Source organism: Nicotiana tomentosiformis, chromosome 8 (genome assembly GCF_000390325.3).
Source record: "Nicotiana tomentosiformis chromosome 8, ASM39032v3, whole genome shotgun sequence".
NCBI classification, from domain to species: Eukaryota; Viridiplantae; Streptophyta; class Magnoliopsida; order Solanales; family Solanaceae; genus Nicotiana; species Nicotiana tomentosiformis.
In genome coordinates, this window is record NC_090819.1 from 52,751,399 (window position 1) to 52,823,487 (window position 72,089).

The window sequence follows — 72,089 nt, forward strand, 5'->3', positions numbered from 1 at the left end:
TATATATATGTTTTTAAAGTATCTTTTGAAAAAAATATATAATGCTAACCAACAAAAAGGAAATTCATTTTACGATTGTTAGCTGAAGATACTGATTACTTATTCATTTTAAAAGATTATGTTTGGATCATATTTGGTTGAAGTTTGAAAAATTAGTATTTTAAGTTAAATTTGAATTTGAAATTGTGTTTGACATGAATTTCACTTACAAAAGAAGTTAGAACTTTTGTGAGGGAAACATTACTTCCTTTGAGATACTCAAACAAAACTTTTAGGTTTGAAATCTTTTTATTTAAGACTAAAATTAAAATTAAAATAATAGATAAAATTGTAAAATAAACATTGAATTGCAAATAATGTGTGTCCAAATGCCCTTATAACTAAAAACAATTCTTAAAGTATGCATATGATTAAATTCAGTATTTTGCAATACAAACTTTACAATAATGATATGAGATAAATGTGCAATGCACGTTCAGAGAGACTAGTTATTATAAAAGTGGGAAGTCCCAAATCAAAAAGTTAAAAGTTAAATTATTAAAATACCCTTCTACATAACTTAAATATTTTATTTTAAAAAAAGCCTGTCATTTACAAATATACCAAGCCAACAGTTCAGACTACACTAACAGTCAAAACTATTAGTGAAAAACATACAAATAGTTTTATTTGGCACCATATCTGTTTTGGACTTCATTTAATTTGATAATGCAATCAATTTTTTCAAGACCAATTTGAGGAAAAAGTATAATGAAGTTATTCGAATGACAAAACACACTTCTAAATGTGGCCTGACCTAACAAAGAGACTAAAGATGGGTACTATTTTGTGTCGACACAGTCATGGGAGCAAGTTTCCACTTATGATAAAAGAAAGTCTAGTTGATAAAATTTCGATCCACAGTCATGAGTTATTCAGGCCTTTGTGATGGTCGCAGGCTCCAGGAGATGAACCAGTCACTTAGCTTAGACAAGAAATATTTTTTTCTTTTATGACTGCCTTGCGATTTATTATTAAAAAAATACATGCTTGTCAAGTTTCTCTTTCCTGAAGAATATGAAGAATATTATGAGAATTACATGTTGGTCAGCCTATATATAAGGCACCGTAAAATTTTACCAAGGGATTCAAGTTTTGTGGTGCCGAGGTAGGGTGATGTGTACGGATGTAGTAGTTAATCTTCACAAGCTCACCACGGTACAAACTTTTTGGGTTGAAGAATGCATCGAGGTATTGGTGAAATGTTTTTGCTGAAGTGCCAGTTATGCAGTCAGATTTGCGACCGCAGATCCATTCTGCGAGCCGCATACCCGTTGTAGAGTAGAGTAGAAAAATGGTTGATTTTTGAAGGTCGTTTTGCGGTCCATTTTGCGATCGCATATCCATTTCGCGGTCCGCATTTTACATCGCAGATTTGGCATGAAGAATTTTGTTGGATGATTCTGCTGTCCATTCTGTGGCTGCATAAGTGATCTGCGGATTGCAGACCTGTCGCAGATCAGTCCAGACCAGCCTAGTTCTTGGCATCATTTTCGCGGCCCATTTTGCGGGCCGCATATCTGTAATGCGGTCCATTCTACGACCGTAGACCTAAGTTTGAAGGGTCCATTTTCCTATTTTTTAAACCCGACCCCATTTTTATAAATAGCCTTTGGGGATCATTTTGAAACGAATGTCTGATAAATTTAGAGAGAGGTAAGAGTATTTTAGAGAAAGGAGGAGAATCAATGAAGCCACTCACTAGACCACCATCTATCCGGGTAAGTTCATGTCCTATACCACCCATGCAAGTTATTTTAGGGTCTAAGTATATTGTGGGATTTAAATTAGGCCATGCATGTGACAATAACTTATAGTATGTGGGGTTAATGAACTATTTTGGGTAGTTTCTTGTTGAAATTGGTTGAGGGAGGAAGGGTTTACCATTATGAGCTTTGTAGTCTATTTTGCATACTAGGTGTTTGACAAAATTACTAAGAGTGTTACACCATGGGAATCCTTCTAATTATTAATCGATTTTCGCTATCTTCCTACAGATTGTTATTTCTAGAAGTGTTGGGGCGCTGTAGTAACTTAAGAAAAGCTCAGGCAAGGTATGTTGGCTAAACTTCTCTCTTGGAATCGAATTCCATGATATTCCGTAAGTTTCAAGTATGGTTGGCCCAAGTTCCTAATTCCAATGTTCCGAGTTATTCCGTACAAACGTTACTATTCCAAATAAACTTGTGTTGAAAGATATGTACTAGAAATGTGTACCGAATGCCCTTATCGTATTGTGCTCTCCTTCAGGAATGTATTCAAATGCGACCAATATGTCGGAATATTATGATTTCAATCATGTTTTTAATTGCACGTTGTTATGCCCAATTGTGAAAGAAAACTCAATGCGCCTAAGACCCCTATTGTTCATATTCATGCTTAAGGCTTTGATCTCAAATTGTCTTGCTGTTGATGACCTACAAATATGCTTGAAAGTGAAAGAACTAAAGTGAGATATAAAACGTAGCCATGGTTGTTGTAGCTAGTGCATTTGATTTAAAGTCGTGCTTAAATCGTAAATCACTATGCCCTCCTTTATAAATATTTCCAATGTGATTTGAGTTCTTACGTACTCAAGAGTTGAAATTGTGTATTTTCCTTTTGTGAAGAAGTATTTAAAAAGTTACGATGTAGTACTCGCTTATGATTTTAAACTTGTGTTGTGATTACAAGTCATTATGCTCCATACTCTGAAAAGTGATCTAATGTGTTTAAGCCTTCATTACTAATGAACTTAAAGTTGTGATTTTCGGAATATTCTATATGTTGGTGTTTATGTTGGTGATCCTTGAAAGTAAAGAAATAAAAGTGTGAAATGCAAAATACGACCACCGTGCCATGAAAGAAGAATCATACGTATGGCCAATAGAGTCGAGAAAATAATGATGTTGTGAATGGTTGAAAGTACTAATGAAACTATATATAGTGTGCAAGGTTATGAGGTGAATAAAAGAATATATATATATATATATATATAATTTTGTTTCCCTTGTGTGCAAAATAAAAATATTTTTGGGAGTATCATTAGCAAACCGAGGAAGGGTGGGTCATAAGGCCCACGCCCGAAACTACACTTGCCGGTGTAGGGGTGGATTGTGATTATTCTCCTTATTTGGGATGTGATTAAAATATTGATGTGATTGTGATTATTCCCCTTAATTGGGATGATATTGATATTAGTTTTGAATTGGAAGTCAACCCACATAGCATATGTGGGAAGGCGGCCTAGCCGATCGGGTGGGGATCGGACGCCATATTGTGCATATGATGGTACTACTATTGGTAAAACATATTTTTGCATTACATGTCAAACCACATTGTCCGTGGGGAGATGGCCTAGCCGATTGGGCATGATCGGACTCCGTGCTAAAAATACGGTGGTATATCGGTGCTAATGATCTCCCAACCAAATATATATATTATTTTTGTATTTTGAAAATTGTTATGTTTTAACTTGCCATTTGGATATCATTGATTGTTATTTGTTATTTCCATGATGTTTCCCCTTCTGATATTGGCGTTTTATTTCCAAAGAGGACATTTAGCTTTACATACTAGTAATATTCCACATATACTAATGTCCCTTTTTGCCGGGGGCGCTGCATCTTCAATGGATGCAGGTAGTTCATCAACGGGCAGCTTTGGTCCTCGTTAGCAGTCACTCTCTATTCAGCAAGTTTTGGTGAGCCCTACTCTACTCCGGGCCCGATGTCATTTGATATTGTACTTTGTGTTTTGAGGTATAGCCGGGGTCTTGTCGCCGGCCCTTCCATATTACTCTTCGGTTGTACTTAGAGGCTCCGTAGGCATAGAGTGGGTGGTGTTTGGTGTTGGGAATAAAACTAAATGTGTTGGTATTTGTCAAACATATTTTTATCATATCTATAAACTAGAAATATTTTGAAAATCATAAATGAGCCTCTTTGAATAATGAGAAAGGTATGTTGAGCACTTTACTCTTCTCATGTATATCTATTATTATTAATTTTTATATTGTTCATGGGTAAGGTTGGATAGAAGGCATCAAGTAGGCTTGCTCGGTCAGGTTATCTCGGTTGAGCACCGGTCACGCTCCCCGAGGTCGGAGCGTGACACTTTAATTGGGAACAATGGAGAATAATGGTTCTTATTAGCCATGTAACGTTATACAAAAAGTGAACATAGTTGGAAGTAGTATTGTATACGGGTAAAATCGAGCCCACTGCATGACTCGACTTCCCGGTGGGCTAAACAGAGAAGGAACGTGACCGTAATGGACCGGAGTCAAAGCGAGGAGGCCCTCGTATCGAGGCTTGGTCAAAACACCTGCCCTCGGGGATATCGGGGCCATATCCTCCGAGTCCGAGTTAAGGATTCAAACTTCGGAGAGCATTATCAAATAGCTGCACATGACTAACAAAGGGCTGTGATGTCCGTGCCTAACAGGATATCACGACGTGAATCTCGGCCCATATCAGCAGAAAATCAGTTATTAGCGAAACAAAAGATTTTTACCTTTTTTAGAATTGTACTTAGGGTAAAACTCCCCTACTATATAAAAGGGAAAGCTTATTATTCATAACACATTGTAACACGCATATCAAGGCAATTTATTTCAATTCTCTTTGTTGTTCAAAGTTCCTTATTCTTGTTCTTAATTTTTTCATAAATATAAGCTTGGAATCGAGGGCAAGTTCTATATCGAGCCATCAACCGAACTCAGAATCACCCTTATCATTGGTTTGGCCATATATTAATTTTTTTATTTGTTTAATCTAACACTATTAATTACTTGTATTGAATTAATTCATATATCTTTAAAACCACATATAAATTTAATTGTTATCCATTTTTAAGACCGGGTGAAGCTGAACCCGGGACCAACCCTGAGATAATAAAGATGCTTGATGAACTGACAAAATGGGTGGAATCGGTAGAAAAGAAAATCAAACCAAACGACAAAAACAATGGAGACCTATAACTCTAGGGTTCATCAAATCCCAGGAGCACCGCCGATATTGAAAGGCCTGGATTCCATGAAGTTCGTCAAAAACCATTCCTTCCGAGTGCAGCTCCGAAACCGATCCCAAAGAAGTTCCGTATGCCCGAAATTCCAAAGTATAACGGGACCACGGATCCGAATGAACACGTGACCTCCTACATGTATGCCATCAAGGGAAATGACTTGGAAGATGATGAAATTGAGTCGGTTCTACTGAAAAAGTTCAGGGAAACCCTATTTAAAGGAGCAATGATATGATATCACAACCTGCCCCCTAATTCTATTGATTCGTTTGCTATGCTTGCGGATGCCTTCGTAAAAGCTCATGCTGGGGCCATCAAAGTCAAGACCTGAAAATCAGACCTCTTTAAAGTCAAGCAAAGAGATAACAAAATTCCCAGGTAGTTCGTGTCGAGGTTTCAAATGGAAAGGATGGATCTGCCCCCGGTTGCGGACGATTGGATTGTTCAAGTATTCACTCAAGGACTCAATCCCCAAAGCTCTTTGGCTTCACAGCAGCTGAAATAGAACTTGATAGAGTACCCGGCAGTAACTTGGGCTGACATCCATAATAGGTATCAATCAAAAATTAGAGTGGAGGATGATCAGCTCGGGGCCCTCTCTGGGTCCGTGTATCCCATTAGAACTAATGACATGCCTAAAAGAGCTGTCGATCATGAACCAAGACCGAGCAGAGATCGGTACCAATCATATAGCGGAGATCGAAGAGAAGTGGATCCAGACGTAACCCAGCGAGGAATGAAAAAAGAAGCGATCGAGGTCATAATAACCGGGGACTCATGAGCAAAAATTATTTCGATAGGCCAATCGGGACAAGGGAGGCACCGAGGTTATCAGAGTACAACTTCAGCGTCGATGCTACCGGCATCGTATCAGCCATCGGATGCATCAAAGATACCAAGTGCCTCGGCCATTGCAGTCCGATCCTGACCAAAAAGACCCCAACCTAATATGTAAGTATCATGGCACCCACGGTCACAGGACCGAAGACTGTCGGTAGCTAAGAGAAGAAGTGGCCCGGTTATTTAATAACAAACACCTCCGGGAGTTTCTGAGTGATCGAGCCAAATATCACTTCAGGAATTGGGACTCCAACAAGCAGAACGAGCAAGAGGAACCTTAGAACGTCATCAACATGATCATCGGTGGAGTCGACATCCCCAGGGGCCAATGCTGAAGTGCACTAAGGTGTCCATTACAAGGGAAAAGCGAACCCGAGATTACGTGCAGGAAGGGACCATCTCTTTCAATGATGAAGACGTTGAAGGCATCATGCAACTGCATAACGATGCCCTGGTAATTTCTGTACTCATAAATAAATCCCGAGTTAAGCGTGTGTTGATTGATCCAGGTAGCTCGACTAATATCATCAGATCGAGGGTCATAGAGCAGCTAGGTCTACAAGACCAAATAGTGCCCGCGGTGCGGGTCTTAAACGGATTCAACATGGCATGTGAAACTACTAGAGCGGAGATAACCCTACCGGTGAACACTATCGAGACCATTTAGGAAACGAAGTTCTACGTTATCAAGGGGATATGAGGTACAACGCTCTATTCGAAAGGCCATAGATTCATAATATGAGGCCAATACCCCTGACACTGCACCAGGCATTGATGTTTCCCACACCGGGAGGGATCAAAATAGTTTACGTAAAAATGCCGACCACAAAAGAAATGTTTGCAGTCGATGAGGTGATCCCGATGTCTTCCCTCTTGACATCAAAGAACTCGGAATCGACTTGGAAGGAAGAAACTAAATAGAAATCACTGACTTCGGCCCCGACCAAACCGGAAAAGCAAAAAGCAGGCGAGGATGATGATTACGGAGTTCCCAGGTCGTTCATCGCCCGTGACGATTCCGATGCCACCAAGTCAATGGTCAAGAAGCTGGAGCAAGTCATATTGATCGAACACTTGCCCAATCGGAAGGTATACCTGGGCACGGGATTAACCCCCAAGCTCAGAAAAAAACTCATTAAATTCCTTATAGCTAACATAGATTGTTTCGCTTGGTCCCATCTTGATATGACAGGGATCTCGCCAGAAATAACTACTCACAAGCTGAGCTTGGATCCGAAGTTCCACTCGATTAAACAGAAGAGGAGGCCTCAGTCTGATGTCAAGCATGCATTCATCAAAGATGAGGTATCCAAACTCCTTAAAATAGGTTCCATTCGAGAACTTAAATACCTGGATTGGTTAGCTAACGTAGTGGTAGTGCCTAAAAAAAGAAATAAATTGAGAATCTGCGTAGATTACAAATACTTGAACAAGGCATGCCCTAAAGAATCTTTTCCTTTGCCTAACATCGATTTCATGATCCATGCGACGACCGGCCACGAGATACTCATCTTTCTCAATACCTATTCCCGGTACAACCACATCCGGATGGACCCGAGCGATCAAGAAAAAACATCCTTCATCACTAAATTCGGCACCTATTGTTATAACGTAATGTCGTTCGGATAAAAAATACCGGTGCCTCTTACCAATGCCTAATAAACCGGATGTTCGAAGAACAAATAAGAAAATCAATGGAGGTTTACATTGACGACATGTTAGTTATGTCCCTGCAAGCAGAGGAACATTTGAAACATTTCCAGGAAACCTTCAACATACAAAAGAAATACAATATGAAGCTGAACTCAGAGAAATGCGCATTCGGGGTCGAGCCCGGGAAGTTCCTCGGATTCATGGTGTCCAACCGGGGAATCGAGGTCAATCCCGACAAAATCAAAGCTATAGAAGACATCACCGTGGTGGACAATGTCAATGCCGTTCAAAGGCTAACTGGGCGTATAGCCGCCCTGGGTCAGTTCATATCAAAGTCCTCCAATAAAAGACATTGGTTCTTCTCATTATTGAAAAAGAAGAATAACTTTTTGTGGACCCCGGAGTGCCAATAAGCTTTGGAAGAACTCAAACGATACCTTTCGAGTCCACCTTTGCTTCATACTCCGAAGGTAGACGAGCAGTTGTACCTGTACTTAACGGTATCCGAGATAGCGGTAAGTGGACTCTTAGTACGGGAAGAGGAAGGTACGCAATTTCCGATATATATTACGTTAGCAGGACTCTAGGCAAGGCCGAAACAAGGTATCCTCGCCTGGAGAAATTGGCGCTCGCTTTGCTAAGCGCCTCCAGGAAGTTAAAGCCATATTTTCAATGCTATCCCATATGTGTCGTAACTACTTACCCATTGAGGAACATAATGCACAAACCCGAGCTCTCGGGACGATTGTCCAAATGGGCCATGGAAATTAGCGGGTACGATATCGAATATCGACCCTGAACTGCCATCAAATCTCAAATTTTGGCAGACTTTGTGGCCGAATCACACCGGCCTTAATACTCGAAGTAGAAAAGGAATTGTTGTTAACCTCGGGGACCTCTTCAAAAATTTGGACCATCTTTACGGACGGTGCCTCAAATGAAAGGGGTCCGGACTCGGCATCATGTTGAATCCGCCTACGGGTAATGTAGTAAGGCAATCTATTAGAACTGTGAAATTGACTAACAATAAGGCCAAGTATGAGGCCATGATTACAGGTCTCGAATTGGCTAAAATCCTGGGGGCTGAAGTGATCGAAGCTAAATGTGATTCCCTCCTTGTGGTAAATCAAGTCAGTGGGACATTCGAAGTGAAAGAGGAACGAATGTGTAGATACGTGGATAAACTACAAGTAACACTACATCAATTCAAAATAGCGAAGCTGATGCTCTGGCTAACTTGGGGTCATCGGTTGATGATGATGAGTTCAGCTCGGGAACGGTCGTACAACTCATGAAATCAGTAGTGGAAGAAGGCCATGCCGAGATAAACTCAACAGGTATAACTTGGGACTGGAGAAACAAGTATATAGACTATTTGAAGACTGGGAAGTTTCCCTCGGATCCCAAAGAATTAAGAGCTCTGCGCACGAAGGCAGCCAGGTTTAGCCTGTCCGAAGATACTCTGTTCAGAAGAACGTTCGATGGACCACTTGCCATATACTTGGGGCCGGGAGACACCGAATATGTTTTGAGGGAAGTTCACGAGGGCACCTACAGAAACCATTTGGGGGAAGAATCGTTGGTTCGTAAGATAATCAGCGCCGACTATTACTAGATTGATATGGGGAAAGATGCGAAGGACTTTGTGCGAAAATGTGACGGCTGTCAGAGGCACGCACCAATGATCCACCAAACTGGGGAGTTACTACACTCACTCTTATCACCCTGACCGTTCATGAAATGGGGAATGTACATCGCCGCTCCCCTACCATGGGCACCCGGTAAGGCTCAATTTATACTATTTATGACTGACTATTTCTCTAAATGGGTCGAAACTCAAGCGTTTGAGAAGGTCCGGGAAAAAGAGGTCATAGACTTCATTTGGGACCACATAATATGCCGGTTTGGTATACCGGCCGAGATAGTGTGTGATAACGGAAAACAGTTCATCGGCAGTAAGGTAAGCAAATCTTTTGAGGACCATAAGATCAAAAAGATCTTGTCAATACCCTATCACCCTAGTGGTAACGAACATGCACAGTCGACGAACAAAACTATCCTTCAAAACCTTAAGAAAAGATTGACCGATGGCAAAGGAAAAAGGAAGGAAATCCTGCCTGAAGTCTTGTGGCATGCCGCACGACCTCAAAATCCAATACCGGGGCCACTCCGTTTTCATTGATCTACTGTGCCGAAGAACTAATACCGGTCAAGGTGGGAGAACCGAGCCTTAGGTTTCGATATGCAACCGATGAATCAAACGGCGAGGCCATGAGCATGAGCCTAGAACAACTGGATGAGAGGTGTGAGGCTGCCCTAGTCCGGCTGGCCGCCAAAAAATAGCGGATAGAAAGATATTATAACCGAAGATCGAACCTCCGACACTTCAATATCAGGGACTTAGTGTTAAGAAGAGTAACAAAGAACACCCGTAACCCGAACGAAGGGAAGCTAGGACCAAATTAGGAAGGTCAATATTGAATCATCTAGATTACCGATAAAGGTTCGTATAAACTCAAAGCAGGAAACGACGCATAACTATCAAACAACTGGAATGTGACCCACTTAAAATGATACTACTTCTAAGGTACGACCTCATTCACTTTCTTTTTTATTACGAATTGGGCTAACGCTTGCAGGAAACAGTCAAAGGAGAATGTAATTGGTAGGTCTTAAAGCACGTGTTGCACTATTTTTCCCTTGAACTGGTTTTGTCCCAAATGGGTTTTCCGGCAAGATTTTTAACGAGGCAACGGTAAATCGTGCTAACTTAGAATCGAAGACCGGTTTTAAATCGGAGCCAATGGTCACACCAACAGTATCTGAGCTCTCTCGAAGATCGACCTCTAATACTGGGGACCCTCGAGTCAAAGGTAAAGCAAGGAAGGAAACTTTGTGCTTGAACAGTGTAGGCTCAGTGGATAGGATTTATTGTAAGGGCCAAATGGTCAAATAAACCGTGCCTGCGTAGGCCACCTCGGCCATAAATTGAGCTTTTACATGCTTACAATCTTGTACGTTACACACAGAAATGAAATAAAGTTTCTACCTTGCTAACAAACATTTTTTGCTTCTTAAAAGTATTGAGCCTAAGGGCTATTCCTACCCGGGAACTATCGAGCCCAAGGGCCACCCTTATCCGAGCCCAAAGGGCTACCCCCACTCGGGGACTACCGTCCGAGAAATGTTCGGGCGGCTCGGGTTATCGAAACCAGGAGGCACAAAACTTATTAGGCAGTGCCCAAACATAAAAGGCTACAGCCACCCTAAAAATAGTTCGGAGACGTCTGAAACCCGTAATCAAAACATAAGGCCTTCAATAAAATTCGAAACTTGTTCAAAGGTTACCCTCGGTAAAGATATAGTCTAAAAACATTTAAACAAGCATCTTGGGGAAAGCTCCCGGTCACTCCAAACTTCAATAAGTTCGACCAAAGGTTGCATCAAGGACAGGTCTTGTTTGGACCACCGAAAAATGATTTATTACTACGTTTGATTTTGTGCTAAGGCATGAAAAATGTTTACAATTGTAAAACGATGCTGAAGATTATGACTTGAAAATTGCCGAAAGAAAGAAAAAACTTTATACATTCCGGAATATCTTTACAAAGGCCAATAAAAAATGACCTCAACAAAATAAATGTACAAGATACAAAAACAAAAAACAAAAAATCCTATGGCATCTTTGCCTGGTCTTCACCATAACCCGACTCATCACCAGAACCGTCGGGGCCTTTGGATTCTTCAGAGCCCTCGGAGCCTTCTTCACTTCGGGATTCGGCTAGCCTCTTGGCCTCGACCTCAAGTTTTTTTGCCTCTTCGATCTCGGCAGATTGGTCGAAGCCTCGGGCATGTATTTCCTCGAGGGTATCCCATCGGGATAGCCTCACCACATACTCAGTGGTAGCCTTCAGGCGGGCCTCGGCTGCTTCAACATCGACCTTGTACTGGGCCACCATCTCCTCAACATCAGCCGAGCTTGCTTCCATATTGGACCTCGTTTCGAACTCCTTACCAAGGCTATCCCGTACATCAGCCTTCTCCTTCGCCACTTGAAGTTGAACTTCCAACAAAGACGGCTTGGCCTGGGCAGTCTCCTTCTCCAAGGCAAGCAAGTCCATCTTGTTTTTCCACTCGTTGGCCATCACTTGGATCTTATCCATCTCCTTGCGGAGTTGGTCAATCCGGTCGATCTTCTGCTAGATCTGCGAAGTATTATTGTTAGCCTCTACGACCGGACCTTCATTTCTAACATCGAAAACCTTTACCTTTTCCTCCAAGTCGGCATGCTCTTTCTGAGCCTCATCCAGCTCGGCTGGAGGTTCTTGGCGACCCCCTCCTGCTGCTCGCTAAGAACTCGATATCAGAGAAAAATCTCATGGTGAAGAACCGAGGCTTGCAAATAGGCAAAGAAAATGTGAGAAACGTCAAACATAGATAACTATGAATAGATAGAAGGGAACGATGTCTTACCCGGTTCAGTGCCTGCCGTGCCTATTGAAAAGGCATGGCATATTCACTGCATTCATTTTCGCTTGGTCCTCCTCGGTCACCAGGCATCGGAGATAGCTAGCACCCCCACATGAGCGGACAAAACCCGGGCATCCTCCGGGATGGTCATTATAATCGACCACTTGCGGCCAAGGTCCACGCTCGGAGCGGGAAACTGATTGACTAATTTTGGGTGCGAGCTGGGCCCGCCAGCCTCCAAGGAAGTGTCTTTCTTAGGAACTTCTAGGTCACCCAGACCGGATGAATCCACTCTATCGATAAAGGAGTGAAGGGGATATTCCGCACCTTGCCCCCCTCGTTGGATTTCTCCTTCCTCACTTGGGCCTCCTTAAGCATAGACTCGGTGTAGGAGGGCGTCCCTGAGGTCTCAATTATGCCGGGTGATTCTTTTAGTGCAGAACCTGCATCCTGGGAAGTTTCACCCCGGGTATCCACGCCGGATTTTTGAGTTAGAGGGGAGTCGATCAAATGAGTCTCCCCCTCGGATGCATCCCAATCCCTGGGATAGGTCACCCCACGGGTTACAAAAATAGATTTATCCTCTGGTTCATCCCTAAGCTGAAGGAGGGAGTCGGAGGCTAGCACCCGGGATCTGGATCCCCTCCTGGGCTTGCGGAGCAGCCGCTTCTTCGGTTTCTTCGCCTCAGAGCTTGGGTAGCCCGAGGGTTTTCTTTTCCTCTTCTTTTTTCCCTCTGTGGCAGCAATGGAGGGATCAACAGGCAGGGACACATCTTCATCCACTTCCGAAGGACTAAGTTTGGTGGTCTTACGAAAACCTACAATAACAAAGAAGGAAGAGGAGTTAGTGTAATAGAAGGTGAAGACGTAGTGTTGGCTACTCGAAAAGAGGCCTTACCATGAGAACAGGCCTCCAATCGACCCTTCGAGAGTCCGCTCCATATGCGCTCGAAGTAGGACCTCTGAGTACAGATGCCCTCGATCCACTCCTTTAATCGGGGGACCGCATTCGGAACCCGGGCAACAGCTGCACAGGCATAAACATGGATGAGAAGATAGAAATAAAAGAAGAAGAAATTTTGATGTTGAAAGAAGGAGTTGCACTTACGAGACGCAATCCATTTCTCAAGAAATGACATGTATTCCGGGGGGATAAAATCCTCTGTCTTCACTCGGACAAAGCATCCCTGCCAGCCCCGGTCTCGGTCTTCACCGATACTGGAGAAGGGGGCCTTGCTGGCCCAGCGTGTTAGCTTGATCAGTCCACCATCAGAACATCCGGGGACTGTATAATCTAAGTAGGTGGTCGATCGTGAATCGATGAGATTCGGTCTTGTTCACAAAGTAATGGAGGAGGGTGAAGATCCTCCACAATGATGGGTGGATTTGCCCGAGGCACACCTCGTACCTCTTGCAAAAATCTGGAACGATCGGATCAATCGAGCCCAACGTGAAGGGATAAGTGTAAACACTTAAGTACCCCTCCACATGGGTAGTAACGGCGTTCTCGGGCCCAACAACTACTATGTTCTTTCCTTCCCATTTGCAGTGCTTACGAACTATGGGAAGAACATCTTTTTTCACAAAACATATATATCTCGAGACTTCTTTGCCCCGGTCCTATTTGTGCGAAGGCTTTTCGACCTTGAAGTCATCTGCAATAGAGCAACCCCCGGGAATGAACGCCGACAAGGGAGGCTTGACGACCGGTTCATTAGTAACCACACCGGGGGAGGCCGTTTCGAGGGCAACCACCTCAGGGGCGACCGCTTCAGTACCAGCGGCCGGTTAAGAAAATAAAGAGGAAACTTATTGAGGAATGATTTTCGATGTTTTGGCTATTGTCATCTGAGGGAGTGTTTGAAAATTTGAGAAAAGAACGCAAAGTTTTGGAAAAACGAGTTTTGAAGATGAAGAATAGAGTATGAAGATTTGAAGAAATTTTGGGTAGAAATCTGGAGATTGCTATTTAGATTGAAGAACAGGTATGAAGATATGAAGATTTGAAGAAGGTTTTGATAATGGTTGAAAAGCTCGAAGATAACGGTTTGATCGGAAAGAAGAAAAAGGACAAAGGAATGAGGCTTTTATAGGGAAACAGCCGACGCGTCGCATTCGGAGGCAACCTGCCGGTGAGAACCACGTGTCCGAAGTTAGAACGGACGCGATTGATGGGACATTTCGGCTCCCCGTTGTAACGTACGAAGGAAGGAACTAGAGTTATTTGTCGTTTCCCATCGTTTTGACAGGCCTACTCTTTGATAAACGAGGGAACTATCTGTATATGGGTAAAACTGAGCCCACTGCATGACTCGACTTCCTGGTGAGCTAAACGGAGCAGGAACGTGACCGTAATGAATCGGAGTCTGAGCGAGGAGCCTCTCGTATCGGGGCTCGGTCAAAACACCTGCCCTCGGGGATATCGGGGCCATATCCTCCGGGTCCGATTTGAGGATTGAGGCTTCGAAGAGCATTACCAAATAGCTCCACACGACTAACAAAAGGCCGTGATGTCCGTGCCTAACCGGATATCACGGCGTGAATCTTGGCCCGTATCGGCAAAAACTCAGTGATTAGCGAAACGGAAGATTTTTACCTTTTTAAATTGTACTTAGGGTAAAACTCCCCTACTATATAAAGGAAAAAACTTATTATTCATAACACAGTGTAACATGCATATCAAGGCAATTTATTTCAATTCTCTTTGTTGTTCAAAGTTCTTATTCTTGTTCTTAAGTTCTTCATAAGTATAAGCTTGGAATCGAGGGTAGGTTCTTCATCGAACCATCACCCGAGCTCGGAATCACCCTTATAATTGGTTTGTCCATCTATTACGTTTTTCATTTGTTTAATCTAACGCTATTAATCACTTGTATTGAATTAATCTACATATCCTTAAAACCACATATAAATTCAATTGTTATTCTGTTGTCTTGAGATTTCTTCAAAAAATAATTATGGTATTCCTAATGCTGTGTTTATTTTTTGTGATTATTGAAGGAATTATATGGTGCCAAAAATAGGACGCTAATAGACATTATGGATGTCTTTCCTTTAGAAGTTTTACAAAAACAGACGTCAAATTGAAGCTGGCTTCAACGAATAAAGTTATTGGTCAAAGTTATATCAACACCATGTAATACAAAAAATAAGAACTAATTTCTAAAGTTTCACAATGAAGTGTGATTGAGCGGGCTGTATTTTTACGGTTACGGAAACTAACTTGCAATGATTGGCTAAATTCAAACAGCAACATTTTTTGTCCAGAACAGAGCAAGTACTAGCTCCAAGGGATCACATGAATTCCTTTGGCTATGATTTATTCAGAGAAATAATCCTCTGCACGCAAAAAGGAAGAACTTGTTCAATCGCACCCAAATGAAAAGTTGTTCGAGGCAATTTCACAACCCAAAATCAACTGTTTGAAAAAATCTTTTGGAACCGAAAGTTGGAGGAAGATAACGACTTCTGAGTATTGCTTGAGAAAAAAGAACAAAATAAGGTTTTATTTTCTTAACTCATAGGCCTCTGTATTCATATTTTCTTCCAATAGTTCGACCTATCCAGAAAACGTATCGGCCTACGAATGTGGTTTCGAACCTTCCGGTGATGCCAGAAGTCGTTTTGATATAAGATACTTGTTTTTATTTTATTTATTATTCCTGATCCGGAAGATATGTGTATTTCCATTTTCGTTAGTTTTTTTTCCTCCTAAACATCTAGCTTCTTTTAGGTTCTTTTTGTAGCACTATATATGTCACGACCCCAATTTTCCTCCGAAGGATGTCGTGATGACATCTATTCTCTACGACTAGGTAAGCCTAACAATTAATAATAACTTGACGGAAATAATTAACAGAATACTAAAACAAGGCTGAATAACTGATATAATCTTCCGAAAATAAAATCAATAATAATACACTCCCCAAGACAAGTGGAATTGAGTCATAATATCTACAGAGTAAAACTAGAGTATCTACTACATCAAGGTCTAATAGAAAATACAACAAGAAATAAGAATAAAGGAAGGTGACTCCGAGGCCTGCAGATGCCGCGCAGGCATATCTTGAAGTCTCTGTAAAGCAGCTAACAGATGATCACTATCGACCGGCACGAGCAGACGTATTTGGATCTGCATAAAAATATGCAGAAGTGTAGTATGAGTACACTACAACAGTACCCAGTAAGTATCAAGGCTACCATCGGTAGAGTAGTGACAAGGCCATGTCAAGACACCTACTAGGATATAATGAACAATATTAAAACATAATAAGGATAAATAATGAAAAACAGAGAAATAAACGATGCGAAAAAGTTAACAGCATGAACTAATACCGGAATTGTAAGCACGGAAATAACATAAAGAAATCAGTAAAGAGAACCACAACGATCATATACGGACCATAACTGACGAAAATAAGAAAGAACAAAACAACAAGAATCACAATGAGGTACCACCTCGTGTACAATATGAATCACCACAGAGGTATCGCCTCGTGTATATGTATCAAGAATCACAACCGAGGAATCGCCTTGTATTCACAATTCACAATCTCAATCTCAATCTTTCCTTATACCGCTGCGTGAGCCTCACATTTGAAATAGGTTTTGAAAATACTTTTACCTGAAATAGCTACACGCACTTTAACCCATCTTATGACGTCGTGTGGTTTCACGTAGTTCCCCTACAAGCAACATGCACATAAGTCCCACCTTATACCGCCGCATGCACATTAGCCCCAACCCTTATACCCCTGCATGCGCGTCAATATCACATTACAATAAAAACTCATGCCACAAAGTTCCCATATATCACAACTTGCCAATAATCAACAATATCAATATTTTGACAATAATAGCCCATGGCTCCACCACAATGTGTACAAGATTATCAACAATAATAATGAATGTAAAATTCTCAACAAGAAAGATATATCAACAATTATCAACTTCTCTTCAAAATGATAGGGTTTCTACAACTTCCACACCAATAACTCAACAATAAGAAAGATAACGTGTAACTACGAACTAAATATAAATAACTCACAATGGAAGGAATAACATTAACTTCAAATGAGAATAATAGCAACGAAAGAGATAACTAGTAACAATGACTTCAAAATAATGAAACTTAACAATTAAAGAGATACACGTACAGTGACCTCAAGAAATAATAATCAACAATGAAAGAGATGACATGTATCAAATAAAGGAAACAAGTTCAACTTAGGCATGATAGCAATTTATCAAGTAGGATGTAGAACAAGTGTTAAACAAGTCAATTAAGGCATGTAAGGATAGACTAACACAAATAAGAATAGATTAACTTTGAGAATTTAGAACATGATATGACATCTCAATTAAAGCATGAAAATAGTCTAAATAGCCTAAACCAGTCAAATACCATGTACAACCCGTGTACCCACTCATCACCTTGCGTACATGGCTTTCACATAGCACAAATGCATCAATCAAGACCAATCCTAAGGGGTAGTTCCCCCACACAAAGCTAGGCAAGATACTTACCTCAACTAGGCCAATTCAACACTCTGAAATAGCTTTTCCTTAAAATTTGCCTCCACAGGGCTCAAATCTAACAAAAATTGACTTAATATCATCAAACAATGATAGGGGAATCAATTGCAATAAATAAAGCTAAAATCTTTACACTTTTCCCGAAAAGTCAACAAAAGTCAACCTGGGGCTTGCTCGGTCAAATTCTGGGTCCAATGGTAGATTCCGACTATCCATGACCCCACGAGTTCATATATGTGATTAGTTTCAAGATCCGAGTCCAAATCGACTTTCAAAACTCAATTTTTTATTATTCCAAAACATGACAAAGTTTCACAAATTCTTACTTTGATTCACATGATTAAGATGTTAAAATCTAAGATATATTGATGGAATATGATTAGAAATATATTAGAATCACTTACCCAAAGTTTGCAGGTGAACCTCCTCTCTCCAAATCGCCTCCTACCGAGTCTAGGGTTCAAAAATGAGAGAATGTTTTAAGAAATCCCGTCTCCTAGCCCTTTAACCAACATAGAGTTCGCATTTGCAAACCCTCGCAATTGCGGACCAGGGCTCGAATTTGCGAACCCAGACAACCTCATCATTCATCACAATCGCGATAGAGGCTTCGCAATTGTGAATTGGAGGGCATCAGAGTCCTCCATTATACCTGAGCCCCAGCAGCACCAGTAATCCAATTTCAGTTCAAACCATTCACAAACATGTCTGAAACTCATTCGAGCCCTCGGGGCTCCAAACCAAACATCCACACAAGTGTAAGAATATCACACGAACTCGCTCGCGATCAAAACACAAAAATAACGTCTAAAACCACGAATCGAACATTAAAATACATGAATTTCAAAGTAAAATTCATGAATTTCTAAAATTACAACTATAAGTCTGAATCCTATCAAACCAAATTCAAATGATATCAAATTTTGTAGCAAGTTCTAAATAGCATAACTAACCTATACCAAGTCCTAAAATCGAATTTCGAGCTCAATAGCAAAAAGTCAACCTACGGTCAAACTTTTCAACTTCAAATTGCCCAAATCCAAAATCACGATATAAAGCAATCGGAGCCATCAAAACACAGTTCCAGGGTCATTTTCACAAAAGTTAAAGTTTGGTCAATATTTTCTAATTTAGACTTTTAAGTCAAGAATCAAGGATCCAAATTAACTCGAAAGATTCCTGGAACGGAACTAACCAACCCCATAAGTCATAAAATCATAAATACACACGTCTGAAGCATCAAAAGGGGAAACGGGGTGCAATTATACAAAATAGCTGATCGGGTCGTTATAATATATATACATAAGATGTTATTACACATGACAGAGGCGAATCAAGGATTTGAATTTTATGGGTTCAAACTTATTATATTTTTAAAGGTATGGGTTCATATATGCTATATTGTAATGACCCGGCCGGTCGTTTTGAGTATTGCATCGCCGTTCCCTAATTAATTGGTTATTTTGTGTTCATTTGTTGTTATGTGACTTGTTGGGGTGGTTATTTTATTTTCGGGGATATTTCAGAATGAATTGGGATACTTAGTCTCAAGGTTGGAAGCCTAAGTCGAAAGAGTTGACCGAATGTTGACTTATGTGTAAATGACTCTGTAATGGAGTTTTGATGGATTCGATAGCTCCGTATGATGATTTTGGACATAGGAGTATGTCCAAATTTTGATTTGAAGGTCCGTAGGTCATTTTGGCTTGAATTGGCGAATGTTGGAAAGTTGATGTCACGCCCCAAACTCAGGGAGCGCGACCAGCGCTCAACCGAGAGAACCCGGCCGAGCAAGCCTATTAGACTTCCTTCTACCCAAACTCATCCATGAATAAAGAGGAGATGTACTCTATTAATCAATCACTGAAAAGATTTTATTAACAACTTCCTTTTCATTCCCATTAGTAGCTTCATTCGTAATTTCCAAAACATTACGAGTTTATAGAATTAATGAAAAAATATAATTTCCATGTACCAACATTTCTAGTTCAATTCCCAACATCAACCATAACCCACAACTTATCTACGGAGCCTCTAAATATAATAGAAGAGTAATATGGAAATGCCGGCAACAAGGCCCCGGCTATACCTCAAAATACTGTACATGAGAAGCAAAAGATATATGACCCCGAAATGAAGTGGGGCTCACCAAATCAGCTGAAAAGAGTGTACTGCTATCACTGATCAATGCCACCTGCTGAAGAACCACCTGCATCCATTAAAGATACAGCGCCCCCGACAAAAGGGACGTTAGTACTGTCAAATAACACTAGCATGTATAGCTAAAAATCCTCTTTCAAAATAAAATGCTCATATAAGAAAAGGCAACACATAGAAACAGCAAGTCACAATCAACAATATCCAAACGTCCAGTTAAAACATAATAATTTTTAAAATACGAACTTCATATATAATTTTGGTTGGGAGATCATTAGCACCGATATACCACCATCTTTGTTAGCACGGAGTCTGATCACGCCCGATCTACTAGGCCATATCCCCACGAACAATGTGGTTTGACATGTGATGCGAAAGAAAGTTGTTACCAAGAGTAGTACCACCATATGGTGGTACTACTCACATATTGCGCATATGGTGGTACTACTCTTGGTAACAAATTTCTTTCGCATCATATGTCAAACCACATTGTTCGTGGGGAGATGGCCTAGCCGATCGGGCGTGATCGGACTCCGTTCTAATAAAGACGGTGGTATATCGGTACTAATGATCTCCCAACCAAAATTATATATGAAGTTCGTATTTTGAAAATTATTATGTTTTAACTGGACGTTTGGATATTGTTGATTGTGACTTGCTATTTCTATGTGTTGCCTTTTCTTATATGGGCATTCTATTTTGAAAGAGAATTTTTAGCTATACATACCAGTGCTATTCGACAGTACTAACGTCCCTTTTGCTAGGGGCGCTACATCTTTAATGGATGCAGGTGGTTTTTCAGCAGGCGGCATTGATCAGTGATAGCAGTACACTCTTTTCAGCTGATTTGGTGAGCATCACTTCATTTCGGGGTCATGTATCTTTTGCTTCTCATGTACAGTATTTTGAGGTATAGTCGGGGCCTTGTTGTCGGCATTTCCATATTACTCTTCTATTGTATTTAGAGGCTCCGTAGACAGGTTGTGGGTTATGGTTGATGTTGGGAATTGAATTAGAAATGTTGGTACTTGGAAATTATGTTTTTTCATTAATTCTATAAACTCGTAATGTTTTGAAAATTATGAATGAAGCTACTAATGGGAATGAAAAAGAAGCTGTTAATAAAATCTTTTCAGTGATTGATTAATGGACTACATCTCCTCTTTATTCATGGATGAGTTTGGGTAGAAGGAAGTCTAATAGGCTTGCTCGGCCGGGTTCTCTCGGTTGAGCGCCGGTCGTGCTCCCTGAGTTTGGGGCGTGACAGTTGAGAAGTTTAACCGAGAGTTGACTTTGTTGTTACTGGGCTCAGATTTTCTTTCTGTAAATTGGAATAGGTCCGTTGTGTCATTTATGACTTGTGTGCAAAATTTTAGGTCAATCGGAGTTGGTTTGATATGTTTCGGCATCGATTGCAGAAGTTGGAAATCCATTAGTTTTATTAGGCTTGAATTGGGGTGCGATTCGTGTTTTTGATGTTATTTGATGTGATTTGAGGCATCGACTAAGTTCATATCGTATTTTAGGACTTTTTGGTATGTCTGAATGGGGTGTCGGGGGCCCCGGGTGTTATTCGGATCAAGTTCGGCTTTATTTTGGACTTTGCAGGATTGTTGTTGTTAAGGTCTGATTTCCTTAAACGCTATCGCATGAGAAGCTTCGCGATCGCAAAGGCTAATTTGGGCGGCTTGTGAAAGTGTGAAATGCATTCGCGATAGTTGGTCTAGGATCGCGGAGCTTTGATCAGTGGTACTACACGAACGCGAGGTTGGTACCGCATTCGCGAAGAAGGAAGGGGGAGGCCTGGAAGCCCGCGCATTTGTTCTTCACGATCACGCGAGGAGGTTCGCGATCGTGTAGCTTTGAGTTCCTGTGCATCGTGTTCGCGGCTGGAGTTCCGCGTTCGCGAAGGTCAATTTTGAGGGCAGATTTCTTTTGTTTTTCCCGATTGCGAGGGTCTTTCTGCGATCTCGAAGAGGAACCTCTGGGTAGCAGTTATTAAATTTCAAAATCGAGGGTTTGAACCCATTTTTCATATTTTGAGCTAGAGACATCGGTTTTGGGAGATTCTTGAAGGTATTTTTAAGGAGTTGTTTGGGGTAAGTGATTCTAACTCGGATTTGGTTAAATTACATGAATCTATCATTGTTTTTATCATTTAATTAATGTTTTGGGTTGGAACATTTGGGAAAAATTTGTGAAACTTCATAGACCAAATTTTGGAGATTTGAAAGACGATTTTTGGTCGGAATTGGATGATTTTGGTATGGTTGGACTCGTTGTTGAATGGGTGTTCGAATTTTATAAATTTTGTTGGATTGCGAGACGTGAGCCCGGAGTTGACTTTTTGACTTTTATTAAAGATCTTAGCTTTATCATTTGGAATCAATTACTATATCTTATATTGATAGTATTACATTATTTTTGGCTAGATTCGAGCATTTTGGAGATCGATACGCGTGGGAAGGTCTTGTTAGCGGAGTAATTTGATTTTCTTAAGGTAGGTGTCTTATCTAAACTCGGTTGAGGCACTAGTTCCCTCAATTATTGTGATAGCTACATGCTATTGGGTGCGCATATGAGTGGGGATGAACCCATGTGCGGACAACGAGGTTATTTATTCATGTTAGGGTTGTGCTCGGGCTCTTATATGCCTAGAATTTGTCTGTTAAACCTTAAGCCATGATGCTACGAACATTTGTGACATTGTTGGGAACTATTTGAGCCATGTTTGAGGCTATATAGGGGCTTGATCCCCGAATGACCTGATAAATGTTATTCTTTGATGAAATTACCGATTTGAGTTATGATAGTACACTTGCACATGCCTACACTTTAGCGTGTCGTTTATGCCAGTCCAGGAGCATGAGATTTGTTATTCACTCATTTCATACATGTATCATGTATATTTGTTTATTTGCTTCTGCATGATATGATTGGACTGGGTGGCTATGACAATGCCGGGCGAATTGTGTTGTTGTTCCTGTGACCATACCAGGTGGATTGTGTTGTTGGCACGTGAGTTGTCCGTGCGTATCCATATATTGATGTTATTAGCATGTGATTTGTTTGTGCGGCACGTGAGTTGTTCGTGCAGGCTCTATTATTCACACGTGAGTTGTCTATGCAGCACACGAGTTGTCCGTGCAGCGTGTGGATACAGATCCATCCCCCTAGGGTCACCCTCTCATGTTTCTCTCTCGATGATGTACACGCGGTTATTGAGAATACTTATCAGTGGTTTGGAACGGATATGGAAAAGTTGAGGGAATCTGGCTAGTGTTTTGTTGGATTTTGCATTTCATCTTTACTTGCAATTTCCTTGATCATTTATCTGATTTAACTGCATATCACCTCTATGTGACACGATATTGTCTGAGCAGATTATTTGAGAAATAGTACACATACACACAGAGATGTTTTCTTACTAAACTTTATGATTTGATTTCAATATTGTTCTGTACTAGTTTAAAGGATGGAACTGCACAGGTGATAGCTAGTATCATTAATAATTTGTGCTTCATTTACCTTGCCATGTTTGTTTACGATATTTATTGAGTACATTGGGTCGGTTGTACTCATACTATACTCTGCACTTAATTGTGGAGATCCAAGTGTGGGGACCATTTATCAATAGTATCCAGGTGTGGGGACCATTTATCAACAGTAGGTTACTTGTTGGGCTGTCTGCTAGAGGCAAGGTAGAGCTGCATCCTTGGTTGCAGTTTAACTTGTCTTGTCCTTTCATACTGTTGTTATAGTTCAGACAGTGTATTTATTGTTCAGTTTAAGACTTATATTCCGTTATAGAAGCTCATGACTTCGTATTTACAACTTTTTGGTGTGATTTACTTTGTATTAGAAGTTTTATTGTATTGATACCTCAAGCTTATGCTATTTCTATAAATTTGTGTTATTTTGTTGCTTTCGTTATCATGTTTCGGCTTGCCTAGCCAGCGTGTTAGGCGCCATCACGAAGGGTAGGGATTTTGGGTCGTGACAAGTTGGTATCAGAGCCCTAGGTTCTTTGGTATTACGAGTCATGAGCAGGTTTAGTAGAGTCTTGCGGATCGGTACAGAGACATTTGTACTTAGCTTCGAGAGGCTATTGAACATTTAGGAAAAACATCACCATCTTGTATATCGTGCGGATTTTTTGATTCCGGAAACTAAACTTCTATTATTTTATTCTCTCACAGATGGTGAAGAAATGTGCTACCAAATTAAACGGACGGCCACCAGTACCACTATCTAGGGCCCTGAGAGGCCGGGGCCGCGGTAGAGGCCGAGGTGCAGCTCATATAATAGCTAGAGCGGCAATTGTGGAGCCACCAGTTGCTCCAGCTCAGGAGGAGATACCAGATGTGGTTGAGTCTGTGGGAGCTGCTCAAGCACCTGCTGTGCCCCTTGTGATTCCAGGCCTTCAGGAGGCTCTCGCCCAGATATTGACTGTATGCACTACCCTGCTCTAGCGATTTCAGTTCCAACCGCACCAACCACTTCTTAGTCTGAGGGAGAGGTACTCCAGAGAAGGTGGTTCAGGGACTTCAGACACCGGGAGTACTACTAGCCTAGTCCGTTGCATCGGCTCAGGCCCCGGTGGGTCCATCTATGAGTGATGAGGAGTAGAAGAGACTAGAGCAGTTTGGGAGGCTCAGGCCTCCAATTTTTAGTAGGGTTGAGTCAGAGGATGCCCAGGATTTCTTCGACAGATGCTAGCGGATCCTTCGCATGATGGGTATTTTGGAGACTGGTGGAGTCTCATTTACTACTTTTCAGCTATGAGGGTAGCCTTCAGATGGAGGAGGCTTATGAGTTGAGTAGGCCAGCCGGCGTTGCACCACTTACATGGCATGAGTTCTCCGTTCTCTTCTGAGAGAAGTTTGTTCCATAGACCCACAGGGAGGAGCTGCGTAGGCATTTTGAGCAGCTATGCTAGGAGGGTATGTCCGAGACCCAGTATGAGTTGAGATTTTCATAGTTAGCTCATCATGCGATCTGGTTAGTTCCCACAGAGAGGGATAGGATTAGGAGGTTCATTGATGGCCTCAACTATGGACTACATTTTGTCATGAATCTGGAGATTGCATTAGGTGCTTGGTTCGATGAGGTGGTTGATATTGCTAGGCGACTAGAGCAGATCCATAGTCAGGAGTGTGAGGAGAGGGTCGTCCTTATAGGCCAGCTCAGATGGCTCATCCGGTTCATCATGGTGCATCAGTTAGCCATGGTTCCTACAGTGCTCGTTCAGGTCAGTCATCATTCAGTGCATTACCAGCACAGTGTTCTTACCATGCTTCATCTTCCAAGGTTTCTACAGGCAGCTCAGGGTGGGACTTGAGTCATCTCAAAAGGGATTGCCCTACACTCTTGAGTTGGGTTCCATAGCAGAGTTCTCCGCCAATGATACCAGCACCAGGAGCTACACCACCCGCTCAGCCAGCTCGGGGTAGGGCCCAGGTAGCTAGAGGTCGCCTTAGAGGGGGAGGCTGATCAGGTGGTGGTCAGGCTTGATGCTATGCTTTTCCTGCCAGGCCACAGGCTGTTTCAACATTATTTGACACTGGTTCCACTTATTAATATGTTTCGTCATATTTTGCTCGTTATTTGGATATGCCCCTTAGTCCTTAGATTCGCTTGTTCATGTGTCTACACCGGTGGGCGATTCTATTATTGTGGATCGTGTGTATCGGTCGTGTGTGGTGACTATTGGGGGATTGGAGACGAGAGTTGATCTCTTATTGCTTAGTATGGTTGGTTTTGACATGATTCTAGGCATGGATTGGGTGTCCCCATGTCATGCTATTCTTGATTGTCACGTTAAGACTATGATGTTGGCGATGCCGGGGTTGCCTAGGATCGAGTGGAGAGGTTCTTTGGACTATGTTCCTAGTAGGTTGATTTCATATTTGAAGGCCCAACGGATGGCTGGGAAGGGGTGTTTATCATATTTGGCTTTTACGAGGGATGTTGGTGATGATACTCCTACCATTGATTCTGTTCCGGTGGTGCGAGACTTTCTGGGTGTATTTCCTACAGACCTATCGGGCATGCCGCACGATAGGGATATTGATTTGGTGCCTGGCATGCAGCCTATTTCTATTCCTCTGTATTGTATGGCACCAAAAGAGTTGAAAGAATTGAAAGTGCAGCTTCAGGAGCTTTGTGATAAGGGTTTATTAGGCCTAGTGTGTCGCTTTGGGGTGCACCGGTTCTATTTGTGAAGAAGAAGGATGGTATTATGCGGATGTGCATCGACTATATGCAGTTGAACAAAGTTACAATTAATAACAAGTATCATTTGCCGCGCATTGATGACTTATTTGTCCAGCTTCAGAGCGCTAGAGTGTTCTCTAAGATTGATTTGAGGTCTGGGTATCACCATTTGAAGATTCGGGACTCGAATATTCTGAAGATGTCATTCAGGACCCGCTATGGTCACTACGAGTTCCTTGTGATGTCTTTTGGGCTTACCAATGCCCCAGCAATGTTCATGCATCTGATAAACATTGTATTTTTTCCATATCTTGATTCGTTTGTCATAGTATTTATTGATGACATCCTGGTGTACTCATGTAGCAAGGAGGAGCATGCACAACATCTGGGGATAGTACTACAGACGCTGAGGGAGAAGAATCTTTATGCTAAATTCTCCAAGTGTGAGATTTGGCTTAGTTCGATGGCGTTCTTGGGGCACGTGGTTTCCAATGAGGGGATCAAGTTGGATCCAAAGAAAATTGAGGCAGTTCAAAGTTGTCCCAGACTATCATCAGCTACTGAGATTTAGAGTTTTCTCGGCTTGGTAGTATATTATCGTCGCTTCGTGGAGGGTTTCTCGTCCATTGCAGCGCCTTTGACCAGGTTGAACTAGAAGGGTTCTCCATTCAGGTGGGCGGATGAGTGTGAGGAGTTCTTTCAGAAGCTCAAGATTGCCTTGACCATAGCTCTAGTTATAGTTTTGCCTTTAGTATCGGATTTTTATACAATGTATTGTATTGCTTCTCGGATTGGCATTGGGTGTGTCTTGATGCAAGAGGGTAGAGTGATTGCTTATGCTTCACGCCAGTTGAAGCCTCATGAGATGAACTACCCCGTTCATGATTTGGAATTGGCAACCATCGTTCATGCATTGAAGATTTGGAGATATTATATCTACAGTGTGTCTTGTGAGGTTTACAGATCATCAGAGTTTTCAACACTTGTTCAAGCAAAATGATCTAAATTTGAGACAGAGGAGATGGTTGGAGCTGTTAAAAGACTATGATATTACCATTTTGTATCGTCCTGGGAAGGATAATATGGTGGCCGATGCCCTGACTAGAAAGTCTGTGAGTATGGGTAGTCTTGCATATATTCCCATTAGTGTGAGACCGCTTGCAGCAGATGTTTAGACCTTGGCCAATCAGTTCGTGAGGTTAGATATTTCGGAGCATAGTCGGGTACTACCTTGCATGGTTTCTCGGTCTTCTTTATATGATCGCATTAGAGAGCGTCAGTATAACGACCCCCATTTGCTTGTCCTTAAGGACACGGTTCAACACGGTGATACCTAAGAGGTTTCTATTGGAGATGATGGGGTGTTGCAGATGCATGGTCAGATTTGTGTGCCCAATGTGGATGGGCTACGTGAGTTGATTCTAGAGGAGGCCCACAGTTCGCAGTATTCCATTCATCCGGGTATCGCGAAGATGTATCAGGACCTGAGGTAGCACTATTGGTGGAGAAGAATGAAGAAAGATATAGTGGCATTTGTAGTTTGGTGCTTAAACTGTCAACAGGTGAAGTACGAGCATCAGAGGCCGGGCGGTTTACTTCAGAGGCTTGAGATTCCTGAGTGGAAATGGGAGCATTTCACCATAGACTTCGTAGTTAGGCTCCTGCGGACTTTGAAGAAATTTGATGTTATTTGGGTGATTGTGGACCGGTTGACTAAGTTCGCACATTTCATTCTAATTGGGACTACCTATTCTTCGGATCGGTTGGCTAAGATCTATATCCACGAGATTGTTTGCCTACACGATCTGCCGGTGTCCATTATTTCAGATCGGGGAACGCAGTTTGCATCGCAGTTTTGGAGAGCAGTGCAGCGAGAGTTGGGCACGCAGGTTGAGTTGAGTACAACATTCCACCCTCAGATGGACGGACAATCCAAGTGCACCATTCAGTTATTAGAAGATATGCTACACGCTTGTGTCATGGATTTTGGGGGTTCTTGGGATCAGTTTCTACCGCTTGCAGAGTTTGCCTACAACAACAATTACTAATCGAGTATTCAGATGGCTCCATATAAGGCCTTGTATGGGAGGCGGTGTCGGTCTCCGGTTGGTTGGTTTAAGCCGGGTGAGGCTAGGCTATTGGGTACTGACTTGGTTCAGGATGCTTTAGAAAAGGTTAAGTTATTCAGGATCGGCTACGCACAATACAGTCTAGACAGAAGATGTTGCCTACATGGTGGGGGAGAAGGTATTGCTTAGAGTTTCGCCCATGAAGGGTGTTATGCAGTTCAGGAAGAAGGGCTAGTTGAGCCCTCGGTATATTGGCCCTTTTGAGGTGCTTGAGAGGATTGGAAAGGTGGCTTACAAGTTTGCATTGCCACCGAGTCTATCGAGTGTTCATCTAGTGTTTCGGTGATCTGTCTCATGTTTTCGACTTCAGCACGGTTCAGTTAGATGGGAATTTGACTTATGATGTAGAGCTGGTGGCCATTTTGGATCGGTAGGTTCGAAAGTTGAGGTCAAAGAATATAGCTTCAGTGAAAGTGTAGTGGATAGGTCAGCCAGTCGAGGAGGCTACTTGGGAGACCGAGTGGGATACGGAGCATCTATCCCCACCTATTTGAGACCCCGGGTATGATTCTAGACCCGTTCGAGGATGTACGTTTGTTTAAGAGGTGGAGAATGTAAATACCCAGTCAGTTTTGAGTATTGATGCCATGTTCCCCCATTTATTGCTTATTCTATGTTCATTTGTTGTTATGTGACTTGTCGGGATGGTTGGTTTGGTTCCAGGGATGTTTCAGAATTAATAGGGATAATTAGTCCCCAGGTTGGAAGCCTAAGTTGAAAGAGTTGACCGGATATTGACTTATGTGTATATGACTTCGAAATGGACTTTTGATGGTTCTGATAGCTCCTCATGGTAATTTTGGACTTAGAAATATGTCCGAATTTTGATTTGGAGGTCCGTAGGTTATTTTGGCTTGAATTGACAAAATTTAGAAAGTTGAGAAGTTTGATCGAGAGTTTACTTTGTTGTTACCAGGCTCGAATTTTTGTTCCGGAAATTGGAATAGGTCAGTTGTATCATTTATGACTTGTGTGCAAAATTTTAGGTCAATCGGAGTTGGTTTGATAGGTTTTGGCATCGATTGTAGAAGTTGAAATCCATTAGTGTCATTAGGCTTGAATTGGGGTACGATTCGTGTTTTTGATGTTGTTTGATGTTATTGGAGGCATCGACTAAGTTCATATCATGTTTTAGGACTTTTTGGTATGTTTGTATGGGGTGCCGGGGTCTCGGGTGTGATTCGGATCAAGTTCGGCTTCATTTTGGTCTTTGTGGGATTGTTGATGTTCAGGTCTTGTACGCAATCGCGTGAGAAGGTTTGCGATCGCAAAGACTATTTTGGGCGACTGGTGAAAGTGTTCTACGCGTTCGCGAGAGTTGGTCCACGATCACGGAGCTTTGGTCAGTGGTACTACGCGAACGCGAGGTAGGTACCACGTTCGCAAAGAAGGAAGGGGAAGGCCTGGAAGCCCGCGCATGTTTTCTTCACGATCGCGAGATGGGGTCTGCGATCACCTAGCTTCGAGTTCATATGCATCACCTTGACGACTAGAGTTCCGCATTCGCGAAGGTCAGTTTTGAGAGAAGATTTCTTTTGTCCTTCGCGATTGCGAGGGCCTTTCCGCGATTGCGAAGAGGAACTTCTTGGCAACAGTTATAAAATTTCAAAGTCGAGGGTTTAAATCTATTTTTCATATTTTAAGCTAGAGACCTCGGTTTTGTGCTATTCTTGAAGGGATTTTCAAGGAGTTGCTTGGGGTAAGTGATTCTAACTCAGATTTGGTTAAATTACATGAATCTATCATTATTTTCCCATTTAATTAGTGTCATGGGTTGGAATATTTGGGAAAAAATTATGAAATTTCATAGATCAAATTTTGGGGATTTGAAAGATGATTTGCTGTCAAAATTGGATGATTTTGGTATGGTTGGACTCGTTGTTGAATGGGTATTTGGATTTTATAAATTTTGTTGGATTTCGAGATGTGGGCCCGGGGTTGACTTTATGACTTTGGTTAAAGATCTTAGCTTTCTCATTTGGGATGAATTCCTATAGTTTATATTGATAGTATTACATTATTTCTGGCTAGATTCGAGCCTTCTAGAGATTGATACGCGTGGAAAGGGCTTGCTAGCAGAGTGACTTGTATTGCTTAAGGTAAGTGTCTTATCTAAACCCGGTTGAGGCACTGGTTGCCTAAATTGTTGTGATAGCTATGTGCTATTGGGTGTGCACATGCATGGGGATGAACCCATGTGCGGACACCGGGGTTATTTATTCATGTTTGGGTTGTGCTCGGGCTCTTATAAGCCTAGAATTTTACTGTTAAATCTTAAGCCATGATGCTTCGCACATTTGTGACATTGTTGGGAACTATTTGAGCAATTTTTGAGGCTATATAGGTGCTTAATCCCTGAATGAGCTGATTAAATATTATTCTTTGAAGAAATTGCAGGTTTGAGTTATGATAGTACACTTGCACGTGCCTACACTTTACCGTGTCATTTATACTAGTCCAGGAGTATGAGATTTGTTATTTACTCGTTTCATACATATATACTTGTTTATTTGCTCTTGTATGATATGATTGGACTAGGTGCCTGTGACCATGCCGAGAGGATTGTGTTGTTGTGCCTGTGTCCATACCAGGCGGATTGTGTTGTTGGCAAGTGAGTTATCCGTACGGACCCAGATATTGATATTATTAGCACGTGAGTTGTCCGTGTGCGGGTTCTATTATTAGCACGTGAGTTGTCTGTGCAGCATGTGAGTTATCCGTGCAGCGTGTGGATACAGATCCATCCCCCTAGGATCACCCTCTCATGTTTCTCTCTTGATGGTGTACACGCGGTTATTGAGAATACTGATCAGTGGTTTGGAACGGATATGGAAAAGTTGAGGGAATCTGGCCAGTGTTTTGTTAGATTTTGTATTTCATCTTTACTTGTAATTTCCTTGATCATTTATCTGATTCAACTGCATATCACCTCTATATGCCAAGATATTGTCTGAGCAGAGTATTTTACAAATTGTACACATACACACATGGATGTTTTCCTACTAAACTTTATGATTTGCTTTCAATATTATTCTGTACTGGTTTAAAGGATGGAACTACACATGTGATATCTAGTATCATTAATAATTTGTGTTTCTCTTACCTTGCCGTGTTTATTTATAATACTTATTGAGTACACTTGGTCGGTTATACTCATACTACACTCTACACTTAATTGTGCAGATCTAGGTGTGGGGACCAGTTATCAGCAGTTGCTTGCTTGTTGGGCTGTCTGCTAGAGGCAAGGTAGAGCTGCATCCTTAGTCACAGTTTGACTTGTCTTGTCCTTTCATACTGTTGTTATAGTTCAGACAGTATATTTATTGTTCAGTTTCAGACTTGTATTCCATTTGTAGAAGCTCATGACTCCTTATTTACCAGTTTCTGGGGTGATCTACTTTGTATTAGCAGTTTTATTGTATCGAGACCTCAGGCGTATGCTATTTCTATAAATTTTCATTATTCTGTTGCTTTCGTTATCATGTTTCGGCTTGCCTAGCCAGTGTGTTAAGCGCCATCACGACGGGTAGGGATTTTGGATCGTGACAGCTATGCTCCCGGTTATTTTTATTTTAGATAATCTTTGCATATAAATTTATGCTTCGCGTCGAAAATAATAGGTTCAGATGAACCTAGCACCGCTATGCTGGATCCGCTTTCGATGCATGATGCATGTTTTAATATTTTATGCATTTTATTTTTTAACTAGTTAGTCTTTCTGTGTGTTTTAATTTCATATATATGACCTTATATTACATATAACTATGCTAATCAATCAAATAATTAAACAAACAACAATCTCCGAAATTGGTAATGTATATTTTTTTCGCTTATAGAAAAATTTACTTGTGATAATACTATTACATGAGAAGTCATGTTGCGAAGCTCATGCAACTGATAAAATTAGTTGCTTTTAATTTTTTTCAATCCAAAGTCAGCGCACGTTTTCTAATAGTTTCCTTTGTAGCTTAATTGCTACAGGGGGGATGATCTTATTATTTACTTAGATAACTATTTTTTAATTATAAAAATTGATATTGATATGTCAATAATTTTCTCTACTACTTTTCTCCAAAAATGGATGATGCATTTGAACATAATGTTAACAAAGGAGTTATTAATTTTTTTATCAATATCAGTTTATCTACAATATAAGCTTTATTATATATTTGTACGAAATTAAATTGAAATAAGTAAAAACATAACATGTATCTAATTAGTTTTTTATTGTTTATTTTTCTAGGGTGTTATCCAGTCATTTGTAACGACCCGGCTGTTCACTTTGTGTATTTGAGCCATATTTTTCCTTTTGAAGCTTTCCGTATGTGTATTTATAATAATGTGACTTGCGGGGATGGTTGATTGGGTTTTAGGGAGGTTTTTGATGGATTTGGAACACTTAGTTCCAATTTGGAACTAAGTGTTGGATATGAGGGCTTGGAGGAGTAGTGGGGACACGAGTAGCATGTGGACCATAACTACGAATCGCATTAGGGAAGTTAATAGCAGGGTAGTAGGGGTATCTAGGGGCTACTCGAGGGGACTGGTGGTGGAATGATGAGATCCATGGAAATGTGGAGAACAAGAAAGTGGCGAATCTAAAGCTACTGGAGAGGATAGAGGTAGAGGAGAAGAGGAAAAATAGGGAGTAGTATAAGGTGGCTAAGAAGGAGGAGAAGTTAGCGGTCACAGCGCCTAAGACTGAGGCGTTTGGATGATTGTATGCCAAACTTGGGGGTAAAGGTGGGGATAAGAAGTTGTACAAACTAGCTAAGATGAGAGAAAGGAAGGCACATGACCTAGACCAAGTGCAGTATATTAAAGATGAGGATGGCTGAGTTTTGTTGGATGAGGCACTTATTCGACGGAGATGGCAGACCTACTTCCATTAACTCGTAGAGATTTTTGATATTGCAGGCGTGTAAAAGCTGAGAAGGTTGAGGGGGTTATGCGTAAGATGCACAGGGGTAGAGCGACCGGGCTGGACAGAATACTGGTGGATTTCTAGAAGAGCGTGGGCAAGGCTGTCTTGGAGTGGCTTACTGGGTTGTTTTATGCCATTTTTAGAACGAAGAAGATGCTTGACGAATGGAGGTGGAGTACGATGATCCCTTTGTACAAAAACAAGGGTAATATCAAGCTACTAAGCCATACTATGAAAGTCTGGGAGATGGTGGTAGATCGGAGGGTGAGGAAGAGTGTATCTATCTCCGAGAACCAGTTTGGGTTTATGCCGGGATGTTCGACTATAAAGGCCATTCACCTTGTCAGAAGATTGATGGAGCAATATAGGGAGAGGAAGAGGGACTTACACATGGTGTTCATCGATCTTGAAAAAGCTTACGAAAAAGTCCTTAGGGCGGTGCTGTGGAGATGTTTGGAGGCTAGAAGTGTAACTATTGCATAAATTAGGGTGATTAAGGATACGTATGATGGAGCTGACACCCGAGTAGGACAGCAGGAGGGGAATACGAACATTTTCCAGTTGAGATGGGGTTACATCAGGGGTCAGCTCTTAGCCCATTTTTATTTGCTTTGGCGATAGACGCGCCACATTCAGGGGGAAGTGCCATGGTGCATGTTATTCGCAGATAACATTATACTAATTAATGAGACACGAGGTTGTGTTAATACGAAGCTAGAGGTTTGGAGGCATACCCTAGAATCGATAGGTTTCAAGTTGAGCAGGACCAAGACATAACACTTGGAGTGTATGTTCAGTGGTGAGGATCAGGAAGCGGACGGGGATGTGAGGCTAGATTCACAAGTTATCTCTAGGAGAGATAGTTTCAAGTACCTTGGGTCAGTTATATAGAGGAATAGGGAGATTGACGAGGATGTCAGTTATCGTATCGGGGCGGGCTGGATAAAATAGAGGCACGCTTCCAGTGTTTTGTGTGATAAGAATATGCCACATAAACTTAAAGGTAAGTTCTATAGAGTGGTGGTAAGACCGACTATGTTGTATGGGGCTGAGTATAAAGCCCCGTAAAATATTTCCTAAAAACCTGGACTTCCGTGATGCCTAAATAGGCACAGAGGTTCTTCGCGGTGAGCTGGCGTACAAGTTTGAGCTACCGCCCGAAATGTCATTAGTCCACCCGGTATTCCATATGTCTATGTTGAAGAAGGTAGTTGGGGATCCGTCAGACATTGTGCCGATTGAGACCATTGAGGTTAATGAAGAATTGTCATATGAAGAAATTCCAGTTGCCATTCTTGATAGACAAGTCCGAAAGTTGAGGAATAAAGAAATTGCCTCCGTGAAAGTGTTATGGCGAAACCAACAGGTTGAAGAGGCCACGTGGGAGGTCGAGGAAGAAATGAAGAAGAAGTATCTTCACTTGTTTGAATAGCTGTGTAATCCTTTCTTTTTATGAGCTTGTCACCTATGAAGATTGTATAACTTGTTCAGTTAATGTAAAGGTGTTCCTTTTTATTATATGTTGCTTATGAGGCCACAGTTGGTATTGTTATGAGTTTTGTTACGTAGTTGGGTTGTGCATATGTTTGTAAGATGTGTTTCTGGGGCTCTCTGACAGATGGATAGGCCTAGTTACAAAGAAAACTCTGGCGAAATTTTTGGAAATTTAGGGAGTTAGATAACTTTGGTGCTGCTGGTGTATGGTATGATAACCGAGCTGCATAAGTTGCTAATAGTGGACCTTGATCCTCATTCAAGGACGAATAATCTTATGTGGGAGAGGATGTAAGGCCCAGTAAAATATTTCCTAAAAACCGGGACTTCCGTGATGCCGAAATAGGCACAGAGGTTAATAGTAGTAGAAATTCTTTTTGGACAGTGCGCTGGAAAGTTGAAGAAAATGTTGGGCAGAAGTAGGCATTTCTGCGGCCTATTCTGCAACCGCAGAACCACTCAGCGGACCGCAAAATGGTCGCAGAGTGGGTTAGATTTTTGGGTCATTTTGATGTCAATTTCGCGGCCATTATGCGACCGCATAACCACTTCGCGGGCCGCACTCTTGTTGCATATCCCGCTTTGGGATTTTTTGAAGGGAGGTTCTGCGGTGCACTATGCGATCGCAGAACCGTTTTGCGGTGTATTATGCGATCGCAGAACAGGTCTGTGGGCCACATAGTGACCGCAAACCGGGTCAGACACGCCCAGTTTTGGAGGCCAAATTATGCGGCCGATATGCGGACCGCATATCAATTATGCGATCGCAGAACCTGTTCCGGAACTTTATTTTTGGGGTTTTTAAACCGGACCCTATTCCTTTAAAACACATCCCATAGACCATTTTGAGCTTATTTTTGATATCTTTAGAGTGAGAGAGAGAGTCCTAAAGGGAGAAAGTGATCTTCATAAAAAAAAATTCTTCAATTCTTGCTTAAAAACTTGAAGATTATCAAGAGAGGCACCTAGGTCTTCTTCCAAAGAGGTAAGATTTTATCACCCCAAACTCTTAATTTTAAAATGTAACTAGAATGGGCCATTAGTAAGGTAATTCATGGGGATGGGAGTGCTTACCTTGCATGCATATATTCCTAAGGTATATGGGGAGGTTGTGAGTTAAAGATAGAAAAGAATGGGGTGTGGGTTGGTGGAGTCTTTCATAAAAAGGGCCATGAAACCTTAATACACACATAGTGTTTGATAGAATGCTCAAGTGAGCTAGAATTATGGTCGTTTTCCTAATTTTGGGTTCAATTTTGCTATATTGCTAAAATTGATTGAAGTTGCTAATATTCCGAAACATCTTAGAGTTTTAAGAGGCTCAATTGAGGTATGTTGGCTAAACCCCCTCTTCTTAGAATTGAATCCCACGGTATTCATACAATCGACGTAAGTCCCAAATTGAACGTCCTAGAAATTGCTATCCCGGATGTACTTGCTTTACAAATATATGTGTAATATGTATTCCCATGCTTTCATCATGTTATCTTGTCATCTGAGGAAATATTCAAGACTTAGAATATGTGCTAATATGCCTAGACTTCAAGTCAAATTCGATTAAGGACTGTTATGCCAAATTGTGTAAAAAGCCTCTATGTGCCTTGAATTCTAAATTGCTCACATGTGGAATCAAGAAGTCTTGAATGAAAATCGTGTTGTTATTGATGATAGTAATAATGTTGGATTGTGAAAAAGAACTTAAATTATGAAATAAGGCCAAGTGCCAAGAACGACTTTATAATTAAAGCCACTTGTGCCAATGTGCTGAAAAGATGGGAAAGAAATATGAAGTAAGATGATCGATTGAAATGGTTGATGTCTTGAATGAGATGGCTTAGCCGATCGGGCCGAGATCGGACTACGTGCAATGACACGGTGGTATTGTGAGTGAAATAGTGAATATGGTTGATGTCTCAAATGATATAGCTTAGCCGATCGGGCCGAGATCGGACTCCATGTAAGAACACAGTGGTATTGTGGATTGTGGTATATTGGCACTAAAAACCATCCAACCTAATAATGCGGAAGTTGACTTAAAAATCTATGTGATCCTTAACTTGATGTTTTAATGTTATTTGAAGCTCGTATTGTATCCTTGACTATTTCCCTTGTATTATTATTCATTTTATTGAAATGGTGTTTAGTTTTCATACTAGTACTATTCGACAGTACTAACGTCCTTTTTGCCGTGGGCACTGTATCTTTAAATAGATGCAGGTGGTTCCATAGCAAAAAGGGTTGATCACAGATATGTGTTGCATCCTCTTCTCAGTGGACTCGGTGAGCCCCATTTTATTCCGGAGTGATGTAATATATCTTTTGCTTATATTGTTGTACTTTTTGAGGTATAGCTGGGGCCTTGTTGCCGGCACCTTCTTTACACTCTTTTGTATCTTTAGAGGCTCCGTAGACGCTATGTGGGTTGTATATGGGTGCTAGAAAGGTCAAATGGATTATGTTGTATTTTGGATTTTTGTTCCACTAAACCACAAAATGTAAGGATTTTGGAACTTAACAGGGAAGTAGCAAAATGAAATGGTTTAGTAATGTCTATATATATGGTCCTTCTACTGTTTAGCTAATAAAAACATGCCTTCTCTTATCATAAGCGAGTTGGATAGAAAGTATTTAACAGGCTTGCTCAATCGGGTTCACTCGGTTGAGCGTCGGTTGCACTCCCCGAGGTTGGGACGTGATACTGAGTGTTTGCCAAGCAAGAACTCTCATGTCCAGAAAATGAAGGTGGAAGAGATGAGGATGTTGAGATGGATGTGTGGGCACAATAGGTTAGATAAGATTAGAAATGAAGTTATTCGGGACAAGGTGAGAGTGGCCTTGGTTGAGGACAAGATCCAAGAAGTGCAGCTTAGATGGTTCGGATATGAGAAGAGGACATGCGTTGATTCCCCGATGAGGAGGTGCGAGAGGTTGGTCTTGGAGGGCCTGAGGTGAAGTAGGGGTAGGCCGATAAAGTATTGGGGTGAGGTGATTAGGCAAGACTTGGTGATGCTCTAGCTCACCGAGGACATGACCCTTGATAGGAAGGTGTGGAGGTCGAGAATTAGGGTAGAAAGTTAGGGAGCCGAGCGTCTTCTTCGTTCTTACCAGTAGGTTTTAGCGCTTTATTTTGTGCTAGCCTTGTATTTCTTGCTTTCAGATTTTGGTTACTACTTGTTGCTTCATGCTCTTTGGTTTTGTGATTGCTTTGCTAGTATTGATGCTTATTGTTATTCCCTGCTTTTTACCTTTCCTAAGCCTTTTTTCTTTTTACCTTTGTATCTCTTCTGAGCCAAGGGTGTATCGGAAATAGCCTCTCTACTTTCTCTAGGTAGGAGTAAGGACTGCCTACATACTACCCTTCCTACACCCCACATGTGGGATTTCACTAGATTTTTTGTTTTGTCTGTTCCTAGTTTGGAAGCTTAGGTTGGAAGAGTTGACCAAGGCTTTTATTTTTATGAAAATAACCCAAGAATGGTATTTTGATGGTTCCAATAGGTTTGTATGGTAATTTTTCACTTAGCTGTATGCTCTGAACTTAATTCAGAGTTTCGTAGGATGAATTGACTCTTTTTGCTGAAAGTTGGCAATTTAAAGATTTAGAATTATTCTACGTTTGACCATGGGTTGACTTGGAGTCTATCGGGTTTGAATTTTAGTTTCGGGACTTGGAATATGTCTGTTTTATCATTTGGAACTTGTGTGCAATGTTTGGTGTCATTCCGAGTTGGTTTGTATGAATTAAACGCTTGGTTGTGATTTTAGAAGTTCTTAAGTTTCATTATGAATTCGATGCGTTTTGGTGTTCGATTCATGGTTCCGGACGTTATTTTGGTGTTAGAGTGTCACGACCCAAAATCCTATCATGTCGTGATGGCGTCTATCGTGGTACTAGGCAAGCCGACATTTAAAAATATTCCAACACTTTTAACAGAAAACGAATTTAAGCAGTTTAAACAATAAAAGATTTCATAAATGGGATAGAAACCCAAAATACAACGCGGAAGTTCCAAACATCGGGGTGTCACTGAGTACATGAGCATCTATACATCACAAGTCCGGAAAATACTGCCTATGATAATATGAAACTAAATGCAATAAGTGGAAAGATAGGGAGGGGAAACAAGGTATGCGAAATGCCAAGCAGCTACCTCGATAGACTCCGAGAATCCAAACTCCACAACTCAGCAACTGCCGTGACCGGATGCACCTGGGTCTGCACACAAGGTGTAGGGTGTAGCGTGAGTACAACCAACTCAGTAAGTAACAAGACTAAATAAAGAACTGAAAGTAGTGACGAGCTTCACAGTTGTAGTTCAATTATAGTGATTTCACATAAAAAAGTAGGCATGCTCTCAAGTTCGGTAAATTAGGTCAAACAATTATTCCATGACAAGTTTAAGTGAAACAGAGTGTAATATCTTCCAGAAATTTCAAGACAGTGATACACAGCAGCTAAGTTCAACAATAATGAAATCAAATGCATCCTTTCAGGGCTACAGTCACTCAGCCCTCCCATTCACTCAGCACTCGGCACTCACACTCAGTAGGTACCTGCGCTCACTGAGGGTGTGTGCAGACTCCGGATGGGCTCCTTTGGCCCAAGCGCTATATTCCGCGTGGACAACTCACGTGCTATAGTATAATAACTCCCATAAGGCCCTCGACCTCACTCAATCATCAATCTCTCCAGTCTCTCGGGCTCTCAGTAATCATGAAAATCAACCCCAACAAAAAATGATATAATGTATCAATAAGGAACAACAAAGACTGAGATGTAATAAACAAGTAATACTGTGACTGAGTACAAAACAACAATTTAGCAAATAACTCAACATGTACACGACCTCTGTGGGTCCCTACAGTACCAACACATAGTCTTAACATGATTTCTAACATGATTTGTGGTTCAATTTCTCTACTACATGGAGAATGTACAGATAACAACTACACAGTTCCACAGAATTTGACCAAGTCATAATTCCCATGGTGCACGCCCACATGCCCGTCACCTAGCATGTGTGTCACCTCAAAACCAAATGCATGACACGTAATACGCGGTTTCGCACCCTCAGAACCAAATTTAGAACGGTTACTTACCTAAATCCGAGTAAATATCTATTCCAACACACCCTTGCCTCGTGAGATAGCCTCTGAATGCCTCGAATCTAGCCATAAACAATGCGATAATCAATACGGGCTAAAGGAATCAACTCCATAAGAAAATGCTAATTTATTAAGATAATTCTAAAAGTGACTCAAAAGCCGGCTCCCGGGCCCACGTCTCAAAATTCGATAAAAGTCACAAACCCGAAAGTCCACTTAACCACGAGTCTAACCATACCAAATTTATCAAAATCCGACACCAAATCGTCACCCAAATCCCCAAGTCAAACTCTCCAAATCCCTAGCCTCAAACTTCCAATTTACACCTTAAATACACACCAACTGGGTGGGAAAATCAATGGGGAAGCAAGATTATTAATCAAAAATGAGCACAAGGGACTTATCTCAAGAATCCTCTCGAAAACCCTCTCAAGAAACGCCTAAATCGAGCTTGAAATGTTTGAAATGAAGCCAAAATCGCGAACCCTTGTTTTAATAATCTTCCCAGGCTTTTCGCACCTGCGACCAAATATCTGCACCTACGGTAAATCCTTCGCTTCTGCGGAAATCACTTAAATCCACCAGGCCCGCATCTGCGCTCCAGGTTCCGCACCTGTGGAGCCGCTTCTGCGGCCTTCTGTCTGCTTCTGCGGAAACATGCCTCTCCCTCAACTCCGCATCTGCAGAGCCTCGCTCGCACTGCGCCCTGCCCAGCCCAGCCCAGCTCTGCTTCTGCGTAAATACAACCGCATCTGCGGCCAACCCCTCGCAGGTGCGATCACACCAGAAGAGCTCCAGCTTCAGCAAAGCACTAAGTCCCATTTTCGATCCGTTAACCATACGAAACCAACCCGAGGCCCCCTGTACCTCAACCAAACATACCAACGAGCCCTAACACACGATACGAACTTAGTCGAGCCCCCAAATAACCTCGAACAACATCAAAAACACGAATCACACACAGATTCAAGGCTAATGAACTTTGAACTTCCAATTTCTACAAACGATGCCGAAACCTATCAAACCACGTCTGATTGACCCCAAATTTTGCACACAACTCACAAATGATATGATGGACCTACTACAACTTCTTGAATCGGAATCCGACCCCGATATCAAAAAGTCCACTCCCGGTCAAACTTTTCAAAAATTTCAACTTTCGCTATTTTAAGCCTAATTCCACTACAGACCTCCAAATCACAATCCGGACATACTCCTAAGTCCAAAATCATCTAACAGAGCTAACATAACCATCAAAACTTTGTTCCGGAGTTGTTTACTCAAAGATCAAACATCTGGTCAATCATTTTGAACTTAAGCTTTCAACCTTGAAACTAAGTGTCTCATTTCATTTTGAAATATCACCGGACCCGAACCGACTACCCCGGCAAGTCATATAAAAGCTATAAAGTACAAAATGAGAAGTAAATGGGGGAATAGGGCTACAACTCTCAAAATGACCGGCGGGGTCGTTACATCCTCCCCTTCTTAAATAAACGATCGTCCTCGAACGGGTCTAGAAAATTACCTGGAGTTTCAAATAGGTGTGGACATCTACTCCGCATCTCCCACTCAGTCTCCCAAGTAGCCTCCTCAACTGGTTGACCTCTCCACTGCACCTTCACTGAAGCTATGTCCTTAGACCTCAATTTCCGAACCTGCCGACCCAAAATAGCGACCGACTCCATGTCATAAGTCAAACTATTGTGCAACTGAACCGTGCTAAAATCCAAAACATGAGAGGGATCGCCGACATAATTCCGGAGCATAGAAACATGAAACACTCGATGCACACTCGACAAACTAGATGTCAAGGTAAACTTGTAAGCCACCTCCCCAATCCTCTAAAGTACCTCAAACGACCCAATATACCGAGGACTCAACTTGCCCTTCTTCCCGAACCTCATAACACCCTTCATGGGTGAAACCTTGAGCAGTACCTTCTCCCCAACCATGTAAGCAACATCACAGACCTTCCTGATGGCATAACTCTTCTGCCTAGGCTGCACCGTGCGAAGCCGCTCCTGAATCATCTTAACCTTGTCCAAAGCATCCTGGACCAAGTCAGTACCCAATAGCCTAGCCTCATCAGGCTCAAACTAACCCACTAGAGATCTACACCGTCTCCCATACAAAGCCTCATACGGAGCCATCTGAATGCTCGACTAGTAGCTGTTGTTGTAGGCAAACTTCGAAAGTGGTAGGAACTGATCCCAAAAACCCCCAAAATCAATGACACAAGCGCGTAGCATATCCTCCAATATCTGAATGGTGTGCTTGGACTATCCATCCATGTGAGGGTGAAACAATGTGCTCAACTTAACCTGGGTACCCAACTCTCTCTGCACGACTCTCCAAAACTGCAAAGTAAACTGCGTGCCTCAATTTGAAATGATGGACACTAGCACACTATGAAGGAAAACAATCTCTCATATGTAAATCTCAGCCAACCGCTCTGAAGAATAGGTAGTTCCCACTAGAATGAAGTGCACAGACTTGGTCAGCCGATCCACAATTACCCAAATAGCATCGAACTTCTTCGAAGTCCATGGGAGCCCAACTATAAAATCCATGGTGATCCACTCCCATTTCCACTCTAGAATCTCTAATCTCTGAAGCAATCTGCCCGGTCTCTGATAATCATACTTCACCTACTGACAGTTAAGGTACCGAGCTACAAACCTCACTATATCCTTCTTCATTCTTCTCCACGAAGCGACGATAATAACCGTCCAAGCCAAGAAAGCTCCGAATCTCTGTAGCTGAGGATGGTCTGGGCCAACTCTAAACCGCCTCTATCTTCCTCGGATCCACCTGAATCCCCTCACTGGACACCACATGCCCTAAGAATGCCACTGAACTAAGAAAAAACTCATATTTAGAGAACTTAGCATAAATCTTCTCCTCCCTCAGCTGCTGCAACACAATCCTCAAATGTTGGGCATGATCCTTCTGGCTACGAGAGTACACCCGGATATCATCAATGAACACTATGACAAACAAGTAAAGATGAGGTTGAAATACACTGTCCATGAGATACATAAATGTTGTTGGGGCGTTGATCAGCACAAAAGACATCACAAGGAACTCATAATGACCATAACGGGTCCTGAATGCTATCTTTAGGATATTCGTATCATGACCCAAACCAGTGGGCCATTACGAGTGCCCGAGTCCTACCTGTCGAACACCCCTAAGCATGCGTCAAAGATATAAACATGAATTAAGGGTAGGTCATAAATAACACCTGTCAATAAATTACTGAATTACGTGAATAACATGCGTGTGGAAAACATGTCCAAAAGACATATATACATATACATGCGGAATACGATAGGGCGAGCCGACAAGGCTCCTATAGACAACTATATATCCAAAACTAGAAGCCGACAAGGCCACATATTATCCAACTATACATGACTGCCTACAGACCTCTAATAGAGTGTACAACTGTATGAAAGATGGGACTGGGCCCCGTCGTACCCATATCTACATACAAAAATAGCATACCAAAACTAATAACAGCTCCGGATCAAGTAGAGCACACCAACTCTCGCTGATCAAGGATCCTAAAAATGGGGACCATCAGCCTGTCTACCTGCACCTGCAGGCATGAAACACAGAATCCCCAAGAAAAAGGGATGCCGGTACGAATAATGCACCGAGTATGTAAGTTATAAAAATTAGTACATAAAGAAATAGATGAAACATGGAGTAAAGAATTTCACCTGTGAGTCTAAATAACTTTGTGAATCCTGAAATATTTATAATGTCATGCACGTGCGTATAAATGTCGTATCATGCATGGGTATAGGTGTACATAACATCATCAAGCCTCTGAGGGCATCCCATCATATCATCCCGGCCACTGTGGGCAAAATCATCAACATATACCAGCTGCTCAGGTGGTGGTCCGTATATAATGCCATAACCTTTTCCCATATCCCATATACATATAATATATGCGTATATAATGCCATCTGGTCATGGGTCAATGTACATGTATAAATGAATGAAATGCATAAGAAATACGTTAATAAGATTTCTCGGAATGTTATAAGATCAATATGCCTTTCGGATAAACTTTATCAACTACGTATTTTTCTGAGACCCATGAACAGAAGATATAATAATATGTCACATGGGGAATCAAGAACATAGACACCCCTAGTACTTCTATGAATAGAGTCATTTATGAAAGTTGTGCGTTAGCTCATTTTATTTGTATCGTATGAATCATGCCAAAAAGAATGAAGGGGTAGCCTTAACATACCTGAACTGATTCTCTTGACAATCCCTCTAACAAACGCCAATCGCGAAAAACACGTAATGGCGGATCGAAGTAAGGAACAATCCGTATGATATTCTTGAGAAAGATTGTACCGTGCTCTCTTAGAATCACATCTCACGCTACAGTAGCGTTATAAGGTTTCATATGAAGTCTTGTTGAGAATTTCATCCGTTACTAGCAAGCTTATGTATCTCACTTAATAACGTAGGAAAAGCTCTTAAAATTATGGGTTGTGGGCCCCACTTTGTATGATGATTTGGCCAACAAATTCCTCTAAATATGCCACATAATCTCATAAATCAAAGAGTCATTGTTTGGTCTTTGAGTCATCTTTCCCTTGTTGCCACGTGGGGGGGGGGAGGGGGGAATCCATTAAGCTTATCCACAATTCTAATTAATTTGTTAAATTGTTAATCTCCCACTAACTAATAATTAATCAATTACCCATATAATTAAGAATTATCTCAAATTACTTAAATACTACTCACTTTTAACACACTTTATACACCTTACTATCATGGTCATGTGGTACCTTGTATGGCACTAGTCCATAAATATCGGGTATTATAACTTGGACCGTATTATATCCTAAATTGACAACCTTCAATGAAACTCATTTTCTTTGATTCGATTACCCTCTAACCTTCACGGCACTTACTTATCGCCTGTTATAAATAGCATAAATACTTATAAACTCAAAAATAATTTCATTCCCGAGTATACGTCGATTAACTTACGGCAAAACTTTAATATACGAAATGCGGGATGTAACATCCTCCCCCCTTAGAAACATTCGTCCTCGAATGTTTAACTCCCCGGGATCTATATAAATGTTTGCAGAGTCGCCTTTGTAACAGTACTACAATCAACCCTTTTTGTAGAAAACTCAATAATTCAATGCCACATATTGTCACTATCATCAACCATGACAATGGCCTCACACGACCAATGAAAATAATTAACACAAGAATCCATACTCGTACCTTAAGCCTGTGATGTCTCAGCCGGATCCTTCTCTGGAAGAGGAAACAAGTGGGGATACCTAGACTTCATGTCTTCTTCGGCTTCCCAAGTCATTTCTTCTACATTATTGTTTCTCCAAAGTACTTTCACAGAAGCTACGTCTTTAGTCCTCAATCTTTGAACCTGTCTATCTAGTATAGAAATGGGAATTTCCTCATATGATAGCTGCTCTGTGACCTGAACATCGTCAACTGACATGACTCTGGAAGGATCTCCGATACATTTACGGAGCATAGACACATGAAATACTGGATGTACAGACTCCAAGTCATAAGGCAAGTCTAACTCATATGCTACCTGGCCTACCTTGCGTATGATCTTATATGGTCCACTATACTCAGGGCTAAGTTTTCCTTTCTTACCGAACCTCATAACGCCTTTCATCGGTGATACCTTTAGGAATACCCAATCGTCAACCTGAAACTCCAAGTCTCGTCATCGATTATCCGCATAAGACTTCTGACGACTTTGAGCTGCTAATAGCCTTTCCTGTATAAGCTTAATCTTTACGATTGCCTATAATACTAACTCTAGTCCTACTAACTTAGTTTCTCCAACATCGAACCATCTGATAGGCGACCTACACTTCCGTCCGTAAAGAGCTTCGTATGGAGCTATCTGAATACCGGTATGATAGCTATTACTATACGCGAACTCAATAAGCGGCAAATGATCATCCCAGCTATCCTAGAAGTCTATCACACAAGCCCGTAACATATCCTCTAGTGTCTGAATAGTACGCTCAGCCTATCCGTCTGTCTGGGGATAAAATGCTATACAAAGACTTAATTGAGTCCCCAATCCTTTTTCGAAGGACCTCCATAAATTAGCTGTAAACTGAGCACCTCTATCCGAGATAATAAATATAGGGACACAATGAACTCGTACTATCTCCTTAATATAAAACCTTGCATAATCTGCGGCAGAATATGTAGTCCTAACGGGCAGAAAATGGGCTGATTTTGTAAGTCTATCAACAATCACCCATATAGAATCGAACTTAGGCTGGATACGAGGTAAGACTACGATGAAAACCATATTGATTACTTCCCACTTCCAAGTCAGAATCTCTATAGCCTACAATAATCCACCGGGTTTTTGATGCTCAATCTTAACCTGCTAGCAGTTAGGGCAATGAGCAACAAACTCCGCTATATCCTTTTTCTTTCCGTCCCACCAATATATTTCCCTGATATCATGACACATATTTCTTGCTCCAGGATGGATAGAATAACGAGAATAGTGAGTCTCTCCCATAACATGCCGGCGCAGACCTGCAACATTAGGGACACATAATCGTCCTCGATATCATTATTGTAATCTCAAATGGTGTCTTCTCTTTTTGAGGGGTTGTATCCTTGTAATGAGCTAACACAAGATCCTCGTACTGGCATTCCTTCACTTCAGTTACTAAAGAGGATGTTGTCATGTCCTGAATAGTAACTTCGATGTCACCTGAGTCCAGTAATCGAACTCCAAGACTAGCTAGCTGATAAATCTCATGGGCTATTCTACTCTTCCCTGGCTGTAAATATGACAGGCTACCCATACATGTAGGGCTGAGGGCATCGGCTACTATATTCGCCTTCCCCGGATGGTATAAAATATCAACGTCATAGTCTTTCAGTAGCTCCAACCATCTACTTTGATGTAAATTCAATTCATTTTGCTTGAAGATATACTGAAGGCTTTTATGATCCGTATAGATATCAACATGAATGCCATACAAATAGTGCCTCCACATCTTTAGTGCATGAATCACTGTTGCTAACTCTAAATCGTGTGTCGGGTAATTCCTCTCGTGCTTTCTTAGTTGTCTAGAAGCATATGCTACAACCTTACCATGTTGCATTAGTACACAACCCAATCCAATGCCCGAAGCGTCACAATAGATAGTATAACCATCGGTTCCCTCTGGGAGTGTTAGAACCGGTGCTGAAGTTAATCTGTCCTTCAATGCTTGAAAACTCCGCTCACAAGCATCAGTCCATTGGAACTTAGCTCCCTTCTGAGTTAACTTTGTGAATGGTGCTGAAAGAGAAGAAAATCCCTCTACAAATCTCTTGTAATAACCAGCCAAACCGAGGAAGCTACGAACCTCCGTCGGTGTCGTGGGTCTGGGCCAAGTCTTCACTGCCTCAATCATTTGGGTATCAACCCAAATACCCTCACCTGAAATAATATGTCCAAGGAAAGCTACAGAATTCACATTTAGAGAGTTTTGCGTACAACTTCTCTTTTTGTAGAACTTTGAGCACCGTACGCAAATAATCTGCATGCTCAGCCTCTGAACGGGAGTAGACCAATATATCATCGATAAATACAATCACGAACATATCTAGAAAGGATCTGAACACACGGTTCATCAAATCCATGAATACTGCTGGGGTATTGGTCAAACCGAATGACATAACACGAAAATCAAAATGCCCATATCTGGTCCTGAATGATGTCTTTGGAATATCTTTCTCGTTAACCCTTACCTGATGGTACCCGGACCTCAAGTCTATCTTCAAAAAACACTTGGCACCTTGAAACTAATCAAATAAATCATCAATCCTCAGGAGCGGGTACTTATTCTTGATCGTCACCTTATTTAACTATCTATAATCAATACACATCCACAAGGAACCATCTTTCTTCCTCACAAATAACACAGGTGCTCCCCACGGTGATGTACTAGGTCTGATAAAGCCTTTTTCAAGCAAGTTCCTTAGTTGTTCCTTCTACTATATCAGCTCTGCAGGTGCCATTATGTAGGGAGGAATAGATATTGGCTGAGCATCTGGTAATAGGTCAATAGCAAACTCAATTTCTCGCTCTGGCGGATGACCCGGGAGCTCATCGAGAAAACATCGGGAAACGCATTAACCACAGGGATAGATTGAATAGTTGGTGACTCTACTTACACATCCTGAACCCAAACTAAGTAATAAATATAGCCCTTTCTAATCATCTTCCCTGCCTTGAGATAGGAAATAAACCTTCCTCTCGGTGATCCCCGTATTACCTTTCCACTCCAAAACAGGCTCCCCTGGAAACTAGAATCGAACCATCTTTGATCTACAATCAACGTTGGCATATCAAGAAGCCAACTAATCCAAACCCAGTATAACATCAAATTTTACCATATCTAATTCAATTAGGTTTGCTACTGTAGATTGACTATGAACTATTACTGTACAATCTCTATATACCCGCATAGCTATTACTAGATCCCTAACAGGTGTGGACACCTCAAAAGGTTTAACCAACTCAGGTTCTATTCCAAACTTACTAGCAACCAACAGAGTAGAATATGATAAGGTGGAACCTGGGTCAATCAATGCATATACATTATATGAGGAGACTGATAATATACCTATAACAACATCAGGTGACGACTCCTGATCCTGTCGACCTGCTAATGCATAAATGAGGTTCTGAGGACCGCTCGAGCTAGATGCTCCACCTCCGCCTCTACCACAGCCGATTAGTGCTTGTGAACCTTTCCTAGGGGGGTGTACTGATGATAACGAACCAACTACAGATCCCGCTAGTTGAACTATGCTTGCACCACCTCTCGTCGGACAATCTCTCATAACGTGGCATGGATAACCACAAGTATAACAAACACCCAACCCCATACGACACTGGCCGACATACTTCTTACCACACTGAGCACATCGTGGCAAGGGCGGCCTCATCTGACTTGACTCACCCCTATACTGAGAACTTAAGGCCCTGGAATTCTGACTAGGCCCTGAGTATATAGAACGATCAAATCTCCTATCGGCAAACTGAGGGTGTGCGCTAGCTGATGGCTGGGCTGGATACCTCGGGTATTGTTGTCTCTGACCACCTCGAAACTCATTAGAAGGACCCGAAGATCTCGCTCTCTTACTCTGGCCCCTATCATGCTCACGATCGGCCCTCTGCTTCTACTTACGCTCCTCTACACCCTGAGCGTATGCTTAAATACGAGAAATATCCATACCTGGATGAAGTGAGACCGACATACAGTTGTTAAGCAGGTGCGGCAACCCCATCACAAATCGGTGAACCCGATCCTCCATCTTAGCTATAATAGTGGAAGCATACCTAGCCAATGAATCAAACTGAAGGTTGTACTCCCGAACACTCATATTACCCCGCCGAAGGGTCAAGAACCTATCAACTTTGGCCCTTCTAAGCTCTGGTGGCAGATAATGACAAAGAAAAGCCTTTGTAAACTCATGCCATACCGCTAGTGGGGCATCCTCACCTCTGGACAACTCCCAAGACTTGTACCAATTAACTGCAACATCCTGAAGTCTATAGGAAGTTAGTTCAACTGATTCAGTCGTAGTGGCCTTCATTACCGTCAAATCCTCTGCATCATATTGATAAATACCTGAGGGTCCTTGTTTCGATCTGCTCCAGTGAATACCGGAGGGTCCAAATTAATGAAATCACGAACCCTTGCACTGATGGCCCTATCTGCATAACCAATACCTACTTCCTGGCATCGAGATTGTGCGACTACTAATCGAGTCAATAGCTAAATAGCATCTCTCATCTCCTGACCTGGTGCATCTGGCCGAGGAGCTGGATGTACAGGGGTAGGCGCTGGAGCTAGTGCCCCTCGGAGCTCCTCTGGAGAGGGCGGGGTATGTGAAGTCTAAGATGGAATCTCACTATGAGACTCTTCCCGAGCCCTGGTAACTCGTGGCACTCGATTAGTAGTCTCATCAGCCACAGACTTGCCCTTCTGGGCGGCTGTAGCCTTCTTAGGCATTACTGAAAACATAATAAATCATTAGGGAAATGAATCCTTATATCGCACGATCTAAGATAAGAAAGGAGGATAACATCTTATATGTCCTATAGCCTCCTGTTTATAAATGTGGTGCACAACACACTCATAAACAAGACTCTACTAGACTCGGTCTGTAGACAACCCTAGGACAGAACTTGGCTCTGATACCACTTTTGTCACGACCCAAACCGGTGGGCCGTGACGAGTGCCCGAGTCCTACCTGTCAAACACCCCTAAGCATGCGTCTAAGATATAACATGAATTAAGGGTAGGTCATGAATAACATCTGTCAATAAACTGTTGAATTACGTGAATAACATACCTGAGGAAAACTTGTCCAAAAGACATATATACATATACATGCGGAATACGGTAGGGCGAGCCGACAAGGCTGCTACAGACAACTATATATCCAAAACTAGAAGCCGACAAGGCCACATATTATCGAACTATACATGACTGTTTACAGACCTCTAATAGAGTGTACAACTGTATGAAGGACGGGACTAGGCCCCGTCGTACCCATATCTACATACAAAAATAGCATATCAAAACTAATAACAGCTCCGTATCAAGTGGAGCACACCAACTCTCGCTGATCAAAGTTCCTAAAAAGGGGGACCGTCAGCCTGTCTACCTACACCTGCGGGCATGAAACGCAGCGTCCCCAGGTAAAAGGGACGTCAGTACCAATAATGTACCTAGTATGTAAGGCATGAAAATCAGTACATAAAGAGATAGATGAAACATGGAGTAAAGAATTCTATCTATGAGTCTAAATAACTTTGTGAATCCTGAAACATTTATAATGTCATGCACGTACGTATAAATGTCGTATCATGTATAGGTATAGGTGTACATAACATCATCAAGCCTCTGAGGGCATCCCATCATATCTTCTCGGCCACTGTGGGCAAAATCATCAACATATACCAGTGGATCAGGTGGTGGTGCTTATATAACGCCGTAACCTTTTTCCATATCCCATATACATATAATATACGCGTATATAACGCCATCTGATCATGGGTCAATGTACATGTATAAATGAATGAAATACATAAGAAATACATTAATAAGATTTCTCGAAATATTATAAGATCAATATGCCTTTCAGATAAAGGCTCATTAGCAAAATCCACCTGATGTGGTCAAAGGCTCAATATCACAATCTGCCCAGTGCGGTCACAGTCTACCTGTCTAGATCATATCACATAGAAAGCAGATATACAAGAATACATGTACATGATCAATGAATATCAAGTTTCATACTCTCGAACTAGTATAAATGACATGCTAAGGTGTATGTATGTGCAAAGTGTGCTATCATAGCTCAATCCGACAAATACATCACAAAAGTAGCAAATTCAAGTTCAATTAGGAGAGTAACCTCAACATAACCTCAAATATGGTACAAATAGCTCACAAAAGGGGTACAAATAGGAAGAAAATCACAACATAAAGCTTAGCAATAAAATCAGGCAGATTATAGCCTAAGCACTACCGCGAGCATGAATAATACCTCGGTACACGCACATGGGCTCAATCCCCACACATGTGTGCCACCCATAGCACGTAGATATCACATATAACTCAGGCAACTAGTGCCTCAACGAAGTTTGGGTAAGATACTTACCTCAAGCAAGCTAAATCAGAACTCTGGGAAGCTCTTCCCGCGTGAGTCAACCTCCGGACGGCTCGAATCTAGCCAAAATAACTTAATATCATCAATAAAAGCCATAAAAATGATTCTAAATGATAAAACTAAGATCTTTAACTAAAATCATAAAGTCAACCCAAAAGGTCAACGTCGGGCTTGCACTCTGGAACACGACCAAACTCACAAATTTCGAACACCCATTCCGATACGAGTCCAAATATATGTGCTTCATCCAATTCCAAACTCAAATCGACCGTCAAATCATCAAATCTTACTCTCCAAAATCATAGTAAAAAATCCCCAAATTTTACCTCAAATTCACATAAACTAGATTAAATATTCCATGGGTAATCAATATCTATCATCAAAATTGAATAAACTTCACATACTTCTCCCATTGTAGTGTAAAGTCTCCCAAAAATCACACCTAGTCGAGCTCCACAACTCCCAAAATAAGAAAAACAATCAAACACTTCGACATATAACACTTCCAGTGATTCCGCATTTGCGGTCACTTAACCGCATCTCCGGTGCCGCTTCTACAGTCAAACCATCGCATCTGCAACTTCCCTCCATCTGCCATCCTACCGCATCTGTGGTTAACACTACGCATCTGCGGTCCTTCACTGCAGATGCGCTTCCACTTCTGTGCCAACTAACCGCATCTGTGGTCCTTGCCTTCTCCAATCAAATCCGCACCTGCTTACCTTGCCGCTTCTGCGGCTCCGCATCTGTGGTCAACCCCCCCCCCCCCCCCCCCAAATGCGAGAACATCAGAAACCTGAACCTTCAGCAACCTAACTAAGTCCAAAAATGGCCCAAACTCAATCCAAAACAACCCGGGGCCTCCGGGACCCTGTCCAATCATATCAATCAATCTCAAAACATAACACAGACCTACTCGGGGCCTCAAATCATACCAAACAACATTAAAACCATAAATCGCACTTCAAATTCAAGCATAAGGAAACTAATGAACTTCCAGCTTTCAAAACTCGTACCGAACCATATTAAATCAACTCGGAATGACCCCAAATTTTGTATGAAAGTCTCAAATGCACAAAAGGCCTAATCCAACTCCCTGAACAAAAATCCGAACCCGATATCTATAAAGTCAACCCCCGGTCAAACCTATCAAACTTTCAAACCTTTATCTTTCCAACTTTTGCCAAAAAGCACCATATCAACCTATGGACCTTCAAATCCACACCAGGACATAGCCTAAGTCCAAAATCATCATACGAAGCTATTGGAACAATCAAAATCTCATTCCCGAGTCGTCTACATAAAAGTCAAAACTCCGATTAACTCTTACAATTAAAGCTTCCAACATTGGGACTAAGTATCTCAATTCACTCTAAAACCTCCTCGAACACAAACCAACCAACCCCGGAAGTTACATAACATCAAATATGCATACATAAAACATCAAATAGGAAACTGGGTTAAATTACTCAAAACGACCAACCCAATCGTTATAACGATATAGCGTAATTCGTGCTAATAATGGTGTAGGTGTAGATCTAGTTACATCTTAATCTATGCTTGAATAAGGTTATCTAAAAAAGTCTTTGGATAGATAATCTATCGGAAGATCTTCTCTTTTCTTTTTTCTTCCACTTTGATATTGCCCATTAAACAGACAATAACAACTTATAGACGTGAATACACTAAATACAACTATACAAGTCGTATTAGAAGCTTAAAACATATTTCTAGTGCTAACTAATTTACTTCAGAAGATACTTCAGTTTACCCCACCTTATTAGATTAGTCCCTATTTATGATCCACCTCATTCTAGAAGTTGATTTTATATATTATGGAGTAAGTCCCAATAGAACCAGGAAAAAAAAAATGTCTCGGACCGCCAAAGGATGTGATGTGATGTGATGGATAAATCCGTTCACCCTTAACCAGATATTTGAGGTTTGCTTTAATTTGGGAATAAAATAATTCATAGTATGAATTGTTTTTCCTTTAAATAGATTCTACATGGTGCGAGTATGAATTAGTCAGGACAGAGAGTTTTAAATAACTAGTGGTTAGATTAAAAAAATAAATAGTCTCTATAGGAGCAAAGTTTTATAAACTTAATTAATCTTTTCTCAATATCACACAGATAAAATTAAAGCAAGAAAACTAAACCAAAGACAACATGGGACGTTTATCTATCGTTGCTTATAACAAAACTGAATCCATCATCATATGCCCCTTTACATATCGTAAAGAGCTAGACCTTCACCTGAATTTTTATTTTTCTTTTTCCTTACAAATTTAAACTCTAATCTGATTATTATTATTTTCTTAATAAAGAAAAGGATTGAGCAATCTATAAAGCGCAGCATTAATGCCTTTAATAGTAGAGGGTATCGATTATTTTGATTAAAAAAGAGATAACGATGACCAGAAAAAGTAAGTAGTAGTTATTATATTCCATTAAAGTGTTCAATATTTTACATCGATTGTTTGATGCCTTAATTAAATATCAAGTGAGGCGACTCAAATGCGATAAACGCAATATAAATTTGTATAGCCATTGTATAAAAGTCACGGGACATGTGCTTTGTGCTTATAGCTAGTATTTACGATATTATAATCTCAACGTACTAAGATAAAGGCAGTGCTTTTCTGTTTGTATCTCAACGTGTACCAACTCCAATAACTGCTGTGATTAATTAACTAAAGAAAGATATTATAAGGATTAGGCCTTTTCAACTTAATCATCTTCTAGACGCAGGATATTAGCAACAAGTTTCAAAAATCAAATTCAGTACGATGGACCGGGGGGGGGTCCGCCTAAAATGTTTTGGATATAAAGTATCTTTCAATTGTTTTACCAGCCGTTCATGTGCTTTGTCTGATTAATATTAACTGTAAATATTAAACTAACTGCTAATAATTTTCAAATTTATATTGCTGCAGAGCAGAACCATCTGTCTTGATTTCGCTTGCAGACTTTAGTCTTGGTGGAGCTAGGACTCTCGATTCTTGGAGTTGGACGTTATGACTTATGACTTGACTCAGTCATGAGATACACGGAAGGTCCGGTAAAACTTGCACCCGAGTTCACACGAAACAATATATGCGTTTACCCATAAACTTTAAGCACTTATCTAGAGTTAATTAATGCATTTTCACTTTGTTTTATTACTTAATTATAATAAATTAATACGGTTTGATGTAAACACGCAATGAATATATGTAAGTATTTACATGCTAATGAAGTTTCTGTCATGCCATTCTTTAATGAGGTACTCATGGGCCAGTCCGTTAACGACCCGGTATAGCATGGCTTAGCCCGATCCTGTAAGGGATGGGACGGATTGGCTTGGTTAGGGGGTTTTGGTCCGGATGGGGGCGAGCCTTTTTCAGTTACCGATGCATTGCCGGTTGGCCCGTTAAGGAGTTACCGGTTCCTTACTGAGTTCCAGCTCGATAACCGTGACAACTTTTATTTTTTCAAAATCAGACCATTGGCAACGGTCAGATTTAAAGGTGATCATCGGCTAACGGCTAGTTTTGGAAGAAATGGCCATTTTCGGCCTTCTGTGTTAAAAAGTAGCCCCCGCCCTAATAATTAAAAAAATTACATATTAAGCCTTTTAAAAACTATAAATAGCCCCCTCCTCTTCATTTTTTCTCAAAACTTGCTCTCTTCTTCTACTCTAATTCTCTCTCAATTCTCTCTCAATTATTGAATTGCTTTCAATTAATTGTTATATCAAGTTTTAACAATTTTAGTTATTGTAGCCACTACAAAATTACAATTATCAAGTGAAGTGTGGTATTATCAATTGACATGTGATATTACAAATTTACAAGTGAAGTGAGCGGGTTTTTAATTTTCAAATATCAAATTTAGTGCGGTATCCCGGACTCATGGTACACTCGTTTCATCTCTTTTTCTCTTTGGTGTTTATTTTAATTTTATTATTTAGAATTATTATATTAGTTTTTTTAAAATTAATTTGCATAATAGATATATTTAGTGTAACGACCCGGCCGGTCATTTTGAAAGTAATAGCCCCGATCCCCTATTTATAGTTTCCCTCGCATCTTTTTTCTGCTTGTGTGACTTACCGGGAGGTCTTGTTTTTGGTTTCGGAGTATTTTGGGACACTTAGTCCCTAAAACGGGAGCTTAAGTCTTAGGATTTTGACCGTAGTCAGAGCTATGTGAAGACAACTCCGGAATGGAGTTTCATCAATTTCGTTAGCTCCGTTGGGTAATTTTGGGCTTAAGAGCGTGTCTGGATTGTGTTTTGGAGGTCTGTAGCTCATTTAGACTTGAAATGGCGAAAGTCGAATTTTTGGAGTTTTGGACCGGTAGTGAAATTTTTGATATCGGGGTCGGAATCCGATTTCGGAAATTGGAGTAGGTCCGTAATATTGAATATGACTTGTGTACAAAATTTGGGGTCAATCGGACGTGGTTTGATAGGTTTCGGCATCGGTTGTCGAATTTGGAAAATTCTAAGTTCTTTAAATATGAATCGGAGGATGATTCGTGATTTTAGTATTGTTTGAGGTCGTTTGAGGGCTCGACTAAGTTCATATGGTGTTTTAGGATTGGTTGGTATGTTTGGTCGAGGTCCCGGGGGCCTCGGGTGAGTTTTGGGTGCTTAACGAATGGAAATTTTGACTTGTGCATATTCTAAAGTTGTTGGTTCTGGTGTTTTCGTACCTGCGGTGCAAAGTCCGTAGGTGCGGTCCCGCAGAAGCGAGAAAAAGGTCGTAGGTGCGCTTTTAATCTTGAGGGCCAGTGGTCGCAGGTGCGACGAGTAAGCCGTAGAAGCGGAGCCGCATCTGCGAAAGAGAGGTCGCAGAAGCAGATTTGGGGAGGAAGCCAAGTTCCGCAGAAGCGGACGATTGAGCACTGAAGCGTATCCGCAGATACGGATGTATGTGCGCAGGTGCGGAGCCGGGGAATTTAATGAAATTTCGCAGGTGCGGAGCTTTAGCCGCAGAAGCGGTTAATGGTCCGCAGGTGCGGTTTAACTGGCAGAAAAGGGGCCAAATCGAGGGTTTGATTTATTTCTTCATTTTTGGACTTGGGAGCTCGGAAATTGGCGATTCTTTGAGGGATTTTCAGAGAGAGCTTTGGGGTAACGATTCCTAACTCATTTTGGTTGTATTTCATTAATCTATAGTTGTTTCCTCCATTTAATTTCAGATTTTGATTGAAAAGTTGGAAAAGTGAGGGAAGAGTTCCCTAACTGAATTTCTGAATTTTGATTGGGATTTAGACATCGGATTGGGATAATTTTGGTACGAGTGAACTCGTGAGTGAATGGGTGTTCGTATTTTGTGACTTTTACCCGATTCCGAGACGTGAGTCCGGGTCGACTTTTTAGGGCGAATTTCGGAATTTTTATTAAAGTATTGATTTCATTAATTAGGCGAGTCTATTATGGTTGTATTTATGATATCGAATAATTCGAGCCATTCAGAGTCGGATATTCGTGGAAAAGGCATTCTTACCGATTGATTGAGCTTGGTTCGAGGTAAGTGGCTTACCTAACTTTGTGTGGGGGAACTCCCTTTAGGATTTGGTACTGTTTTTGATATATGAGCGCCGTGTACGTGAGGTGACGAGTGCGTACACAGGCTATTGTTGCAAAAACTCCGTTTTCATTAAGCAAAATACATGTCTTCCTTTAACTGAACTACACTAGCATATGAATTTATCTTGTTTAGTCTAAAACATCATGTTTATGTGTCTTAATTGCTTATGTGAACTCTGTGCAGCATGCTTAGTGAATTTTCTGCTTCCTTCTTGACTAGTACTTAGTCTAAATCGTAAGATTTCGTGATGTAGTTGTATTTCTATTGTTTGCACTGCATATTTACTTTGGGACTACGGAACGGTATTCCGGTAGATCTCTTGCTTTGCATATTTACTTTGGGACTACGGAACGGTATTCCGGTAGATCCCCCTGCTCTGCATATTTACTTTGGGACTACGAAACGGTATTCTGGTAGATCCCCCTGCTCTGCATATTTACTTTGGGACTACGGAACGATATTCCGATAGATCCATATTTACTTTGGGACTACGGAATGGTATTCCGGTAGATCCCCCTGCTCTGCATATTTACTTTGGGACTACGGAACGGTATTCTGGTAGATCCCCCTGCTCTGCATATTTACTTTGGGACTACGGAACGGTATTTCGGTAGATCCCCCTGCTCTACATATTTACTTTGGGACTATGGAACGGTATTCCGGTAGATCCCCAGTTGTTATTTTTGTGTACTGAGCTGTTGACTTGCTATGATTTCATTCTTGTTAAATTTCAGTACATATTTTTACTGAAATATTTCATTTTGTCTTAGTTTATTATATACATACCAGTAGGGCCCTGACCTGATCTCGTCACTACTCGACCGAGGTTAGGCTTGGTACTTACTGGGTACCGATTGTGGTGTACTCATGTTACTCTTCTGCACATGTTTTTCGTGTGCAGATCCAGTTACTCCCAGCAGAATTATTTCTTTTCTTAAAGCTCAACGAATGGTTGAGAAGGGGTGTGACGCACATCTAGCTTATGTGAGAGATGTCAGTATTGATACCCCTACAGTTGAGTCAGTTCCAGTAGTGAGGGACTTTCCAGATGTGTTCCCAGCTGATCTTTCGGGCATGCCGCCCGACAGAGATATTGATTTTGGCATTGATTTGCTGCCGGGCACTCAACCCATCTCTATTCCTCCATAGTATGGCTCCTCCTGAATTGAAGGAATTGAAGGAGCAGTTACAGGAGTTGGTTGATAAGGGCTTCATTCGGCCCAGTGTGTCACCTTGGGGTGCTCCTGTCTTATTTGTGAAGAAAAAGGATGGTTTTATGTGGATGTGTATTGATTACCGCCAGTTGAACAAAGTCAAAGTGAAGAACATGTATCCATTGCCTCATATTGATGACCTAGTTGATCAGTTATAGGGTGCCAGAGTGGTTTCCAAGATTAACTTGCATTCAGGTTATCATCAGTTGAAGATTCGGGAGCCAGATATCCCGAAGACTGCTTTTAGGACCAGATATGGTCACTATGAATTTCTTGTTATGTCTTTTGGGCTGACCAATGCTCCAGTAGCTTTTATGCACTTGATGCACAGTGTGTTCCGGCCTTATCTTGATTCATTCGTCATTGTGTTTATTGACGACATTTTGGTGTACTCTCGGACTCGGGAAGATCATGAACAGTACTTGAGGACTATGCTCCAGATTTTGAGAGAAAAGAAATTATATGCAAAATTTTCAAAGTGTGAATTTTGGCTAGACTCAGTGGCATTCTTGGGCCATATAGTATCGAGTGATGGGATCAAGGTGAATCCGAAGAAGATTGAAGTAGTGTAGAGTTGGCCCAGACCGTCCTCAGCTACAGAGATTCGGAGTTTTCTTGGTTTGGCGGGGTATTACCATCGATTTGTAGAGGGTTTCTCATCTATTACAGCACCTATGACCAGGCTGACCCAGATGGGTGCTCTGTTCAGGCGGACAGAGGAATGTGAGGAGAGCTTTCAGAAGCTCAAGATAGATTTGACTACAGTCCCAGTATTGGTATTGCCTACAGGTTCGGGGTCTTATACTGTATATTGTGATGCATTGCGAATTGGTCTCGGTGCGGTGTTGATGCAGGACGGTGATTTAAGGTGATTCAAGATGGACTTCGCACAGCCCAGTCTAGACAGACCAGACGAAAGGTTCGCGATGTTGCATTCATGGTTGGAGAGCGGGTCTTGCTCCAGGTTTCGCCTATGAAGGGTGTTATGAGATTCGAAAAGAAGGGAAAGCTGAGCCCAAGGTTCATTGGTCCTTTTGAGGTGTTGCGGCGTGTTGGGGAGGTTGCTTATGAGCTTGCCTTACCTCCCAGCCTAGCAGGAGTTCATTCGGTATTTCATATTTCGATGCTCCGAAAGTATCACGGTGATTCGGCTCACGTATTGGATTTCAGCTCAGTTCAATTGGACAAGGATCTATCTTATGTTGAAGAGCCAGTGGCTATTTTAGATAGGCAGGTCAGAAAGCTAGGGTCAAAGAACATTGCTTCCGTGAAGGTCCAGTGGAGTGGACAGCCGGTCGAGGAGGCGACTTGGGAGACCGAGCAAGATATATGCAGCCGTTATCGTCATCTTTTCACCACTTCAGGTATGTCTCTATACTCGTTCGAGGACGAACGATTATTTTAAGAAGGGGAGTATGTAACGACTCGGCCGGTCATTTTGAAAGTAATAGCCCTGACCCCATATTTACTGCTTCCTACGCATCTTTTTTCTGCTTCTGTGACTTGTCGGGAGGTGTTGTTTTAGGTTTTGGAGTGTCCCTAAAACGGGAGCTTAAGTCTTAGGATTTTGACCGTATTCGGAGCTGTGTGAAGACGACTCCAGAATGGAGTTTCGTCGGTTCCGTTTGCTCTGTTGGGTGATTTTGGGCTTAGAAGCGTGTCCGGATTGTGTTTTGGAGGTCTGTAGCTCATTTAATCTTGAAATGGCGAAAATCGAATTTTTGAAGTTTTGGACCGGTAGTGGAATTTTTGATATTGGGGTTGGAATCCGATTCCGAAAGTTGAAGTAGGTCCGTAATGTTGAATATGACTTGTGTGCAAAATTTGGGATCAATCGGACGTGGTTTGATAGGTTTCGGCATCGGTTGTCTAATTTGGAAAATTCTAAGTTCTTTAAGTTTGAATCGGAGGATGATTCATGATTTTAGCGTTGTTGGTCTGGTTTGGAACCGCAGGTGTGTAAGATTGGTCACATCTGCGAGCTCGCAGATGCGAGGCTGTGTCGCAGATGCAGAAGTAATGAGGACTGGTAGTTGCCGCAGGTGCGAGGTCCTTTCCGCACCTGCGAGGTCGCAAAAGCGGATATGGAACGCAGGTGCGGAGATGGGCACTTAAGTGATTTTTCGTAGATGCGGAGATTTATGCGCAAAAATGGCTCTGCATGTGCGCATTTTTGAGCCGCAGGTGCGAAAACCTGGGTAGAACCTACAGATAGAAGACTTCGCGAATTTTTGTTCATTTCCACCATTTTCAAGTCGGACCTTGGAATTTTGGAGTGATATTTGAAGAGGATTCAAGGATATTCACTGAGGTAAGTTGCTTGAACTCTATTATCATTAGCTATGGTGTTTTCCTGTTAATTTCCCACCTAATTAGTAGGATTTTTGAAGTGAAATAAGGGGTTAGGGCTTGGGATTTTGGAGAGAGTAATTTGAGGATTTGAGTCAAATGATGTTGGATTCTGATAAATTTAGTATGGGTAGACTCGTGAGTGAATGGGCTTTCGGGTTTAGTGACTTTTGTCAGATTTCGAGACGTGGGTCCGGGGGCCGGGTTTGAGTGAATTTTGGGATTTGGCCTATAAATTGGTATTTTCTTTGTGGGATTCATTCCTTTAGCTCATATTAATTGTATTTTATTGCTCGTGGCTAGATTTGGGTCATTTGGAGGCCGGTTCGAGAGGAAAGGGTATTTCGGAGTATGAGTTCTACGCTATTGAGGTAAGTAACAGTTTTAAATCTGGTCTTGAGGGTATGAAACCCAGAGTTTGGTATAATGTGACTGTTTGAAAGTGGCACCCATGCTAGGTGATGGGCGTGTGGGTGTACGTCGTGAGGGATTGGGACTTGGTCCATCCCGGGAGACTGTGAAGTCTAATAGCCTTTATTTGTGTTGATATGCATTCCTGTACTAGAACTTGACCGCCTTTCATATTAGAGATCATTCTTAGGCTATATTCCTGCTCATGGTAGTTATATTCAGTCATAGTGATTTTTGTACATGTTTACCTCAGTCTCTGTTATTTTTCCCTGATGATATACTGTAACACTTTGATTTGGGTTGTTTTCCCCTTTCTTTATTGAGAGCTATGAGACTAGAGAGGTTCATGACTGAGTAAGGCCGAAGGCCTGGTTGTGAGGTATTGTTCTATGGCACGTGAGTTGTCCGTGCAGCACATGAGTTGTCCGTGCGGATCCTTTTATTTATACTAGGGCACGTGAGTTGTCCGTGCAGCACGTGAGTTATCCGTGCGGATCTAGATATTTATACTATGGCACATGAGTTGTCCGTGCAGCACGTGAGTTTTCCGTGCAGATTATAGCGCTTGGGCTGTAGGAGCCCCTCATGAGTCTGAACACCCTCAATGAGCACATGTACCTATTGAGCGTGTGCATTGAGGGCTGAGAGTTGAGTGCCGAGTTGTTGAGGGTTTGAGTGATTGTTGCCCTAAGAGGCTGTACTTTCTTTTCAATTATTGATGCACTTAGTTTCTATCTGTCATTGTTGTGAAATTTTTGAAAGTTTCTATATACGGAGTACCTGCACTTTAACTGTATAAAACTGATTTGACTTAAATTGACGGATTTGAAAGTATGTCTATTCTTTGCTGGAATTATTGAAAATGAACTGTACTGTATAGCTCGTCACTGCTTCTCAGTTCCTTATTTATTTCTTTTAGTTGCTGAGTTGGTTGTACTCATGCTACACCCTGTACTTCATGTGCAGATCCAGGTGTGTTTGATCACGGAGGTCGTTGAGTTCGGGCGCGATCGAGTACCGGAGACTACAAGGCAGCTACCGGCATCCGCAGGACATTGTCTCTCCTTCTATATTTCTTTTTATCTTGTATTGATACTTAGACACTGGTTGTATTAGTTTGGTTGTCTAAATGCTCATGACTTAGTGACACCCCGATGTTTGGGGCTAGTTTTCGCATTTTGATTCTACATTGAGTTCAACTTTGGTTTTTATGAAAAATTTTTGATATAAAAATGTTTTAAACTACCTTTTCTATTGAATTTCTAGAGTATTTTGGGAACGTCGGCTTGCCTAGTACCATCGATAGGCGCCATCACGACACGTTAGGTTTTGGGTCATGACAAGTTGGTATCAGAGCTCTAGGGTACATAGGTCTCACGAGTCATGAGCAGGTTTAGTAGAGTCTTGCGGATCGGTACAGAGACGTCTGTACTTATCTTCGAGAGGCTACAGAACCTTTAGGAAAATTCCATAATCTTGAATTCTTGTCGTGCGAATCTTTTGATTCTGATAACTAAACATTTGTTGTTTTATTCTCTTACAGATGGTGAGGACTCGTACTACCGGGTAGGATGGATAGCCACCCGTACCACCAGCCAGGGCCGCGAGAGGACGAGGCCGCGGTAGGGGCAGAGGTGCAGCCCGCACAGTAGCTGGAGCAGTACCTGCAGATCCACCAGTTGTCCCAGATCAGGATCATATTCCAGTTGTTGATGCACCAGCTCAGGCACCACCTGTGCCTATTGTAATTTCATGCCTCTAGCAGGCCCTAGCTCAGATTCTGATAGCCTGTACCGGCCTTGCTCAGGCGGTCTCTATCTCGACAGCCGCAGCCACTTCTCAGGCCGGGGGAGGCGCTCAGACTCCCACCGCTCGCACACCTGAGCAAGTTGTTCAGGGACTCCAAACACCGGAGGCACCACCAGCCCAGCCGGTTGCAGCTGCTCAGGATTATGTGATCCCTGCAATGCCTGAGGATGATCAGCATAGGTTGGAGAGATTTGGGAGACTCCAGCCATCTCCTTTCAGTGGCACACAGAGAAAGAGAGGATGCCGGGACTTCTTGGATATATGTCAGAGGATACTCCATACAGCTGGTATTCTGGAGACTTGTGGGGTCTCATTCACTACTTTTTAGATTTCTGGGACTGCATTCAGATGGTGGGAGACTTACGAGAGGTGTAGGCCTGTTGGCGCAACACCCCTTACTTGGCATCAGTTCTCCGTGGTCTTTTTGGAGAAGTTCGTGCCTTAGTCCCGCAGAGAGGAGCTGCGCAGACAATTTGAGCAACTTTGCAGGGTGATATGTATGTGACGCAGTATGAGATGCGATTCTCGGAGTTGCCCCATCATGCTATCTGGTTGGTTCCCACAGACAGGGTCTGATCATGAGGTTTATAGATGGTCTCACTTTTCAGGTACGATTGCTTATGACCAGAGAGAGGGTGTCTGGTGCCACCTTTGATAAGGTTGTCGACATTGCTCGGCAGATTGAGATGGTTCGCGATCAGGAGGGGGTTGAGAGGGAGGCCAAGAGGCCTCGTGGTCAGGGTGGATTCAGCGGTGCTCCTTCTGGGGGTTAGTTCCAGCACGGTAGAGGTTGTCATTTCAGACAGGCTCAAACAGCTCGGCCATTTCACTGTGGTGCATCATCTGGCCATGGTTCTCATAGTCATCAGTAGGGCCAGTCATCATTCAGTGCACTACCAGCGCAGAGTTCTCATCATGCCTCGTCTGCTCAGATATACCCAGGTAATTCTATTAGGCATCAGGAGTAGCAGTTTCGTCAGAGGAGGGGTTGTTTCGAGTGCGGAGATTTTGGTCACATTATGAGAGATTGCCCTAGGCTATTGGGTGGGACTCCACAGTGGAGTACTCGGCCGATGGCACCAGCACCAGTTCCTCCACCACCCGCCCAGCCAGTCAGGGGTGGAGCTCAGCCAGCTAGGGGTAGAGCCCAGTCAGATAGGGGTCGCCCGAGAGGGGGAGGCCGATCAGGGAGTGGTCAGGCCCGTTTTTATGCCCTCCCTACCAGACCAGATGATATTGCTTTGGATGCCGTGATTACAAGTATTGTCTTAGTTTGTCACAGAGATGCCTTTGTATTATTTGACCCTGGTTCCATGTATTCATATGTTTCCTCGTATTTCACCCATTTTCTGGATATACTCCGTAAGTCTTTAATTTCATCTGTTCATGTATCTACTCTTGTGGGCGATACTATTGTTGTGGACCGCATATATCGGTCGTGTGTGGTGACTATTGGGGGTCTGGAGACCCAAGTGGACCTTTTTCTGCTTAGTATGGTAGACTTTGATGTGATATTGGGTATGGATTGGTTATCTCCATGCCATGCTGTTCTAGATTGTCATGCTAAGACCGTGATGTTGGCGATGCCGGGATTTCCGAGGGTAGAGTGGAGCGGTTCTATAGACTATGTACCTAATAGTGTGATTTCATACTTGAAGGCTCAGCGTATGGTTGAGAAGGGTTGTCTATCCTATTTGGCTTTTGTGAGGGATGTTAGTGCAAAGACTCCTGCCATTGATTCTGTTACGGTGGTACGAGATTTTCCGGATGTGTTTCCTACAGACCTACCGGGCATGCCGCCTGACAAGGATATTGATTTCGGTATTGATTTGGTGCCGGGCACTCATCCCATTTCTATTCCATCGTATCGTATGGCACCGGCGGAGTTGAAGGAGTTGAAAGAACAGCTTCAGGAACTCCTTGAGAAGGGGTTTATTCGGCCTAGTGTGTCACCTTGGGGTGCATCGGTTTTATTTGTAAAGAAGAAGGATAGTTCCATGAGGATGTGCATTGATTACAGGCAGTTGAACAAGGTCACAGTCAAGAACAAGTATCCTTTACCTCGTATTGATGAATTATTTGAACAGCTTCAGGGAGCGAGGGTGTTCTCCAAGATTGATTTGAGGTCCAGTTATCACCAGCTGAAGATTCGGGATTCGGATATTCTTAAGACAGCTTTCAGGACTCGTTATGACCATTATGAGTTCTTGGTGATGTATTTTGGGCTGACCAATGCCCCAGCAGCGTTCATGCATTTGATGAATAGTGTAGTCCAGCCTTATTTGGACTCATTCATTATTGTATTCATTGATGACATCCTGGTGTACTCTCGTAGCCAAGAGGAGCATGCTCCGCATTTGAGGGTTGTATTGCAGAGATTGAGGGAGGAGAATCTTTATGCAAAGTTCTCCAAGTGTGAGTTTTGGCTCGGTTCAGTGGCATTCTTGGGGCACGTGGTGTCCAGTGAGGGTATTCAGGTGGATCAGAAGAAGATAGAGGCGGTGCAGAGTTGGCCTAGACCATCCTCAGCCACGAAGATTAGGAGCTTTCTTGGTTTGGTGGGTTATTACTGTCGCTTTATGAAGGGATTTTCATCTATTGCATCGCCCTTGACCAAATTGACACAAAAGGTGCTCCATTTAGGTGGTCGGATGAGTGTGAGGAGAGCTTTCAGAAGCTCAAGGCTGCATCTATTGCATCGCTCGTGTATTGTGATGCCTCGAGGGTAGGTATTGGATGCGTTCTGATGCAGGAGGGTAGGGTGATTGCCTATGCCTCGTGCTAGTTGAAGACCCATGAGAAGAACTATCATGTCCATGATCTTGAGTTAGTAGCCATTGTTTACGCCTTGAAGATTTGGCGTCATTATTTGTATGGGGTTCATTGTGAGATCTATACTGATCACAGAAGTTTGCAGTATCTGTTGAAGAAGAAGGATCTTAATTTGCGTCAGCGGAGATGGTTAAAGCTTTTTAAGGACTATAATATCACTATTTTGTACCATCCGGGGAAGGCCAATGTGGTGGCCGATGCTTTGAGTCGCCGGGCGGAGAGTTTGGGGAGTTTAGCATATCTCCCAGTAGCAGAGAGACCCTTGGCATTGGATGTTCAGGCCTTAGCCGGCCAGCTTGTCAGATTGGATATTTCGGAGCCGAGTTGGGTATTGGCTTGTGTGGTTTCCTGGTCTTCTCTTTATGACTCTATCAGGGAGCGTCAGTATGATGACCCCCAACTGTTCGTTCTTCAGAACAGGGTTCAGCGAGGTGATGCTAGGGATCTGACCATTGGTGATGACGGTGTGTTGAGGATGTTGGGCCGGATATGTGTGCCTAATGTAGATAGGCTTAGGGAGTTGATTCTTGAGGAGGCCCATAGCTCGCGGTATTCTATCCATCCGGGTGCCGCGAAGATGTACCATGACTTGAGGCAGCACTATTGGTGGAGGCGAATGAAGAAGGATATAGTTGGGTTTGTGGCTCGGTGTCTCAACTATCAGCAAGTTAAGTATGAGCATCGGAGACCGGGTGGCTTGCTTCAGAGGTTAGAGATCCCAGAGTGGAAGTGGGAGCGGATCATCATGGACTTCGTAGTTGGGCTCCCACGGACTTCGAGGAAGTTCGATGCTATTTGGCTGATTGTGGATCGGCTGACCAAGTCCGCGCAATTCATTCCAGTTGGTACTACTTACACTTCAGAGTGGTTGGCCGATATATATATCCGAGAGGTTTTTCGCTTGCATGGTGTTCTAGTTTCCATCATTTCAGATAGAGGTACTTAGTTTATATCGCAGTTTTGGAGGGCCGTGCAGCGAGAGTTGGGTACTCAGATTGAGTTGAGTATAACTTTTCTCCCTCAGACGGACGGGCAGGCTGAGCGCACTATTCAGATATTGGAGGACATGTTGCGCGCTTGTGTCATTGACTTTGGGGGGTTCATGGGACCAGTTCTTGCCGCTCGCGGAGTTTGCATATGACAACAATTACCAGTCGAGTATTCAGATGGCTCCGTACGAGGCTTTATATGGGAGGAGGTGTAGATCTCCGGTAGGATGGTTTGAGCTAGGTGAGGCTAGGCTCTTGGGTACAGACTTGGTCCAGGATGCATTAGATAAGGCAAAATTGATTCAGGAGCGGCTTCACACGGCGCAGTCTAGGCAGAAGAGCTACGCGGACAGGAAGGTCCGTGATGTGTCGTTTATGGTTGGGGAGAAGGTTTCGCTGAAGGTGTCACCCATGAAGGGTGTTATGAGGTTTGGGAATAGGGGCAAGTTGAGCCCCCGGTTCATTAGGCCTTTTGAGGTGCTTTAGAGGATAAGGGATGTGGCTTATAAGCTTGCCTTTCCACCCAACTTGTCGAGTGTGCATACAGTATTTCATGTTTCCATGCTCAGGAAGTACATTGGCGATCCGTCCCATGTTTTAGACTTCAGAACGGTTTAGTTGGAGGGTGATATGACTTATGATGTGAAGCCGGTGGCCATTTTGGATCGGCAGGTTTGGAAGTTGAGGTCAAAGGACATAGCTTCGGTGAAGGTATATTGGAGAGGTCAGCCTATGGAGGAGACCAGCTGGGAGACCAAGCGGGAGATGCAGAGCAGACATCCACACCTATTTGAGACTCCAGGTATGTTTCTAGACCCGTTCGAGGACAAACGTTTGTTTAAGAAGGGGAGGATATAACAACCCGGACGGTCGTTTTGAGAGTTATAACCCCATTTTCCCCATTTCTACTTCCTTTTGTGCTTTTCAACTATATTATGATATAGCGGGTTAGTTAGTTCGGGTCCGGAGTGGTTTCAGAGTGGATTGAGACACTTAGTTTCTAAAGTAGAAGCTTAAGTTGGAAAAGTCAATTGGATGTTGACTTATATGTAAACGATCACGGATTTGAATTTTGATGATTCCGTTAGCTCCGTTAGGTGATTTTGGACTTATGAGTGCGTCCAGAATGTGATTTGGAGGTCCGTAGTAGAATTAGGCTTGAATTGGCAAAAGTTGGAAATTTGGCGATTTCGGTCGGCCGGGTCAGAATGGATTTCCGGAAGTTTGAGTAGGTTCGTGGTGTCATTTGTGATATATGTGTAGAATTTGAGGTCATTCTGACGTGGTTTGGTAGGTTTCGGCATCGTTTGCGGAATTTGGCAACTTAGAAGTTCTTAGGTTTGAATCCGAGAGTAATTTGGTGTTTTGATGTTGTTTTGAGTGATTTGTCTAAGTTTGTATGTTGATATATGACTTGTTGGTATGTTTAGTTGAGGTCCCGAGGGGCTCGGGGTGAGTCCGGATGGTTAACGGATTGTTTGAAGTTGGAAAAATGCAACTGAAGCTGCTGCTACTGGTATTTCCGCACCTGCGGAGGGGGAGCCGCAGGTGCGAGGTCGCTGGTGTGCTTGGTGAGCCGCAGATGCAGACATAGAGGACCTGGGCTGGAACGGCAGGTGCGTAAGATTAGTCGCATATGCGAGCCTGTAGATGCGAGGCTGAGTCGCAGATGCGGAAGTGAGGAGAACTGGCAGTGGCCGCAGGTGCGAGGTCTTTTCCGCACCTGCGAGGTAGCAGAAGCGGATATGGAAAGCAGGTGAGGAGATGTCACTTAAGTGATTTTCCATAGACGCGGAGATTTGTGCGCAAAAGCAGCTCCGCATGTGTGCCTTTTTGAGCCGCAGGTGCCAAAACCTGGGCAGAACCTATAGATAGAAGACTTCGCGAATGTTTGTTCATTTCCACCATTTTCAAGTCGGACCTTGGAGCTTTTGGAGTGATCTTTGAAGGGGATTCAAGGATATTCACTAAGGTAAGTTGCTTGAGATCTATTATCATTAGCTATGGTGTTTTCCCGTTAATTTCCCACCTAATTAGTAGGATTTTTGAAGTGAAATAGGGGGTTAGGGCTTGGGATTTTGGAGAGAGTAATTGGAGGATTTGAGGGACCAAATGATGTCGGATTTTGATAAATTTAGTATGGGTAGACTCGTGAGAGAATGGACTTTCAGGTTTTGTTACTTTTGTCAGATTTTGAGATGTGGGCCTGGGTGGGCGGGTTTGAGTGAATTTCAGGATTTGGCCTATAAATTGGTATTTTCCTTGTGGGATTCATTCCTTTAGCTCATATTGATTGTATTTTATTGCTTGTGGCTAGATTCGGGTCATTTGGAGGCTAGTTCGAGAGGAAAGGGCATTCCGGAGTAGGAGTTCTACGCTGTTGAGGTAAGTAACAGTTTTAAATCTGGTCTTGAGGGTATGAAATTCGGAGTTTGATATAATGTGAATGTTTGAAGGTGTCACCCAGGCTAAGTGACGGGCGTGTGGGTGTACGCCGTGAGGGATTGGGACTTGGTCCGTCCCGGGAGACTGTGAAGCCTAATAGCCTTTATTTGTGTTTATATGCATTCCTGTCTTCTAGAACCTGACCGCCTTTCATGTTAGAGATCATGATTAGGCTATATTCCTGCTAATGGTAGTTATATTCAGTCATAGTGATTCTTGTACATGTTTACCTCAGTCTCTGTTATTTTTCCCTGATGATATACTATAACACTTTGATTTGGGCTGTTTTCCCATTTCTTTATTGAGAGCTATGAGACTAGAGAGGTTCATGACTTAGTAAGGCCGAAGGCCTGGTTGTGAGGTATTATTCTATGGCACGTGAGTTGTCCGTGCAACATGTGAGTTGTACGTGCGGATCCTTATATTTATACTAGGGCATATGAGTTGTCCGTGCAGCACGTGAGTTGTCCGTACAGATCCAGATATTTATACTATGGTGTGTGAGTTGTCCGTGCAGATACCTATTGAGCGTGTGCATTGAGGGCTAAGAGTTTAGTGCCGAGTTATTGAGGGCTTGAATGACTGTTGCCCTGAGAGGCTGTACTTGCTTTTCAATTGTTGATGCACTTAGTTTCTATCTATCATTGTTGTGAAATTTCTGAAAGTTTCTATATCCGGAGTACCTACACTTTAACTGTATAAAACTGATTTGACTTAAATTGCCGGATTTGAAAGTATGTCTATTCTTTGCTGGAATTATTGAAAATGAACTGTACTGTATAACTCGTCACTGCTTCTCAGTTCGTTATTTATTTCTATTACTTACTGAGTTGGTTGTACTCATGCTACACCCTGTACTTCATATGCAGATCCATGTGTGTTTGATCACGGAGGTCATTGAGTTCAGGCGCGATCAAGTACCGGAGACTACGAGGTAGCTGTCGGCGTCCGCGGGATCTTGTTTCTCCTTCTATATTTTTTTTGTCTTGTATTGATACTTAGACACTGGTTGTATTAGTTTGGTTGTCTAGATGCTCATGACTTAGTGACACCCCAATGTTTGGGGCTAGTTTCCGCATTTTGATTCTACATTGAGTTCAACTTTGGTTTTTATGAAAAATTTCTGATATGAAAAAGTTTTAAACTACCTTTTCTATTGAATTACTGGAGTATTTTGGGAACGTCGGCTTGCCTAGTACCATCGATAGGCGTCATCACGACATGTTAGGTTTTGGGTTGTGACAAGTTGGTATCAGAGTCATGAGCAGGTTTAGTAGAGTCTTGCGGATCGGTACAAAGACGTCTGTACTTATCTCCGAGAGGCTGCAGAACCTTTTGGAAAATTCCACATTCTTGAATTCTTTTCGTGCGAATCTGTTGATTCTGGTAACTAAACATCTGTTGTTTCATTATCTCACAGATGGTGAGGACTCGTACTATCGGGTAGGATGGACAGCCACCAGTACCACCAGCCAGGGCCGCGAGAGGCCGAAGACGCGATAGAGGCCGCGGTAGGGGTAGAGGTGCAGCCCGCATAACAGCTGGGGCAGTACCTACAGATCCACCATTTGTCCCAGATCAGGACCAGATTCCAGTTGTTGATACACCAGCTCATGCACCACCTGTGCCTGTTGTGATTCCAGGCCCCTAGCTCAGATTCTGACAGCGTGTACCGGCCTTGCTCAGGCGATCTCTATCTCGACGGCCACAACCACTTCTCAGGCCGGGGGAGGCGCTCAGACTCTCGCCGCTCGCACACCCGAGCAGGTTGTTTAGAGACTCCAGACACTGGAGGCACCACCAGCCCAGCTGGTTGAAGCTGCTCAGGATTATATGGTTCCTGCAATGCTTGAGGATGATCAACATGGGTTGGAGAGGTTTGGGAGACTCCAGCCTCCACCTTTCAGTGGCAAAGAGAGAGAGGATGCCCAGGACTTCTTGGACAGGTGTCAGAAGAAACTTCGTACAACTGGTATTCTAGAGACTTGTGGGGTCTCATTCACTACTTTTCAGTTTTCTGGGGCTGCACTCAGATGGTGGGAGACTTACGAGAGGCGTAGGCCTGTTGGCGCAACACCCCTTACTTGGCATCAGTTCTCCGTGGTCTTTTTGGAGAAGTTCGTGCCTCAGTCACGCAAAGAGGAGCTGCGCAGACAGTTTGAGCAATTTCGGTAGGTTCATATGATATTTTTGAATTTGTACACACATTTGGTTGGGGCCTGGGGTGACCCGAACGCGTTTCAGTGCATTATGTGATAAATTGTGAAAATTGAATTTAAAGTTGAAATCTTGAATTTTGAGGATCGATTCTTGTTATTTGATATTATTTTGATGATTTGAGGTAGCGAGCAAGTTTGTATTATATTACTACACTTGTGTGCATGTTTAATTTGGAGCCCGAGGGACTCGGGTGAGGTTTTGAGGCGTTGGGATTGATTCAGAATAGCTGGCGTGTTTCAGTTTCTAGTGCTGAACTGCAGGTCTAGCATTTGCGAGGACCTATTCACAAATGAGAACTCCGCTTTTGCGAAGTCGAGCTCGCATTTGTAATAAGGGGCTGGGCAGAGTAGTCTTCGCATTTGCGAAGAAATGTTTGCAATTGCGAAAATCCCAGGATAACTTTTGCGATGGCTTGGTCGCTTTTGCGACTAGGCACCAAACTTAGGTATGTTTGCAAATGCGAACCTTTGAACACATTTGCGAGGGATTGGGATCTCGCAAATGCGATGTTTTTGTCGCATTTGTTACTTATGCAGGCTATGGACATTGTTCACATTTGTGACCTATGTTTCGCATTTGCAAACAAGTGTTCGCAAATGTGACGTCTGTAGCTTGGTAAAAGAGGGAAAAATCAGGACTTAGCTCATTTTACACCATTTCTCAACCTTAAACACTCTAGAGGTGATTTATGTCACGATCCAAACCGAAGGGTCACGACGGGCACCCGATGTCTTACTCAACCGAGTACCAACGTAACATATCTTTCTTATCGTACTATCATTGGAAACTGGGCCAAACGGGCCGTCATGGGCTAACCAGAATAAACATAAGGGAATACTCAATGTAGGATAACCCATCCTAATATAAGAACTTATACACGTGACATTCGGGCCTATAAGGCCAACATGATCATTTGTAAACTCAAACCATAAGCCGA